This window comes from Vicia villosa, unplaced genomic scaffold (assembly GCF_029867415.1).
Source record: "Vicia villosa cultivar HV-30 ecotype Madison, WI unplaced genomic scaffold, Vvil1.0 ctg.000716F_1_1, whole genome shotgun sequence".
Classification (NCBI taxonomy): Eukaryota; Viridiplantae; Streptophyta; class Magnoliopsida; order Fabales; family Fabaceae; genus Vicia; species Vicia villosa.
In genome coordinates, this window is record NW_026705324.1 from 259,662 (window position 1) to 331,750 (window position 72,089).

Consider the following 72,089-nt stretch of genomic DNA (forward strand, 5'->3'; position numbering starts at 1 on the left):
TTCTTCAGCGTTTTGGTCTCTATTGACCATCATCACCCTCCTAGGTTGTTCTTCAAGAATTTCCTGTCAAACTACTGGGTTATCTGCTCTTGCCCCCATGGTTCCTTCTTCAGGGGGTGGTCTTGGTGGTCGAATTTGATTTATGGTTGGTTCATCTTCCTGAATAACTACTTGGTTTGATCTACGGGGATTGGAAGTTTTAGGAGCGCCTATAAAATCTGCTATGCGCCCCATTTGTACTGACAATTGTTGATATGTTTCGAAATTGTCCTGATTAGTCCTATTAATGTTTTGTATTAAAGGAGAAAAAAAGGTATTCATTTATCTAGCTACGACTCCTACCATATCATGATTACTAGCGTCCATCTATTTTCGGAATGCTGCTTGATTGTTTGTTGTCAGTGTAGGCATAAAACCCTGATTTTGAAAATTTCAACCTATATTATTCATGCCAGAACCAGAATTTTGTGTCGGAGAAAAGGTCGCCATGCCAGGTTGTGTATAAGTAGATGTATTATTATTTAAACCTGCCATAAAAGAATTCGGCATCCCAAAAGGTGGGTCTCTCCAAGGTCTTTGGGTTTCCAATCCTTGTGTCCTAGGGGGTGGTGCACCTTGGTTACCAAATGTGAGTACATGGCCTCCTTGAGTATTCGACAGAATGCCCACTGTTGTTGTAACAACAGGGGCCATTGTCGAATTATTTATTGGTGTCGTCCCTGTAGATCCAGGTGTGGCCATTGATCGAGTATATGTTGGTATGGCCTGAGAATGGGGAATAGAAGTGGATGCATCCGTCGTACTTGCGATGACAGTACCTGATCCCTGTGGACGATTCTGTGGTCCTCCTTTGCTAGCGTTGTTAACCATTCTTCTGGTATATTTCCTTTTGGGTATTGGTTGACTATTATCAAATGTCTTACCACTCCTAAGGTTCATACAACAAAGATGGAAATAGACTCACCAGTTTCAAAACCTGACTAAAATTTATTGACAAAAAACGAACAAAACACTTTCAACACCGCCCCACCAGGTGTGCCAATTTGTTTACCAGTAATTTCTGACAAACAACCGCTAGTCTTCCTAATTTATATGTGTATTTGGTAACTTACAGGATCGACTAGATTGATCCTAGGACATGTGTCTCAAGTGTTAATTTTACTATAATTCTATTCATGATTTGGTTCTTGAATAATAACCTAGACTATGATAGTGAGATTCGACAATGAAATAAAATCTAAAGAAACAATATTCGAATAAAAGGTCTCTAGTATGCAAGAAATGATAAAGTTTAAACGAAATAAAGACTAGTATGCAAGAAATGATAAAGTTTAAACGAAATAAAGACTTGACTGGAAATTAAATGGAGTAAAAGACAATGTAATGGAACTTGTGTTCATTCTAAAACAATAAATACACTTCGAATGTAAGGAAAATCTAGGGTGTTCTTAATACATGCATGATCAACAAAACTCGTTTCTCTCGCTCTGGTACTTTGAGTAATTTAGTGATTTTTTGTATATCGGTTTGAACACACAAAATCTAGTAGTAAAGACTCCTATTTATACTAATTTTACCCTAACGGTCTCTATACAGATGAGCGCCACGTTCGTATCTCCAAATGTTGCTTTCTTCAGATCTTCCCACGCGTTCATCTGGCGAAAGCCAATTAATTTTAAATTCGAATTCTCCCGCTCGAAAGTCCCAATTTGGCAAACGCTGTCGTCGAAGTGTATTCGCAAGTATTTCCAAAATATTTTACGTCTTTACTTCGATACAAACTTCCTCGAACTATTAAGCCATTTTCACATCACCTTACTTCGATCCGTTGTAATTCTCAGCTAACACAAAGATCAGAACAAAGCTGCAACCACAAAGCATACTAAGAACTCCTATCCCCGGATCGAACCAAGAGCTCTGATACCAGTTGTTGGGAAAATAACAAACAAAGCATAGGGAAAAAAGAAACACAATCACAACACAAGAATATAACGTGAAAACTTCAAAACTGAAAAAAAAAACCACGGCTCTTGTCAAATGAAAACCTGAGAATAACACTGTGTGAAAATTGTTACAACACATAATATACCGTCAACTACTTCCGGCCTCCAGTACACCCACACCCTCCAAAACAAATATTTAACTACATCTCTTAACACTCTAATACAAGAGTATAAGAGAACAAAGAAAGCCAAATACAAGCTTAAAAGTGTTATTGACTGATGCATCTTGTAAAGAAAACCTTGAACCCTTTATATAGTCTTGGGATCTCTCTTCCTTCACAAAACTAAGTAATGTGGGACTTTTTCAGCATATATATTTTCAACCAATCCCAACAATCTATACAAAAGTAAATCTCTCCAATCCAAGACACTTATAAAGCAACAAAACCTCAAGAGACACAGCGAGAACACATTTAAGGGAGGTCGGAGCCACTCAAACTACTATAAATTCAGAAACTGGATAGGATTAGTAAGGCAGACCCAGAAGACACTTGATTTTTTCACATACCTATCAAGATATCATTTCCAAGCTAAGATGATACTCGTGTTTTCCACGTCTTTAAGTATCATTGATGAAATAGAGAAATTATATTATTTTGAAATTTACAAATTAACTAAACCACAACATGTCAAATCCTGATACCCCTCTAAAATTAAAACTACCACTAGTGGTATGTTTGGTATAGAAGAAATATGAGAGAGAGAAGTTGAGAGGAGAGAAGATGAGGAGAAGTATTAAATTCTTTGTGTTTAATTTAAAAGAGAGAAGTTGAAGAGAGAAACAAATATGTGGGGTCCACAGGTTTTTTCAATCTTCTCATAATAGAAGAGAAAGTAGAAAGAGGAATAAAATGACATTAATGTCCTTAGTGAGTATGAATATTTAATTCAATGAATGTTTAATAAATTAATCTGATCAATGATATTTAGGACTTTTTGTAAAATAAGATACTTCTTTCTCTTCAATTTCTCTCTTTATTCTCTTATACCAAACAATACACCAAATCTACTCTATTTCTTATCTATTTCTCTCTTATCACACTCTTTCTCACATCTTTCTCTCTTTTCAACTTCTTCTCTCTTCCAAACACACCCTAGATGCAAGTGTAAAAGTCTCCTTTTCGTAAAAATAAAAAAACATAAAAATCTTACAAATTAGCATAAAAATACTTATAAAATCCATGTTGTGAAAAGGGTTGGAAGTCTTAATACGCTAGTTTCTTTTCATTTTCCTTTTAGAAATTCTAGGTTTCAAATGGAGGACAGCAGAGCATGTGACATATTCAAATATAGTGAAATAGATAGGGAAATTACGTGCTTATATAAAATAAAAAAAATAAAAAAAGGGAAATTACGTAATATAATAAAACTAATTCAATTATTTTTCATTCAACTCTGTTTATTATTTCTAAATTTATACAATAAAATTGACTAATTATTTAATATCTCATTCTCCGTTGAATGTGATCCTATATCAAATTTCAAACATAGCCTTTAAACTACACCATAGTTGTGTTGTGGTAATATATATAGCCAAGACAGTAGACACCCAAAAACTAGCACCTCAAATTCCAAACATGTCTTATTTATCTGTGCTTGTTTTGTTTCTTGCAGTTATCACTGTGATCAATCCTGCAATGAATCCCCAGCTTCGTATACAAGCGGATAGTGGCAACCCACCAACCATGGATTCAGAAAATCCTGTTGATCTCAATCGCCCAACCGTTTCTTTTGTTCCTCAGATTCACACCCCAAAACCACCAGGTTTTCAACCACCACCTCCATTTCCACATCCTCCTCACAGATTTAAGTAATATTACTTCTTCTTATTAAATAAGAAAAAGTTGACTTTTTGAATAATCAATGTATCTCATCCATGATATAATTCAAATATATTTATTATTTAATGAATTAAAAAATAAATTTTCTATTATAAATAAGATCGGAGATAGTACGATTCTATTTATAAGAGAAAGATGGTTATTTAATTTTATTGAATAATAAATGCATCATATGATTTCTATATAATTAATGAATTTAAAAAGTAATTTTTGTGCATTTTAGGCTGCTGTATTTGTTTGCTTGTGCTTATAGTATCATATTGTACGATGTTTTTATTAAGGGTTAATGAACTTTTTGGTCTTTTAAATATCTCAAACTTCGTTTTTACCCTCTTTAAAATTTTCCTTCAAAAGAATGGTCCTCCTAAAATTTTAGATTTTAACTTTTAGTTCCTCATGACAAAAGCGTAGTTAAAATGGTCTCTAATTCCGTCGCTAAAATTAAAAAAAAAAACCGCTAAAACCGTCGCTAAAAACCATTGCTAAATTGTAAAAACCGTCGCTAAATTACAAGAGGAACCAAAAGTTAAAATTTAAAATTTTAGGAGGACCATTCTTTGAAGGAAAATTTTAAAGGGACTAAAAACGAAGTTTGAGATATTTAGAGGGACCAAAAAGTTCATTAACCCTTTTATTAATTTGATTGTGCATATCAAATAAATAAGAAGAGCAGTATGTGTAACACCCCATTTCTACCCGACAAATATATATAAATCAGAGTTTTCAAAAATTTCTCAATAAACAAATGAGGCGTCACATAATAAAACAAAACAAATCAACTCGTCGCATAAAGCGGATACATAGCACCTTTGAAACAAAATAACTTATTTTATTAAAACACAGCGGAATCGCTTAAGAATGTATTCAATAAAATATCCTCAGTTAACTTATCATTTTGTTCAACAAAGATAACACAATTAAACAACAACATCATAAAAGACATAAATCGTTCCCCCCAGAGTGCTACGTATCAGAGCGACAACCGATTCGAGTAATGACAACTAAATCTTCATACTTGAATACCTGCACGTTACCAATATAAAGGCAACGGCGAAACAAGAGAAAAGGGTGAGATATCAAATCATATAAGTGGGCATATGATAAATTGCATGCTAGGATTCAGACATATAAAATCATCACATCACAAGTATCAATAGCTACTATACACATCATACTTCTACAGTTCATTAATCTCACATACTTTTCATCACACAACAAGTCATGATCATGTAAATAGTATCATCTAATAAATTTCACATATTCAAGTAAGCACAAAATTTAATAGTATAATACTCAAAAGATTCAATACTATTATCCCAAATATATACACAATCCATCATTATCACATATTCACACGTTTAACCAATTATATATCAAAACATCACCAATTTCAATTATCACATCTCATGTACACATGACAATCACATAAATGCATATATTCAAACATCACTTAACCTCAATGTGACTCAATGCAAGACATGTGACTCTATGCATGTGGTACCCAATGTGGACCCAAAGTTCCACCGCTTCCGATTCATATAGAATCTAGCCACGCTTCAGATCCGGACAAGATCAAAGCCACCAAATGTAAACATATAGTTTACCGCTTCCGATTCACTTTAGAATCTAAGCCTCGCTTATGTTTCAAAGCAAACCACCTTTGTTTCAAGGCATCCATGATATGAATGTATGTACAATGTTAATCAAACATATGCAATTAAGATCATCTCTACCATCTTAATATTTAGCATATCACAATAATTCAACTCGATGAATTATCCACCAATTGTACACAACATTCACAACACATACATATCATTCACATATAAAAGGTCAAATAATCAATTACGATTTACAAAATCCAATTAACACTAGTAACCATACTATCTCATGTTAATTCTCATTTTGCCAATTATATATGAACATACACATTTAAAATCAAGCAATTAATCATTAAAATTAATGCTATCCAACTACCCACAGAGAATCAATATCAAAACAACATCATTGACATAATAATATATATTTCTCAACATACATATTCAATCAAAACACAATTACGGATAAATTCTCAAAATATCGTAATTTACCGACAAACTAAATAGTTAATTTAATTCCAATTTATATTCTAATCAATTAAACACATTGAAATTAATTCAACTATTAATTTAATCAACCAATTAATAATCACACTATATTAATTTAATTCACTTCTATTTCTACTCCATTTCCAATTTTTGTAGCATTCTATTGCTCAAGACCATTTTTATTAAAAAGAATAACACGCTAGCTTTCTAACGCCTCGAACGGAGACTCAAACGGAGTTACGGTTCAAAAGATATGAATTGTTAAAGTCCCAATAAAAAAACAAACACCGACGTTATACACTGACAACTCTAAACATGTCAGAATTACTCAAAACAAATAAAAATATGACTCTTAATAATTCAAAACAACTCTGACAACTTATTGTCGACTCTAACAACTCTATTGACAACTCTAACAACTCTATTGACAATTCTATTAAATTATTATAATTCATTTATAAAGAATGTTTAAATAAAACACAATTTCGGTCGATTTGTAAATTATCACAATTTCAACAAAATAACACCACCATGTTAATCTACTAATTTAACTTAGCTACCACGTAAATTTTTATCAAGTTCCGAGCAACTAATTATACCGCTTGATTCGGCTATTTCGATCAAACGGGAATGTTTTGCATTTATTAATTCTATACTACACTCTTTCTATCTTACTCTTTCTAATTATATGTTGTTCTATTCATGTTACTGTTTCGTTATCCTACTACTCCAATCACATTCTAATACACATTATAATTTATTTATTGCATCATATATTTCTTTAAAAATAATAGTACACAAAACATGAAACATGAAATATATGACACGTTTACAAAATCTATCTTAGAGATGCAATTGCATTATTTAATTGGCATGACATGATACATCTTAAGTCCTTAGGCATGAGAACAGGAAAAGTGTGGGTAATAGCAAAGTGCTTGCTTAAGAAGACTCATTCAGCTTTGCAACGAAACTAAAGTATTCTGTTGATTTGTTGGCATGTCATAAACACAAAATGAAAATGAGAAGAATGATTATGAAAATGGGGTCCCACACATGCCCTTGCCGCCTGTTATGGGCTTGTTATTGTAGGCCATCAAAGGCCAAATGCCACCCGTCAACCCTCATGCTCGCGGCAACATCCAATTTCTTACGCACAACATAACACCATATTTATTTCCAGAAAGCAATTTCAACAACAACCGTAAACTATTCAGCACAGCAATTCAATAACCTAAAATCCCTAATTTTCTTCAAACAACCCACCACGACATAAATTAAGGAAGGCAGTACATGTTATTCATGGTAAATTCTCTCTTTTCCAGCAACAATTAACACAAGCAAAAGCAACAAATCTACACACCTAATTACCCACATACAATTGTTCATGAACCCCATTATAGGAAGAGAACCCCACCCTTACCTTATCAATGGAAGCAACTCAAAGGGTCTCTATTTGCATCTTCAATTTGGCACCATTGATGAAAATCTCCAAGCTTCTTCTTCTTCTCCATAGTCTTGCCTCTTTCTCCTCTATTCTTGTTTCTTTCATTATGACAACTCTCCTCTTTCTAAATCTCTAAAACCCTAATATAAAACCAACTGGGCTTAGTGTTTAAATCCTCTCTTTATTTAATATCCTCCAAAATCAATTTAGGCCCAATAAGAGATATAACTCAAATAATCAATTATATCACTTATAATAATAATAATTCCTTCAATATAATAATTCCGACTTATAAATAATATTATTCTTAATATTATTTTCTGACTATCCGACTTCGAATTATATAATTCCAAATACGCCCTTAAATAACACCGACAATCCAAATTCGACTAAATCAAATATTTAAATCCTTCAATAATTTAATTAACCAATTTAATTAAATTCGGGGTGTTACAACTCTCCCTCACTTAGAATATTTTCGTCCTCGAAAATTGGCTCAACACCATCCAAACACAAACCTCGTATCCAAATATCAATCTCTAAATCGCGCTTGGTAACACTTCGATCACTACCTCTTCGTCACAACAATGATTCTCATGAACATAAACACATTACAGTTCTTACCAGTTTTGCAATAATCAACGACTCACTGCAGTATTTTGGCGCATCACACTTATTCCAACAGTCCATCAATCCAAATATCAATATAACTCATCTTTACCGACTTTTGGCATATAGTTTCTTACTCCCTCAAGCCTTACAACAACAGTGTCACCTAAGGCTTCCGCTGCTCAACTCTGATAATTCTCTTTTAAGTCACCATTCTTGATAAAATTTCGTCCACTTATATGGTTCACAAACTCTCGATCCAATACAAACTTTCTTCAATACTCATCCCCACATCGTTGTTTACTTGATAATTCCAATCTTTCACTTTGTGACACTCGCTTGCATAAAACGCACCACACCGATTGTTAATCTCATCTAATTCTAACTCAACCATCCCTCTTACTAAGCTACACAAACTAATGGGCGACTATCTTCACAATAAAATATAGATATTCTTTCTACACTATTAAGACAACAAGACAAATCTATAACGTCCAACACGAGTTTCGTCTACCATTAACAATAGATTGAGGGTGATCAGTTCCCCAATTTTCCAATTAGTATCCGACAACCTTAGTGGAGTATAAATCGTTGTTACATCAAAATAACGTCCTTTCCGAATTTCCACTTAAATCCATTAACACGACGTAATCCAATGATTCACTTTATGTTTTTACAATTCCTACAACATCTTACCTTATCAATCGATCTTGTCAATGAGACACCGACGTCCAAACATAATAAAAAAGTCTAATTCACAATCACTTAGCATCACACAATTTTTTTTTCTGAACCGAAGTCATCCTCACGATAAAATGGCGATAGAAATTCCATACAGTCCTTTTATACACACCGCCACTTTTGGCATCCCAAATACGACTTCTATCATCCCTAAGTCTGAATTTTTCTTCGCTACTACTTCACCCTTCCTTAAAATTCATCAGTACTCGAACCATTTTAATACCGAACATCTCGTTCTCTCATCTTAATCATCAATAACAAGTTCTGCTTAACTTCACTTCAGAAATTTGCGGTAATAAGCATTCTTATTCAACAGGCTTAGACATTTCCATAAGGTAGAATACAACTTCACCTCTTCGTAGGCTCAAACGGTACGTCCAAATGATACTCGAAACCCAAGATACAAATCTCTGACATTATCCGAATTGTAAACATCGACATCAAGCATTGACAATTTTTATGTTATCTCCTAAACTCCTCAAATAACTTCGACGACAAACTGCACCTCATCCCAACGTCATCGCGTCAAAATCAAATTTATTAGGGCTGCGGAAATCATTCTTATAATACACTTCATCTCGTTATCTTTCTGACGCTTCAAACAAAGTTCAAATCAGATATCCAAAACTCAAGCTACGCGCATTCTCGAGTTCCAACTCGGGTTTGCGATTCACAACACTTCACACATCGACTACGTTCATTAATCACTTATGCAAGTCTAACATAAAGTCTACCGCAACTTTATCACTTTAACACTTGTCAAACACCGGCATCAGGCGCAAAGGTTAAACACACAGACAAGTTCTCAGTCCTCAACCGTGCTGAACATCGCCACTCAACATACTTGACCATCCCTTACAACAGAAACATCTTCAAGAAGTAAAACTTCTCCCCCACTTGTAATCAAACCAATCCCTACAACAAAGCAAACAAGTACTGACAGTGTTTCACACACATGTCGCGTACTAAGGAATAAAACACTGACATCATTCAACTGTCACACAACTCAACTGACTCGACAACTTGGCCGGACGGACCGACCTGCTCTGATACCACTATTGTAACACCCCATTTCTACCCGACAAATATATATAAATCAGAGTTTTCAAAAATTTCTCAATAAACAAATGAGGCGTCACATAATAAAACAAAACAAATCAACTCGTCGCATAAAGCGGATACATAGCACCTTTGAAACAAAATAACTTATTTTATTAAAACACAGCTGTCGCACGCTCGCGAAAATAGACAGAGTCGCCACCAATATATTTATCCCATAAGGGAAAGGAATATCAGAAAACCTATAATAAGGATAAGAACGAGGTCCTTCGACCAGAGATAGGGTACGGGAGTCGGTTACGCAAGGGGAAGGTACTAGCACCCCTCACGCCCATCGTACTCGATGGTATCCACCTATGTTTGTTGCTATCTAAAGGGTGTGTAAATCTAAAGCTTAATGCTAAGGGAATGCATGCAAATGAAAGAAAAGAAACATGGGGAAAATAAGGATTATAAATAGTTGTGCTCGTTCAAGCCCCGCGACTTGATGCCTACGTATCCTTTTCAGGAATCAGAGCGCCGTAGTTCGGCTCTTTAGTTTTTGTTTGTTTTTGTGTTTTTTAGTGGACGAAGTTACATTCGCACTCCGCTGCTCGACCTCTGGAGTCTTAAGCTGGGAATGGAGCGGAAATAACGTGTCCGATTAAAGAATGCCTCGGAGGCGAGATGAAGAAGAGATTTTGAACGTTTCGAGTGGAACCCTAAAGCAAGGGGGACTCGAGTTGCTCTTTGGTTTGTGTTTTTTAGAAGTTGGGAACTTACGCCTGAATGGAACCCTAAAGCAAGGGAGATCCAAGCACTCGAACGTTCCCTAAAGCAAGGGACGTTCAAGCTTCCATTCCCTTTTTAATGATTTTCACTTTTTTATTAATGTTTTTTTAGTGTTTTCTTTGTATTTTTTATGGGAAATTAAGTCAAGTATTTGTTAAGTGTTTTAAAGTTGAAAAGGAAAAGAAACTAGCCTAAGTATGAAGGGAATTTCTACCTAATGTTATCATGGTTTCTACCTAAGGTTAGGAATAAAAGAAATACATGAAAATTAAGGCAAAAATAAAAGTCAAGATGAGAATAATAGTGGCACAAAAAATGGTATACAAGCATGAGTGTTAAACCAAAAATATAGTAAAACGAATTAAAAATACTACTATTTTTTTATATTGATTTTTATGGGAGAAATTGATTCAAGTAAAAGACTAAAAGCAAATAGCCTAAAACTAATGTTTTTTATGCACATTTTTATATGTAAAAAATTATGTATTAAAGTCTAAGAATGATAGGAAAAATTAGTTTTTATTTACTAAAAAGAAATGGTAAAAATCTAATTAAAACCTAAATTAAAGAATGATGTAAACAGGGGGTGCAAACTGAAAAAGATGGTGTGAAAAGCAATGAGCGCAGGGCCCAGCCAGGGATAAGCCCACACAGGGTTTTTTTTTTTGTAATTGCTACAGAAAAGGAAAAACTGCGCCTGGGCCAAGAGGGGAGTGTAATCAGCAATGGCCCAGAAGTTATGCTTTTGTATTGACTCAGAAAAAACAGTGTATGGGCCAGGGGGAGTGCGCTTAGCGATTTGGCCCAAGGGTTATCATTGTTTGATCCAATTATTGTTCAGACTCTTTTTTTTTGCACACCCAAAAATGGTGGAAACGGGCCTTATGGGGGTGTAAGATGAAAAACAGCCCAAGAATATTGTTTGATTCAATTACTTGTTATCAGATTTTGTTCATATTTTTTATTATTTCAATTTAATCCTACATTAAAATTCAATTAATCTTAATTAAAGAAACAAATTAATCTTAATTAAAAATTGATAAAAGAAAAAAAGGGAATTAGGTTTTAGTTTAATGACGATTCGACTCCCTCCGTCTTCTCTCTCGCTCCCACCTCAAACGGCGCACGAATGGCAGCCCTCCTCCGGCGAGCGTTTTGAACACCGCCGTGAATCTCCTCTTGCAAACTCACTCTCTCCATCTCTCCATCGCTCGTCTCTCACCTCAGCTTTCAGTCTCTCAAAATCAGGCACTACACTATCCTAACAAAACCTAACTCTCTAATTGAATGCGGTTCAAGCATGCTTTTGAACAATAGCCATGGGAGAATGGTTCAAAGAACCCAAGCCAACGCCACAGTGTCAAGCATAGGAGAAAGGGATGAAGACAGATAGGGCTCGGATGCATACCTGAAGCGCGAAGCGTAAATTGTTGAAGAAAACCGGAGGGGAGGTAATAAGAGCTCCGAATGCGCAACAGATGAAGAAGTCGATGATTCAGGTAAACCTCTTCGCGAATCTTGCGTTTCCAATTGCTTCTACTTTGTCTTCTTCTTTTCGATTCTTGAGTTTTTGTTTTGATTGTTGTTTTCTGTGTGTATGCTACGATGATGATGATTGATAGATGCGATGAAGATTGAAGTGTTGATGGTGAAGATGATGCAGAAGGTTCAGAGAGAGAAGGATAAAGGTCCTGTTCAAAGTGATTACAGAGCTCCAAGTTTTATTGCAGGTTCTGAGTTTTTTTGTGCGATGAAGATAGAATCAAAGGGGATGAAGGTTGATGATTGAATGAAGAGGTGAAGGATTCTGAAGGTGAAGAACACTGGATCGGTGATGGTGATGAAGGTGAAGTGAGTGAATGGTGGAGAAGAGGGATGATGCAGTGGTGTGAAGAAATGGTAGAGATGATGAATCAAGGAGAATGGTTGAAGGGAGTGGAGATTGGTGAATGAATGGAAATGAAGGGGGCGATTGAAGAAATGGTGGAGAATGAGAGTGTTGGTGAATGATCAATGGAGAGAGTGAATAATGGTGAAGCTTTCTGAATTGGTGGTGATTCTGATTATATAGGTGAGTTTTCTTCTGGTTTCTATTGAATCTCTGATATCCTCTGTTTCTCATCCCCTCCTCTTTTCTGTTTTCAATTCTGTTTGTGATGGTTATCGTTTTCTGTTAGGGAATAACTGAATTCTGTTAGGGTTGGTTATTGATAGTTACAAAACTGTTTTGGTGGTTAGTTAGGTTGTAACTGAAAGTTAGTTTTGATGTTAGTTAGTTTAAAACAGAGTTAAGATCAGTTAGTTGCTGTGAATTCTGTTATAGCTGTTGGTAGTTAGGAGATTGCCTCAGTTGTTAGAAAGTGGTTAGAGAACTGTTAGATTCAGTTTGACAATTATAGATGGTTATGTGTTGGGGATTCGGTTAGGGAATAAGAGGGAAAAGTTAGAAGTTATGGGAAGTTATATTGGTAAGCTGTTTGCAGGATATGTGGACTTGTAACATGACTTGAATATGTATGGTTAGAAAGATATTAATATATATGGAATGGTTTGGCATTTGAATATTCCGGAATTGTGTTATTCTTGAAATTTTATGGACTGGTGTATGATTATTGGTAAATTAATGATGCAGACAGCAGGTTTTTTATATGCATAGCAGTACTCTTGAAAGCATGATTGATTTGGGTTTAGAAGACGAGGTCTAGAAGAACTGTACAATGCAGTAGCTGGTCTTAGTGTAAATGAGAGTGGATTTTGCGGGACTGCTGTGGCGGATATTGGTGGCAATGGTCTTTGGAACGCGACGGTGGAAGCATGGAGATTCGTTTTGCATAGTTTTGGTTTATTTATTTGAAACATCATAGTGTAACTTTGGAAAGGTGATGAGGTGAAGAACAAATGCCTTGAAGATACATGGGTTTTTGCATTCAGTCCCCATTTTTACTCCACTTTGTAATGGACTTCTTGTTTGTAATTTAGAACTTGACCTGAAATGTTGTATATACTATTTTTTAGTAATGAAGCATTCTCCCTCATTTAACTTTTCAAGTAACTTCTTGAATGATGGCATGAAATAAGTCCAAAGACAAGCAAACATGACTTTGATCGAAACTTAATTTTTCTTGTAGCTTTCTCAATGGAGCATTTGAATGAATTTGGATTATATAATAGGAATTTGGACTTTCCTCTTCACATTCCCAAATAAAATTTGAATAACTTCTTTTCCAAGCCATGGTCCAAGATAAATCGTTCTTTAAGCAATCACCATAAGAATCTCAATCTCAAAAGGCTCGTCGTAGGTTAACGTCTTTATCCAAATGAATTCACTCAATATTGTACCATAACCTATAATTCAAGCAGTGCACCAAATAATTACGTCCAAGTTCCATAAAAAAGATCTCCTTGATTAATAAATGAATAGTGAAACACCTAATCCAGTTGATCTCAATAGAGACTTTGATGGATGCATTCATAGGGAAATAAACCCTGATTCAGTCGATGGCTTTGATCCACTACCACTAATTTAATGAACCAACATTATTCTTAATGAATGCATGATGTGTTAATGACCTAATAGATGAGATTATGAGATACATAAGCCAACTAGAGATTAAATTAGGTGGGCAAATTTTGGGGTGCAACAGCTGCCCCTATTTAATCGTCTTAAACCTGAAAGTGAGATTGGCGCTAGCCTTTCGAACATTCAAGGTAGAAGAAGATTAAATACCAAGTGAACCTGAAAATTTGCCTCATGAGATATGATCCACTAGGGAAGAAATGGTGTCAACTCCAATGAGGAAGATTGCGTCAACTCTGGATTGAACATATTAACTCTAGGTTAGAAATGAACTCATATCAACTCTAGGTTGAAAAAGAAAAGTGGGTCGACTCTGGGTCGAAGAATAAAGGGAAGTCAACTCTGGGTTGGACAAGATGTAAACATCAACTCTGGGTTGAATGGAAAGTAAGAACATCAACTCTGGGTTGAAAACAAGAGATGGACATCAACTCTGGGTTGAGAGAAAGTAATTCAACTCTGGGTTGAAAGGGGAAGGATGAACAATTAGAAATAACCGTCAACTTTGGGTTGAGTGGGAAAGAGAAATCAATTCTGGATTGAACAAGGGACAACCGTCAACTCTGGGTTGAGTGGGAAGAGGAGAAAGGATAACCGTCAACTCTGGGTTGAGTGGGAAAAGAAACAAGATGGCCGTCAACTCTGGGTTGAGTGAGAAAGTAAGAAAGATAACCGTCAACTCTGGGTTGAGTGGGAAAAGAAAGTCAAATGGGAATAATCGTCAACTCTGGGTTGAGTGGGAAAGAGACAAAAGATAACCGTCAACTCTGGGTTGAGTGGGAAAGATAAAGGATAATCGTCAACTCTGGGTTGAGTGGAAAAGTGAAAGGATCAACTCTGGGTTGAATAAAAGATAACCGTCAACTCTGGGTTGAGTGGGAAAGGTAAAAAGATAACCGTCAACTCTGGGTTGAATGGGAAAAGGAGAAAATCAATTCTAGATTGAATAAAAGATAACCGTCAACTCTGGGTTGAGTGGGAAAAGAGAAAAGATAACCGTCAACTCTGGGTTGAATGGGAAAGATAACAGATAACCGTCAACTCTGGGTTGAGTGGGAAAAAGAAATAATCAATTTTGGATTGAACAAAGGATAATCGTCAACTCTGGGTTGAGGGGGAAATGACAAATGATAACCGTCAACTCTGGGTTAAGTGGGAAAGGAGAAAAGGCAAGACATAACCGTCAACTCTGGGTTGAGTGGGAAAGAATAAAAGAAATATTCGTCAACTCTGGGTGAGTGGGAAAGAAGAAAAGAAATATCCGTCAACTCTGGGTGAGAGGGAAAAAATAATTAACTCGGGGTTAAAAGATGAGAGGAGAACCAACTCTGGGTTGAAATCGAGAACATCAACTCTGGGTTGAAGAAAGATGAACATGATTGACTTGGGGAGATGACACCACAATGGTAACTCTGAGTGACCCAGTGGAATATCAACTTGAATGCTTTGAGGGGACCTCATCTGATGAGTAACTTGGCTTATGCTTCATATGCAATGTTTGATTTATTTATGCACTTTTGGAGATGCAATGCTATGGATTCTATATGCAGTGTACTGATTGATTAGGGTTTTTGCTTTGTATGGAATAGATTAGGTGGAGTTCTGACACTCTGCTTGATTCAAGATAGGGTGGATGCCCCTACTTTATTGATGATTGGATCATGTGGGAGAAATGTCAATGAGAATGCAATGATATGCATGATGCATGCATGACTATGAATGGAATGATTTATTTCCAAGGCACCAGGGATGGATGGAGAGTGCCTTTGTAGAAATGTCATAGCTTGAAGGATAGCCCTTGTGAAGGTGAGGTGTTTAGCTTGACTCCTCGACACTTGGCTTGATATCTGACACTTGATTGAAGATGAAGAGATGAATTGTTACTAGCTTGCCCCAGCGTGTATGATCTCTTGAGATAGAACTTTGATAATGCTTGAAGCATGGAGATTTGCGATGGTCTGCCCCAGTGTAGATCATGGAATGAATGCCTCATATTGTAGGGAACTCTTCCACCAAATGGATGCTTCAGCTATTTGCCTTGTGGATGACCAACTTTTGCCTTTGTAAGATTACTCGATGGAATTTCAATGTTGAACTTTCCTTGGTATCAAGTACTTAATTTCATATTAGAGACAATTCTGTTTTGAAAGAGATAATGAGAAATGCAATGCACATGTTACTCTCAAAGAAAAGTTTTTATTTGTCAAAATGTTGTATTGATACTAACACAAATGACACAGCAACATAAGGAGTCAGTTTGACATGATCTTACAGTTTGCATGCTTTCGGAACGAACCCTACTTCAATTAGGACTTTTGAGGGTTGTAACGTGGCCGGGTTCACGGTTTGAGAAACAAAGGATAAAGGCTCAAGTTCTACTTAACCCACCCCTTCTTCGTGATGTCCTCCAGTCCTATGTTCAGTTAGTTTGACACGAGTATTCGTCTTTCAGGAAGGTTGTGATGAATGAGGATCTAGCTTTGATGGAGGTGGCAGTCACCCTTTGGTGCTTTTGTTGATGGTCACAACAACTTGTCCCTTGGAGGATTCCTTTCTTTTGCTTTGTCTTTTTTGCTTTCCCTAATTTTTGCCTGGACAGAAAGTTTCTTTTGATTTTGGTTTTCGTTGTCCAGCGGGATATGCCCTAATTTTTGCCTAAGTCAATTGCTTCAAAGCTTTTTCTTTTTTCTTTTGACTTAGCGGGCTATTGTTTCTTTTTTTTATCATGATTTATAACTTTCTTTTCATTCTTTTTTATCTCGTTCGGGAACAAGTTGTATGACTTTTGTGATTGACTTGATGAAAAGGTTGTGACTGCCTTCTTCTTAATGAATGAGATACATCCATTGTGGATTGTGCTCTTCTTCTTTTGTTGTGAGAGATGGAATATGATTGATCCTCTGATGGATTACCTGAAAGTTGAGCGCTCGGTCGTACTAACTGAAGACTACCCTGCCCCTGGTTGAGATTGAGGGTTTTGTATTTTTTTGAAAAGAACTACCACTCCTTAGGCTCAAAGGGGTTAACGAAGGTTTCACTCCCTTATAACTCCAGTGTTTAGGAATTGAAACAATGCCTGTACATCATCAGCAGGATCTTTATTCCAAAAGCATACGGTTAGTAGTTCATGTGTTTTTTGATTTTCATCATTCTCCTTTTTTTAGTTGCTTAAGACAAATGAGTGAAGTATCAATGAACATAATGACAAAGATGAAATGATTTGAGAAAAACATGTATATTACATTATTTTTATTTATTCAAACAGAATGAGTTTCTTACAATGAGAAGTACTTGATAACAACAAAAGTAATACAATTGAAAATACTAAAGAAATCTATACAATGGCAAGCTTGGCCTTATTCTAATGCAAATGAAATGTTCTCTGACAAACATAAAGTCTTCACGGTCCACTGGTGGAAGCTCCATTGTGAGGTGGCATGGGATTATTGACCACATTAGGTGCCACAGGTGTGAATGTAATCTCCTTTGCATCAAGCAGATCCTGAACCTTGTCTTTGAGAACTCTGCACTCTTCAGTGGTGTGACCAGATCCTCCAGAGTGGAATTCACACTTGGCATTAATCTTGTAATTTGGAGGGAGAGGATCAGGAGGAGGCCTCGCTTCAGCTAATTGAATCAGCTTTTGATCAAGCAAGGCGGCGAGAAGTTGGCTATAAGTCATCGGTACACGATCATACACCCTTTTAGGCCTATTCTGCCTCTGTTGACCTTGTCTCTGTTGATAACCTTGTTGTCGGAAACCTTGTTGTTGTTGTTGGACATATTGTTGATAAGGGACCCAAGGTTGTTGACCAACAGGTGCCACATAAGCTTGAGGAGCGGTGGCGTTCACTTGATAGTAGGGAGCTTGATCCTGAGCGTAGGCGGCACTAGTCTCACCTTCTTTCTTCTTGACAAAGTTACCCTGAGGCTTCTTATACCCATATTGGTTTGCAGCAGCAGTATTGGCGGGATTCTGGATCTTACCAATTTTCAAACCATTCTCAATTCTTTCACCAATCCTGACTAGATCAGAGAAACCAGAAGAAACACTACCAACCATTCTTTCATAGTAATGTCCTTGAAGAGTGTTCATGAACATGTCAACCAATTCGGATTCCGAAAGTGGTGGATTAACTTGAGCAGCCATTTCTCTCCACCTCTGAGCATATTCTTTGAATGTCTCATTGGTTCTTTGCACTTGATTTTGAAGTTGCAACCTAGTCGGTGCCATGTCAATGTTATACTGATATTGCTTGAGGAAAGCATCAGACAAATCCTTCCAAGATCGGATTCTATTACGCTCCAGATTCATATACCAGTTCAGAGATGCCCCAGATAAGCTATCTTGGAAGCAGTGAATGAGCAATGAGTCGTTGTGGATGTGAGAAGCCATCTTACGACAATACATGATGATATGGCTCTTCGGACAGCTCAAACCCTTGTACTTCTGGAAGTCGGGAGTCTTGAACTTAGGAGGGACAACCAGATTAGGAACTAGACACATATCCTCAGCATCCATCCCATAGGCAGTAAATCCTTCAATGGCTCGAATTCTTTCCTCAAGGATTTTGTACTTCTCAGCAGATTTCTCAACAGGTTGAGCTCTTTCAGCAGTTGGTATTGGATGCATTTCTGGATTAGCAAACTGAGTACCACAGAAAGCAGGAATAGGAATCTCTGTTTGAGAAGGTGGAGTAGGAAATGGGAAAACCGACCCAGTCATAGTTGGCACTCCAGAAGTCACGGGTATAGTCCCTCCTTGGTTCGGAGCTCCAAGGGTATCAGCAGTCATGAAGCTGAATGGCATTCCAAGAGTAGCATTAGTCCTTGCTTGGAACTCAAATGGAGTAGAAGAAGGTGGAACGACCTCAAGTTGGCTAGCAGCAGCTTGGTTACCAACAACGGGAATCTCTTGTGTAGCAGGAACCCTTTCAGTTCGCAAGGCTTGGATAGCTTCCAGGATAGCATCGACCTTAGTTTTCATTTGATCCATCTCTTCTCTAATGGCAGCTTGATCTTGTTCGTAATTCTCCATGATTCTTCTTCTGTGAGCTCTTGTCAGATATCGGTGTGGAGGAATCGTCTTGACTGATCTGATGGAGTGGAAAAGTGGTAAGAGTATTGGTAACCATGGATGCACATGCATGTATGCAAAAATGTTAATGAAGATGCAAATGTAGCAGAAATCAGGATCAAGGCCTCTTGGATAACAACTTCTCATGGCAATAAGATATGGTCGAATCCTCCAGATTCAGAGGTTCGACGTTGCTTTCTGGATAAATAGCTTGTGCATAAGTCAAAGGTGGTCGAACCCTCCAGATTCAGAGGTTCGACGTTGATTCTGATATATAACTGATGTAGAACTTCTGTATAAGTCAAATGTCCCAGGATCAAAGGTTCGACGTCTTTTATTGAATAGCAGAAATCCGGGTATGATGGAGGTCAAGTTTCCTGTCCCACCCCAATCTCACGGGTATGTAGTCTAGACACGGACAAGAGGTCCCTAATGGTCACTAGGGTCTACGGTTCCCATGGGGTACAAAGTGTTTGTGGCAGCAAGGGTGCCAGACACAGTGTTCCATGAAAGAACCTCGCCCAGTTGTGGTACCCCATGTTGAACTCGATCGTAGCAAGGGCCACGGGAGTCAACATGAGCATCCACGCTAATCCTATGTGTCACTGGCCTGGGTAGTGGGCCTTTTACCTCATACAAACCCCCCACCTGCAAAACAGAACAGAAGACCCCAAGGAACATAGAATATAATCCATATGCATGATGTGCAAACAGAAATAAACATGATATGCAAGAAGAAAATAAACATGTAAACATATATACAAGATATAGACATAAAGCAAATAAACACCCAGTAAATAAACAAACAAACGCAGGCTAGGATCGACTCACTAAGGATGGACCAGCAACAGGTCTAGCAACATCCCCAGCAGAGTCGCCAGCTGTCGCACGCTCGCGAAAATAGACAGAGTCGCCACCAATATATTTATCCCATAAGGGAAAGGAATATCAGAAAACCTATAATAAGGATAAGAACGAGGTCCTTCGACCAGAGATAGGGTACGGGAGTCGGTTACGCAAGGGGAAGGTACTAGCACCCCTCACGCCCATCGTACTCGATGGTATCCACCTATGTTTGTTGCTATCTAAAGGGTGTGTAAATCTAAAGCTTAATGCTAAGGGAATGCATGCAAATGAAAGAAAAGAAACATGGGGAAAATAAGGATTATAAATAGTTGTGCTCGTTCAAGCCCCGCGACTTGATGCCTACGTATCCTTTTCAGGAATCAGAGCGCCGTAGTTCGGCTCTTTAGTTTTTGTTTGTTTTTGTGTTTTTTAGTGGACGAAGTTACATTCGCACTCCGCTGCTCGACCTCTGGAGTCTTAAGCTGGGAATGGAGCGGAAATAACGTGTCCGATTAAAGAATGCCTCGGAGGCGAGATGAAGAAGAGATTTTGAACGTTTCGAGTGGAACCCTAAAGCAAGGGGGACTCGAGTTGCTCTTTGGTTTGTGTTTTTTAGAAGTTGGGAACTTACGCCTGAATGGAACCCTAAAGCAAGGGAGATCCAAGCACTCGAACGTTCCCTAAAGCAAGGGACGTTCAAGCTTCCATTCCCTTTTTAATGATTTTCACTTTTTTATTAATGTTTTTTTAGTGTTTTCTTTGTATTTTTTATGGGAAATTAAGTCAAGTATTTGTTAAGTGTTTTAAAGTTGAAAAGGAAAAGAAACTAGCCTAAGTATGAAGGGAATTTCTACCTAATGTTATCATGGTTTCTACCTAAGGTTAGGAATAAAAGAAATACATGAAAATTAAGGCAAAAATAAAAGTCAAGATGAGAATAATAGTGGCACAAAAAATGGTATACAAGCATGAGTGTTAAACCAAAAATATAGTAAAACGAATTAAAAATACTACTATTTTTTTATATTGATTTTTATGGGAGAAATTGATTCAAGTAAAAGACTAAAAGCAAATAGCCTAAAACTAATGTTTTTTATGCACATTTTTATATGTAAAAAATTATGTATTAAAGTCTAAGAATGATAGGAAAAATTAGTTTTTATTTACTAAAAAGAAATGGTAAAAATCTAATTAAAACCTAAATTAAAGAATGATGTAAACAGGGGGTGCAAACTGAAAAAGATGGTGTGAAAAGCAATGAGCGCAGGGCCCAGCCAGGGATAAGCCCACACAGGGTTTTTTTTTTTGTAATTGCTACAGAAAAGGAAAAACTGCGCCTGGGCCAAGAGGGGAGTGTAATCAGCAATGGCCCAGAAGTTATGCTTTTGTATTGACTCAGAAAAAACAGTGTATGGGCCAGGGGGAGTGCGCTTAGCGATTTGGCCCAAGGGTTATCATTGTTTGATCCAATTATTGTTCAGACTCTTTTTTTTTGCACACCCAAAAATGGTGGAAACGGGCCTTATGGGGGTGTAAGATGAAAAACAGCCCAAGAATATTGTTTGATTCAATTACTTGTTATCAGATTTTGTTCATATTTTTTATTATTTCAATTTAATCCTACATTAAAATTCAATTAATCTTAATTAAAGAAACAAATTAATCTTAATTAAAAATTGATAAAAGAAAAAAAGGGAATTAGGTTTTAGTTTAATGACGATTCGACTCCCTCCGTCTTCTCTCTCGCTCCCACCTCAAACGGCGCACGAATGGCAGCCCTCCTCCGGCGAGCGTTTTGAACACCGCCGTGAATCTCCTCTTGCAAACTCACTCTCTCCATCTCTCCATCGCTCGTCTCTCACCTCAGCTTTCAGTCTCTCAAAATCAGGCACTACACTATCCTAACAAAACCTAACTCTCTAATTGAATGCGGTTCAAGCATGCTTTTGAACAATAGCCATGGGAGAATGGTTCAAAGAACCCAAGCCAACGCCACAGTGTCAAGCATAGGAGAAAGGGATGAAGACAGATAGGGCTCGGATGCATACCTGAAGCGCGAAGCGTAAATTGTTGAAGAAAACCGGAGGGGAGGTAATAAGAGCTCCGAATGCGCAACAGATGAAGAAGTCGATGATTCAGGTAAACCTCTTCGCGAATCTTGCGTTTCCAATTGCTTCTACTTTGTCTTCTTCTTTTCGATTCTTGAGTTTTTGTTTTGATTGTTGTTTTCTGTGTGTATGCTACGATGATGATGATTGATAGATGCGATGAAGATTGAAGTGTTGATGGTGAAGATGATGCAGAAGGTTCAGAGAGAGAAGGATAAAGGTCCTGTTCAAAGTGATTACAGAGCTCCAAGTTTTATTGCAGGTTCTGAGTTTTTTTGTGCGATGAAGATAGAATCAAAGGGGATGAAGGTTGATGATTGAATGAAGAGGTGAAGGATTCTGAAGGTGAAGAACACTGGATCGGTGATGGTGATGAAGGTGAAGTGAGTGAATGGTGGAGAAGAGGGATGATGCAGTGGTGTGAAGAAATGGTAGAGATGATGAATCAAGGAGAATGGTTGAAGGGAGTGGAGATTGGTGAATGAATGGAAATGAAGGGGGCGATTGAAGAAATGGTGGAGAATGAGAGTGTTGGTGAATGATCAATGGAGAGAGTGAATAATGGTGAAGCTTTCTGAATTGGTGGTGATTCTGATTATATAGGTGAGTTTTCTTCTGGTTTCTATTGAATCTCTGATATCCTCTGTTTCTCATCCCCTCCTCTTTTCTGTTTTCAATTCTGTTTGTGATGGTTATCGTTTTCTGTTAGGGAATAACTGAATTCTGTTAGGGTTGGTTATTGATAGTTACAAAACTGTTTTGGTGGTTAGTTAGGTTGTAACTGAAAGTTAGTTTTGATGTTAGTTAGTTTAAAACAGAGTTAAGATCAGTTAGTTGCTGTGAATTCTGTTATAGCTGTTGGTAGTTAGGAGATTGCCTCAGTTGTTAGAAAGTGGTTAGAGAACTGTTAGATTCAGTTTGACAATTATAGATGGTTATGTGTTGGGGATTCGGTTAGGGAATAAGAGGGAAAAGTTAGAAGTTATGGGAAGTTATATTGGTAAGCTGTTTGCAGGATATGTGGACTTGTAACATGACTTGAATATGTATGGTTAGAAAGATATTAATATATATGGAATGGTTTGGCATTTGAATATTCCGGAATTGTGTTATTCTTGAAATTTTATGGACTGGTGTATGATTATTGGTAAATTAATGATGCAGACAGCAGGTTTTTTATATGCATAGCAGTACTCTTGAAAGCATGATTGATTTGGGTTTAGAAGACGAGGTCTAGAAGAACTGTACAATGCAGTAGCTGGTCTTAGTGTAAATGAGAGTGGATTTTGCGGGACTGCTGTGGCGGATATTGGTGGCAATGGTCTTTGGAACGCGACGGTGGAAGCATGGAGATTCGTTTTGCATAGTTTTGGTTTATTTATTTGAAACATCATAGTGTAACTTTGGAAAGGTGATGAGGTGAAGAACAAATGCCTTGAAGATACATGGGTTTTTGCATTCAGTCCCCATTTTTACTCCACTTTGTAATGGACTTCTTGTTTGTAATTTAGAACTTGACCTGAAATGTTGTATATACTATTTTTTAGTAATGAAGCATTCTCCCTCATTTAACTTTTCAAGTAACTTCTTGAATGATGGCATGAAATAAGTCCAAAGACAAGCAAACATGACTTTGATCGAAACTTAATTTTTCTTGTAGCTTTCTCAATGGAGCATTTGAATGAATTTGGATTATATAATAGGAATTTGGACTTTCCTCTTCACATTCCCAAATAAAATTTGAATAACTTCTTTTCCAAGCCATGGTCCAAGATAAATCGTTCTTTAAGCAATCACCATAAGAATCTCAATCTCAAAAGGCTCGTCGTAGGTTAACGTCTTTATCCAAATGAATTCACTCAATATTGTACCATAACCTATAATTCAAGCAGTGCACCAAATAATTACGTCCAAGTTCCATAAAAAAGATCTCCTTGATTAATAAATGAATAGTGAAACACCTAATCCAGTTGATCTCAATAGAGACTTTGATGGATGCATTCATAGGGAAATAAACCCTGATTCAGTCGATGGCTTTGATCCACTACCACTAATTTAATGAACCAACATTATTCTTAATGAATGCATGATGTGTTAATGACCTAATAGATGAGATTATGAGATACATAAGCCAACTAGAGATTAAATTAGGTGGGCAAATTTTGGGGTGCAACAACAGCGGAATCGCTTAAGAATGTATTCAATAAAATATCCTCGGTTAACTTATCATTTTGTTCAACCAAGATAACACAATTAAACAACAACATCATAAATGACATAAATCGTTCCCCCCAGAGTGCTACGTATCAGAGCGACAACCGATTCGAGTAACGACAACTAAATCTTCATACTTGAATACCTGCACGTTACCAATATAAAGGCAACGGCGAAACAAGAGAAAAGGGTGAGATATCAAATCATATAAGTGGGCATATGATAAATTGCATGCTAGGATTCAGACATATAAAATCATCACATCACAAGTATCAATAGCTACTATACACATCATACTTCTACAGTTCATTAATCTCACATACTTTTCATCACACAACAAGTCATGATCATGTAAATAGTATCATCTAATAAATTTCACATATTCAAGTAAGCACAAAATTTAATAGTATAATACTCAAAAGATTCAATACTATTATCCCAAATATATACACAATCCATCATTATCACATATTCACACGTTTAACCAATTATATATCAAAACATCACCAATTTCAATTATCACATCTCATGTACACATGACAATCACATAAATGCATATATTCAAACATCACTTAACCTCAATGTGACTCAATGCAAGACATGTGACTCTATGCATGTGGTACCCAATGTGGACCCAAAGTTCCACCGCTTCCGATTCATATAGAATCTAGCCACGCTTCAGATCCGGACAAGATCAAAGCCACCAAATGTAAACATATAGTTTACCGCTTCCGATTCACTTTAGAATCTAAGCCTCGCTTATGTTTCAAAGCAAACCACCTTTGTTTCAAGGCATCCATGATATGAATGTATGTACAATGTTAATCAAACATATGCAATTAAGATCATCTCTACCATCTTAATATTTAGCATATCACAATAATTCAACTCGATGAATTATCCACCAATTGTACACAACATTCACAACACATACATATCATTCACATATAAAAGGTCAATTAATCAATTACGATTTACAAAATCCAATTAACACTAGTAACCATACTATCTCATGTTAATTCTCATTTTGCCAATTATATATGAACATACACATTTAAAATCAAGCAATTAATCATTAAAATTAATGCTATCCAACTACCCACAGAGAATCAATATCAAAACAACATCATTGACATAATAATATATATTTCTCAACATACATATTCAATCAAAACACAATTACGGATAAATTCTCAAAATATAGTAATTTACCGACAAACCAAATAGTTAATTTAATTCCAATTTATATTCTAATCAATTAAACACATTGAAATTAATTCAACTATTAATTTAATCAACCAATTAATAATCACACTATATTAATTTAATTCACTTCTATTTCTACTCCATTTCCAATTTTTTTAGCATTCTATTGCTCAAGACCATTTTTATTAAAAAGAATAACACGCTAGATTTCTAACGCCTCGAACGGAGACTCAAACGGAGTTACGGTTCAAAAGATATGAATTGTTAAAGTCCCAATAAAAAAACAAACACCGACGTTATACCTTGACAACTCTAAACATGTCAGAATTACTCAAAACAAATAAAAATATGACTCTTAATAATTCAAAACAACTCTGACAACTTATTGTTGACTCTAACAACTCTATTGACAACTCTAACAACTCTATTGACAATTCTATTAAATTATTATAATTCATTTATAAAGAATGTTTAAATAAAACACAATTTCGGTCGATTTGTAAATTATCACAATTTCAAGAAAATAACACCACCATGTTAATCTACTAATTTAACTTAGCTACCACGTAAATTTTTATCAAGTTCCGAGCAACTAATTATACCGCTTGATTCGGCTATTTCGATCAAACGGGAATGTTTTGCATTTATTAATTCTATACTACACTCTTTCTATCTTACTCTTTCTAATTATATGTTGTTCTATTCATGTTACTGTTTCGTTATCCTACTACTCCAATCACATTCTAATACACATTATAATTTATTTATTGCATCATATATTTCTTTAAAAATAATAGTACACAAAACATGAAACATGAAATATATGACACGTTTACAAAATCTATCTTAGAGATGCAATTGCATTATTTAATTGGCATGACATGATACATCTTAAGTCCTTAGGCATGAGAACAGGAAAAGTGTGGGTAATAGCAAAGTGCTTGCTTAAGAAGACTCATTCAGCTTTGCAACGAAACTAAAGTATTCTGTTGATTTGTTGGCATGTCATAAACACAAAATGAAAATGAGAAGAATGATTATGAAAATGGGGTCCCACACATGCCCTTGCCGCCTGTTATGGGCTTGTTATTGTAGGCCATCAAAGGCCAAATGCCACCCGTCAACCCTCATGCTCGCGGCAACATCCAATTTCTTACGCACAACATAACACCATATTTATTTCCAGAAAGCAATTTCAACAACAACCGTAAACTATTCAGCACAGCAATTCAATAACCTAAAATCCCTAATTTTCTTCAAACAACCCACCACGACATAAATTAAGGAAGGCAGTACATGTTATTCATGGTAAATTCTCTCTTTTCCAGCAACAATTAACACAAGCAAAAGCAACAAATCTACACACCTAATTACCCACATACAATTGTTCATGAACCCCATTATAGGAAGAGAACCCCACCCTTACCTTATCAATGGAAGCAACTCAAAGGGTCTCTATTTGCATCTTCAATTTGGCACCATTGATGAAAATCTCCAAGCTTCTTCTTCTTCTCCATAGTCTTGCCTCTTTCTCCTCTATTCTTGTTTCTTTCATTATGACAACTCTCCTCTTTCTAAATCTCTAAAACCCTAATATAAAACCAACTGGGCTTAGTGTTTAAATCCTCTCTTTATTTAATATCCTCCAAAATCAATTTAGGCCCAATAAGAGATATAACTCAAATAATCAATTATATCACTTATAATAATAATAATTCCTTCAATATAATAATTCCGACTTATAAATAATATTATTCTTAATATTATTTTCTGACTATCCGACTTCGAATTATATAATTCCAAATACGCCCTTAAATAACACCGACAATCCAAATTCGACTAAATCAAATATTTAAATCCTTCAATAATTTAATTAACCAATTTAATTAAATTCGGGGTGTTACAACTCTCCCCCACTTAGAATATTTTCGTCCTCGAAAATTGGCTCAACACCATCCAAACACAAACCTCGTATCCAAATATCAATCTCTAAATCGCGCTTGGTAACACTTCGATCACTACCTCTTCGTCACAACAATGATTCTCATGAACATAAACACATTACAGTTCTTACAAGTTTTGCAATAATCAACGACTCACTGCAGTATTTTGGCGCATCACACTTATTCCAACAGTCCATCAATCCAAATATCAATATAACTCATCTTTACCGACTTCTGGCATATAGTTTCTTACTCCCTCAAGCCTTACAACAACAGTGTCACCTAAGGCTTCCGCTGCTCAACTCTGATAATTCTCTTTTAAGTCACCATTCTTGATAAAATTTCGTCCACTTATATGGTTCACAAACTCTCGATCCAATACAAACTTTCTTCAATACTCATCCCCACATCGTTGTTTACTTGATAATTCCAATCTTTCACTTTGTGACACTCGCTTGCATAAAACGCACCACACCGATTGTTAATCTCATCTAATTCTAACTCAACCATCCCTCTTACTAAGCTACACAAACTAATGGGCGACTATCTTCACAATAAAATATAGATATTCTTTCTACACTATTAAGACAACAAGACAAATCTATAACGTCCAACACGAGTTTCGTCTACCATTAACAATAGATTGAGGGTGATCAGTTCCCCAATTTTCCAATTAGTATCCGACAACCTTAGTGGAGTATAAATCGTTGTTACATCAAAATAACGTCCTTTCCGAATTTCCACTTAAATCCATTAACACGACGTAATCCAATGATTCACTTTATGTTTTTACAATTCCTACAACATCTTACCTTATCAATCGATCTTGTCAATGAGACACCGACGTCCAAACATAATAAAAAAGTCTAATTCACAATCACTTAGCATCACACAATTTTTTTTTCTGAACCGAAGTCATCCTCACGATAAAATGGCGATAGAAATTCCATACAGTCCTTTTATACACACCGCCACTTTTGGCATCCCAAATACGACTTCTATCATCCCTAAGTCTGAATTTTTCTTCGCTACTACTTCACCCTTCCTTAAAATTCATCAGTACTCGAACCATTTTAATACCGAACATCTCGTTCTCTCATCTTAATCATCAATAACAAGTTCTGCTTAACTTCACTTCAGAAATTTGCGGTAATAAGCATTCTTATTCAACAGGCTTAGACATTTCCATAAGGTAGAATACAACTTCACCTCTTTGTAGGCTCAAACGGTACGTCCAAATGATACTCGAAACCCAAGATACAAATCTCTGACATTATCCGAATTGTAAACATCGACATCAAGCATTGACAATTTTTATGTTATCTCCTAAACTCCTCAAATAACTTCGACGACAAACTGCACCCCATCCCAACGTCATCGCGTCAAAATCAAATTTATTAGGGCTGCGGAAATCATTCTTATAATACACTTCATCTCGTTATCTTTCTGACGCTTCAAACAAAGTTCAAATCAGATATCCAAAACTCAAGCTACGCGCATTCTCGAGTTCCAACTCGGGTTTGCGATTCACAACACTTCACACATCGACTACGTTCATTAATCACTTATGCAAGTCTAACATAAAGTCTACCGCAACTTTATCACTTTAACACTTGTCAAACACCGGCATCAGGCGCAAAGGTTAAACACACAGACAAGTTCTCAGTCCTCAACCGTGCTGAACATCGCCACTCAACATACTTGACCATCCCTTACAACAGAAACATCTTCAAGAAGTAAAACTTCTCCCCCACTTGTAATCAAACCAATCCCTACAACAAAGCAAACAAGTACTGACAGTGTTTCACACACATGTCGCGTACTAAGGAATAAAACACTGACATCATTCAACTGTCACACAACTCAACTGACTCGACAACTTGGCCGGACGGACCGACCTGCTCTGATACCACTATTGTAACACCCCATTTCTACCCGACAAATATATATAAATCAGAGTTTTCAAAAATTTCTCAATAAACAAATGAGGCGTCACATAATAAAACAAAACAAATCAACTCGTCGCATAAAGCGGATACATAGCACCTTTGAAACAGAATAACTTATTTTATTAAAACACAGCGGAATCGCTTAAGAATGTATTCAATAAAATATCCTCAGTTAACTTATCATTTTGTTCAACCAAGATAACACAATTAAACAACAACATCATAAATGACATAAATCGTTCCCCCCAGAGTGCTACGTATCAGAGCGACAACCGATTCGAGTAACGACAACTAAATCTTCATACTTGAATACCTGCACGTTACCAATATAAAGGCAACGGCGAAACAAGAGAAAAGGGTGAGATATCAAATCATATAAGTGGGAATATGATAAATTGCATGCTAGGATTCAGACATATAAAATCATCACATCACAAGTATCAATAGCTACTATACACATCATACTTCTACAGTTCATTAATCTCACATACTTTTCATCACACAACAAGTCATGATCATGTAAATAGTATCATCTAATAAATTTCACATATTCAAGTAAGCACAAAATTTAATAGTATAATACTCAAAAGATTCAATACTATTATCCCAAATATATACACAATCCATCATTATCACATATTCACACGTTTAACCAATTATATATCAAAACATCACCAATTTCAATTATCACATCTCATGTACACATGACAATCACATAAATGCATATATTCAAACATCACTTAACCTCAATGTGACTCAATGCAAGACATGTGACTCTATGCATGTGGTACCCAATGTGGACCCAAAGTTCCACCGCTTCCGATTCATATAGAATCTAGCCACGCTTCAGATCCGGACAAGATCAAAGCCACCAAATGTAAACATATAGTTTACCGCTTCCGATTCACTTTAGAATCTAAGCCTCGCTTATGTTTCAAAGCAAACCACCTTTGTTTCAAGGCATCCATGATATGAATGTATGTACAATGTTAATCAAACATATGCAATTAAGATCATCTCTACCATCTTAATATTTAGCATATCACAATAATTCAACTCGATGAATTATCCACCAATTGTACACAACATTCACAACACATACATATCATTCACATATAAAAGGTCAATTAATCAATTACGATTTACAAAATCCAATTAACACTAGTAACCATACTATCTCATGTTAATTCTCATTTTGCCAATTATATATGAACATACACATTTAAAATCAAGCAATTAATCATTAAAATTAATGCTATCCAACTACCCACAGAGAATCAATATCAAAACAACATCATTGACATAATAATATATATTTCTCAACATACATATTCAATCAAAACACAATTACGGATAAATTCTCAAAATATAGTAATTTACCGACAAACCAAATAGTTAATTTAATTCCAATTTATATTCTAATCAATTAAACACATTGAAATTAATTCAACTATTAATTTAATCAACCAATTAATAATCACACTATATTAATTTAATTCACTTCTATTTCTACTCCATTTCCAATTTTTTTAGCATTCTATTGCTCAAGACCATTTTTATTAAAAAGAATAACACGCTAGATTTCTAACGCCTCGAACGGAGACTCAAACGGAGTTACGGTTCAAAAGATATGAATTGTTAAAGTCCCAATAAAAAAACAAACACCGACGTTATACCTTGACAACTCTAAACATGTCAGAATTACTCAAAACAAATAAAAATATGACTCTTAATAATTCAAAACAACTCTGACAACTTATTGTTGACTCTAACAACTCTATTGACAACTCTAACAACTCTATTGACAATTCTATTAAATTATTATAATTCATTTATAAAGAATGTTTAAATAAAACACAATTTCGGTCGATTTGTAAATTATCACAATTTCAACAAAATAACACCACCATGTTAATCTACTAATTTAACTTAGCTACCACGTAAATTTTTATCAAGTTCCGAGCAACTAATTATACCGCTTGATTCGGCTATTTCGATCAAACGGGAATGTTTTGCATTTATTAATTCTATACTACACTCTTGCTATCTTACTCTTTCTAATTATATGTTGTTCTATTCATGTTACTGTTTCGTTATCCTACTACTCCAATCACATTCTAATACACATTATAATTTATTTATTGCATCATATATTTCTTTAAAAATAATAGTACACAAAACATGAAACATGAAATATATGACACATTTACAAAATCTATCTTAGAGATGCAATTGCATTATTTAATTGGCATGACATGATACATCTTAAGTCCTTAGGCATGAGAACAGGAAAAGTGTGGGTAATAGCAAAGTGCTTGCTTAAGAAGACTCATTCAGCTTTGCAACGGAACTAAAGTATTCTGTTGATTTGTTGGCATGTCATAAACACAAAATGAAAATGAGAAGAATGATTATGAAAATGGGGTCCCACACATGCCCTTGCCGCCTGTTATGGGCTTGTTATTGTAGGCCATCAAAGGCCAAATGCCACCCGTCAACCCTCATGCTCGCGGCAACATCCAATTTCTTACGCACAACATAACACCATATTTATTTCCAGAAAGCAATTTCAACAACAACCGTAAACTATTCAGCACAGCAATTCAATAACCTAAAATCCCTAATTTTCTTCAAACAACCCACCACGACATAAATTAAGAAAGGCAGTACATGTTATTCATGGTAAATTCTCTCTTTTCCAGCAACAATTAACACAAGCAAAAGCAACAAATCTACACACCTAATTACCCACATACAATTGTTCATGAACCCCATTATAGGAAGAGAACCCCACCCTTACCTTATCAATGGAAGCAACTCAAAGGGTCTCTATTTGCATCTTCAATTTGGCACCATTGATGAAAATCTCCAAGCTTCTTCTTCTTCTCCATAGTCTTGCCTCTTTCTCCTCTATTCTTGTTTCTTTCATTATGACAACTCTCCTCTTTCTAAATCTCTAAAACCCTAATATAAAACCAATTGGGCTTAGTGTTTAAATCCTCTCTTTATTTAATATCCTCCAAAATCAATTTAGGCCCAATAAGAGATATAACTCAAATAATCAATTATATCACTTATAATAATAATTCCTTCAATATAATAATTCCGACTTATAAATAATATTATTCTTAATATTATTTTCTGACTATCCGACTTCAAATTATATAATTCCAAATACGCCCTTCAATAACACCGACAATCCAAATTCGACTAAATCAAATATTTAAATCCTTCAATAATTTAATTAACCAATTTAATTAAATTTGGGGTGTTACAGTATGGACCCTGAAAATATTTTACACTCGTCTTCTATCATTAATTTATGTTTAACAATAGAAAAGCATAAATAAATACTTACAACAATTAGGAAAGATCTCTTAATGGTAGCATTTGTTTTCTCCTTCTCTTGGTACAAAACTATGCCTTAAACTCTAATTAGAACGTTAATGACTAAACATGATTATTTTTTCTATTTATAAATAAAATTTTGATATCGTAGAATTGTGTCGCTCCCTAACTTAATCATGGGTGATTAGATGTTTTATTTGATTCCAAATTCATGCATAAAGTTGAGATCGTGCTACAAGTGTTGGAAGCGCACTGATTTTGCATAGAATTCTAGCCCCAGGTCTTTAGCCACGGGCTGGATCTAACTGTTAAAATTGGTGAGTTTGTGCTTTTTCAGCACCATGTGAATCTCTGGGTACTCATCTGGGCTCAGAGTGAAAGATCTCTCCTCAATGATCTTGCGATCTAGCAGAGTTTGAAATCACTCTTGATTCTCAATGGAGAAAAATCTCTTAGAATCATAAGAAGATGATGCCATATCTTGTGACAAGTTGTTGGATTTGCAACTAAAATCAGAAAGTCTAAGAAAAAGACGAAAAATACAGAGAAATGTGTATATACGAATTCAGGGCGTATGAGAGAATGTGAGAAATGACACGAAAATGGCAGGAAAACAATAAATAGGTGGCGCACATGGCTATACGGGTATGATACGCTACCTGGTAGGGCCATACGCGTATCATAGACCCCATATGCGTATAGACAGAGGAAAAATTTAGGAAAAGAAATAGATCACGTACGGATACGCGTATGATCACATATGGTCTACTTCTAAAAAATTTACGTGACTTTTCAGATTCACATACGTGTATGTGCCCACCTCATACGCGTGTAGGCCGAGACTTGCTTTTTTTGAATTCTCATACGCGTATAGGAATTGCCCATACGCGAATGGCTAGAGACGTGGTAAAATTGAACTCCCATACTGTTTACCCAGAAAAATGGTAAACAAGCACTAGTTTCCTTTTTAAAGGTTACTTTTGCGGAATCAACTAGAATATTCCAGGACTAATTGCTTTAATTTGTTTATTACGTGTATCTGGTTTGAATTAAATGCGACAGTGACTTTAAAGTAAAAGTAAACACTGAAATTAAAGGCTTTAAAGTAAATAAAAGCAATAAAAGAGCAGTAAATATGCACTGAAAATGAAATAGAACGTAAACTGATTGCATAAATTAAACTGGTACGCATACGTACATTCCAAAGTTGCACTCGTAACTCATTATTGCGCAGAGATTTGAGTTTACTTGTGTTTTGTAGAAAATGCGGACCCTAAACTGTTCCTATGGAACTTGCTTAAATAGTAAAAATAAAATAACTAATCCTAACGGTCGAATGATTATCAGTCAACACGTGTCTTCGACATGCAAGATCTTCAACTGTGAGACCTCCACGCGTCCTGTGAAAACTGCTAAAAAACTGCTTGAAACTGCCTCTTAACTTCTGATGCCTTCCGACTTCAGGGCTGTACTTAAACAAAACATCTAAGTTTTTTCTGTTTGTTCAAGTCGAACGTGCATATTGACTGATTTTTAGTCGAACCTTGGCAATGATGATTTGTAGGTAGTCGAACGTAAGCTTTGACTAAACAAGACCTTTTAGTCAAACTTTTCTCTTTAGATTCTTTAATAATCTCACCTGTTTTAGGGATTATTTACCATTATTTAATAAGTCGAAATCCTAGGGTAACAAATTACCCCCCAAGCGACTTCTTTCGACTGACTTCAGGAAAGAGAAAAATGGCGTTTCAGTTCTTTCTTAGGTTTCGACTTTTGTTCTCTTCTGACGCCATGATTACTTTGCACATCCCTAGGCACTAATTATTACCTAAATCTTAGGTAGTGGGCTATAACTGCTCCCCACTTTCTAAAAACCAGTTTCCAAAGCGTTTCTTTGACATGACCTTTGATTTCAACAACTTCTTTTTGCACAATTTCTGCTGACGTCACTATCAGCTTATATATATGTGCAGCTCTCTTCTCCTTTTTCTTTCTTTCTTCTCATTTACTTTTCTTCTCAAACGTTTCAGAAAGAACCAACTCTTCTTCTCTAACCTTTAACCATTTTCTTCTTCTCCTTTCATACACAACAATGGCAGCTACAACCACCAACACTACCGTTTACGCTACGGGTGCGAACCCTTTAGGGTTTATTATGTCTCGTGAAGAAGAAGAACAAGGATTAGATTTTATTCCTCAACCCAACCTCACTGAAGCCAAAGCCATTATTTGGCAAAACCAAATGTTAATCCCTTTTCAGATTACTGATAAATTAATGGCTTTCTCAGGGCCATTACCAGACCATCGTTATCACCCAGAACAAACCACTGGTTTCTTTCCTTGCTTCCAAACCACCATGCCTGTAGCTTTCGACAAACCCCGTCCCCTCGACTTGAAATTATTAACCAAGAAGTCTTGAAAGGACTTGGTCATGGTGAAAATGCCCTCAAGTTGGAAAGTAACATTCGACAGCTTAGACAAAACCTGTCTCTACTTGACTCTAAGATTGATTTTGAGTCAGCCAAGTTAGCCTATTTTAGGAACAACTTCCCTGCTTTGTAATTTCATTTTCGACTGACTGGCTATAATTTTGTAATGACCGCCAACGTGCTCTATAAGAACCTTTTGTAATGATTGGCCAAATTTTTAGCCATTTTAATATAATCTCTTAGTTTTTATTCTCATATGCGAATTTCTTGAAGTATAGGTTTATATTTTTTCAAATATTTACCATTTATCCTCAAGATTCGACCATCTGAATTTAGTTCTTCGATTTCATATGCATTGTTTGAAAACACTTGCAAAATTTTAAACGGTCCTTCCCAACTTGGGGACCATTTACCCAATAACTTATTCCTTTGATCCATGGGTAAAATAACTTTCCATACATAATTACCTACCATGAATGTTTTCTCTATGACTTTCTTGTTGTAAGCCTTCGCCACTTTTTCCTTTTGTCTTATTAACCTATCCAACGCTATTAGTCGTTCTTCGTCTAATTCTAATAATTCATCTAACATCATATTCCAGTATTCGTCAGACGAAAGACTGTTTTGTCGTTGAATTCTTGTTGACTGTAGATGAATTTCTGCAGGCAATACAGCATCATGCCCAAAAGTCAAACGAAATGGGGTAGTATTTATTGCTTCCTTTGGTGACGTCCGACAAGCCCAAAGGATTTGGTCGAGCGTTTGATGCCAATTTCTTGGATTTTTTCCCACATGCTTTTTTATCAAATTTATAATAACTTTATTAGCAGCTTCGACCTGACCATTAGCCTGAGCGTAATATGGAGTGGATGTTAGCAATTTAAATCTTGTTTCTGCTGCAAAAGCTTGCATCTTTCGACCAACAAAAACTGATCCCTGATCAGTAGTGATAGTTTCTGGAATTCCATATCTGTAAATGATGTGTTTTTGTATAAAACTAATCACTGCTTCTTGATCAGCATTAACCAAGGGAATTGCTTCAATCCACTTGGTAAAATAATCTATTCCTACTAAAATGAATCTTCGTTGCTTAGAAGATGCAGGTTTGATTTCTCCTATTAAATCCAAAGCCCATCCTCTAAAAGGCCAAGGTTTGACAATGGCATGCAATTCACTGGTTGGAACATGTTGAATGCCTGAAAATTTCTGGCACTCTTGGCACCCTCTTCCATATTCAATACAATCTTTTAGCATTGTCGCCCAATATAAACCTTGTCTAAACAACAACCACTTCATCTTATGGCCTGACTGATGAGCTCCACAAACACCACTATGAACCTCTGACACAGCTAAATATGCTTCAGCTTCACTCAAGCATTTCAACAATACACCTTCAGCTGTTTTCTTGTATAAATCATTTCCTAATATCACATAGTTTAGAGCTCTGTACTTAATCTTTCGATCAGTTCCTCCGACTGGATTATTTAGGTACTGGACCAATGGGTTTCTCCAATCAGAATCAGTCATATTGTCGATGGAAAAAATTTCCAAGGCATACAAATCTTCACTTTCAACTTTATCCTCTACCCCCTCAAATTTTGACGTCGACAATTGACCTAACTTGTCTAATATTTCATGGGTTTCTTTATTTTTTATCTCGACCATATCTTCTAACTTGTTTTTAGAAACTCTATACCCAGAAGCAATCTGTGCCAATTCATTGGCAATGTAATTATTAGATCTCGGTACATGCAAAATATCAACATGTTCGAATTTTTCTAACAAGTGTACCACAATTGCATAGTACATTATTAGATTTTCTTTGATGCATTTATACTCTTTCTTGATTTGTCGAATTACCAGCTCAGAGTCACCTCGAATTTCAACTCGTGTTGCCCCCAAGTCTATTAGGGCCTTCAAACCAGTTATCAAGGCTTCGTATTCGACCTCATTATTAGAGCATACTTCTTTCATTTTATAATGGAACTTTGTTGGAAGTTCTTTAGGAGAAATAATCAAGACTCCAATGCCTGATCCATTTTTGTGACTAGAACCGTCAAAAAACAACTTCCAATTAGTTTGGTCGACGAGATTTGCAGAGAACTCGACTAATCCATGTTCGACTATAAAATCAGCCACAACTTGTCCTTTCATAGCTTTTAAAGGAACATATGTTAAGGAAAATTCAGTTAGCGCTAAGGCCCATTTACCAATTCGACTATGCAAAATTGGTTTAGACAACATATGTTTAATAACATCAAAATGAGAGGACACATACACATCAACAGGCTTTATATATTGCTTAAGTTTGTTACATGAGAAGTACAAGCATAAACATAACTTTTCAATATCATTATACCTAGTTTCAACATCTACTAATGTTCGACTTAGATAATATATGGCTCTTTCGACGCCATTATCATCTTCTTGGGCTAACATACTCCCAATTGTCGAACCCGATGCTGCTATGTACAATTTCATACTTTTTGTCCTATTGGGGGTAACAAAATAGGAGGCTTAGTTAAATAAGCTTTTATTTGGTCAAATGCCTGTTGATGTTCTTGCTCCCATTTGAATTGATCTTGATTCTTGAGCTTCACAAGTGGTGAAAATATCTTTGTTTTGCCACTTAGATTTGAGATAAATCTCCTCAAGAAATTAATCATCCCCAACAATGACTGGAGTTGTTTCTTTGTTTCTGGCGCCTTTAGCTCCAAGATCGCTTTCGTCTTGTTTTGGTTAATCTCAATACCTTTCTTGTGAACCACGAAACCCAGGAAATCCCCTGCATGTACACCAAAAGCACATTTTAAAGGATTCATTTTGAGTCCATATTTTCTCATTCGTTCGAAAGACTGTCGAAGATGGTCTAAGTGACCATTTTCAGAGTTAGATTTTATTACAATATCATCTATATAAACCTGCATAAACTTGTCAATAAAATCATGAAACATGGAATTCATAGCTCGTTGGTATGTAGCTCCAGCATTTTTTAAACCAAAGGGCATTACTACCCATTCATAAGTTCCTAAAGCACCTGGGCATCGAAACGCCGTCTTAGGTACATCATCGTCAGCTATGAAAATTTGGTTATAACCTGAATATCCATCTAATAAACTGAGATATTCAAATCCGGCTGCGGAATCGACTAACATTTCAGCAACCGGCATGGGATATTCATCTTTAGGGGTAGCCTTATTTAAATCTCTGAAATCTATGCATATACGAAGGCTACCATTTTTCTTTATTACAGGCACTATATTAGCTAACCATTCGACATACCTCGCAGTTCGAATAAACTTGCTTCTCAGCAATCTTTCAATTTCTACTTTGATTTTTTCCATAACCTCTGGCGCAAATCTTCTAGGAAGCTGCTTGATAGGTTTCTTACCTGGGTTTAATGGTAGTCGATGCTCCACCACATGTCGACTTAAACCAGGCATTTCATTGTAATCCCATGCGAAACAATCTTTGTATTCTTTCAAAAGTCGAATCAACTTGGTCTTTAGATCACTTGTAAGTCTTGTACTTACATAAGTAGGCCTTTTAATGACTCCATCACCTAAGTCAATTTCCTCAAGAGGATCTTGAGCCTGCATTCTTTTTACTGATCCTAGTGGATCCATTTCGAAACCTAAAGGTTCGTCATCGTATATCCCATCAAGTCGTTCGACTTGGTGATCGACTTCAGGATTGTTTTCATTTTTTACCATCATGGCCTCAGTAGCCATATTTTTCTCTAGTTCGGCTTCTAAAGCCGTTCTTTCTTTGTTTTCGTTCAAATAAGCCGTTATTCGAGCCAGGTATTCTGACTCAGTGGTCATCATCTTTGACTATTGTCCTCTGCTCTGGAGGACTTTCATGATTCAATGGTTCATTGGGATCTTCTTTATTCCAAATGAAACCATAATTTGGGTCCAAGTTCAAATAATTAGACACACTTTCATCAGAAGAATACACCTCTTCTGCTTTGTAGCAAGGAGCTACATTTGGCAAATGTTGGTCGAAGTGCCTGCGACCACTTTCAGTTTTGTAATAACTTTGGTCAGCTTCAATATTTTCCACTATACCATCTGGTCTCCAAATGGCTACCCGCTGATGTAAGGTCGAAGGAACTGCCCCTATACCATGGATCCATTCTCGACCCAACAACAGTTTAAAATTTGCCTGAGATGCAATCACCATAAAGATTCTTGATCTGACAGTCGAACCAACAGCCAATTTTACCTGAATCACTCCAAGTATTCCACTCGTCTTGCCCTCATAGTTAGACAACACCATATTGTGGGGCATTAAATCTTTGTCAGATTTACCCACTTTCTGAAGTGAGGAATAGCGCATTAAGTTTACAGCAGCCCCACCATCGACAAACACTTTGTTTATTGGAACACCATCCACTTTCGCCCTTATGAATAAAGGCTTCAAATGATACATCATTCCTCGACCTGGCCTCTCAAACACAGCCTTTTGTTCCTCTACTACTCCTTTTCCCATTACATAATAACAAACAGGCGTTTCTTCCACATTTTCGTCTGGAAGAAAATCATCTTCATTCTCAGATACCTCAGATACTCTGTCGAACTCTGCTGGAAGTATAGATACAATTCCACAGTCAATCAACAACTCATCTGACTCTATGTCAAAGTTGTCGTCGACCTCTTCGTCCGATAGTGGAGAATATTCAGGCTCTTTTCCTGTATTGAGAGCCGGAGCATCATCGTTAACTAATTCTTTGATGAGTTTCTTTCCCAGGATCATTCCTGCAGCTAGTCTCTCATTTGCTATTTTAGCCTGCTCTTCAGTCAACTTCCTGTGAAAAGGTTTTGGCTAATAGTGAGAAAATCCTGCCTGCACCATTTTCGAGCTTTCCTGGCCATTCTTATGACTCCTTTGGTAACGCCTCCACTGCGTTCGAGTCATAGGATTCTTTCCTTTGTAGTTTGGAGATATGTAATCTTTCCTCTTAGATCCACTATCAGTCCAAGAGCCTTCAGCATTTGCTCCAGTACCTTGAATCTGCCATTCTGGATGTTTACCTCTGAAGTTAATGGGTTTCACCCATTTGTCTTCAGGGACATCCGTCTTAGGACAGAAGGTCCTTGGCTTTTCAAACATCTTCCTGTATTCTCCAGCCCTTCGACCACTGTTTTCTCCTGTATACATGAATTGACGATTCTTGCCTCGACGAGGGTCGAACCTCACTTTGTTTGCAGCATCAACATTGAAAACAACATCACACCTTGGACATAATCCAACTTGAGAGATACTAAAAGGAAGAGTCCCCCCTTACCTTAGGTTTGATCTTCGGTCTTCCCCTTTCCAAAGCTCTTCAGTTATTTTCACGTTCTTTCTCTTCTCCTAATTGCTGTAACCCTCCTCTTCCACAATTTCCTTCTATTTTATGAGAAATAGAATAACTTTGGTTAATGGGCCTAAAAAGTTAACACCTCCCTTTCTCACTAACCACAACACAGCCCAATAACTATTTTCCAATATTTCTCAATATTTCTCATAAAATCAATTATTCCAATTAAATAATTTTCCTACTTAAAGTAAATAATTAGAAATAATTTTCGGGGTGTTACATTCAACCTGTAGCAATCCATCCTGTAGCAATCCATCCTACAAAGAGGTTGAATTAGTTTTAAGACAATCAATGAGCCAATTCTTCACCATGAACGATAACTCAACCCTTATACGAGTTGGACAATCTCAAATTTTCTGTTCAAAACTGGCCATAAGTGTTTTCACTTTGACTTTCATTGTTGGGTTGAGTTCTTCGTTTCACAGTGCTTTGTCTTCTCGCATGTCGAGATCAACCATACTGACAGCTTGATATATCTTCTTCTTTCTTATCATAAATGAGATAGGTGTCGTGAAGGGGTTCTTAAATACGTCTTCATGTATGAGGAATGCTCCATGTAGATCGGCCAAAATAATAAATTGTTTGCCTTAATCTTTTCGATATTTCACATTCAAATTGACATGAGAAGCCAATGCATCTAGTGTGACGAGGATTTAACTCCGAAGGATGTTATTATAGACATTTTCACAAGGAATCACGAGAAAGTGCACATTCATCGCTCTTTCGTCCTTCCCTTCTCTGAAAAAGATCGGTAGCTCGATAGCTCCACATGGAAGAGTGGAGAAATCATTGAATTCTAACAAATTTTAACCTTCACATGGCATCAAATCTTGATTGGGTAACCCTATTCTCATTAAGATTCCAATGTAAATCAGATTGCAAGAGCTCCCATCATCAATGAGGACTCCTGGTACTTAATAGTTTGTTATAGTGGTGGTTACGACTAGTGGAAGTGTCACATTATGAGTCCTATCCATTTTCTCGCAGATATGAAATCCTAAAATAGGCACGTCGTCTTCATGCCTCTCGTTCGCCATCAGTGAATTGGGGGAGCTTCATGGTGGAGGTCCTTACTTAATAAACGACCCCCCGTCAATTGAATCAATGAAGAGGAAAAAGAAAGATCTTGAGGCCAAGAAACCTATGGCGTCTTTGGCAACTAGATTGGTTGTCATCGTCATCTTCACGTAAGCTCGTTGTAGAAATTTGTGATATTTTATTCAGAGAGATCTAATATTAGAATTCATAGGAATCAGAAGTCGATTCCCACATACTGTGCCACTATTTGGTCAACCTCATGTGTGCCACTGTGCCTATGAGGTATTGTTTGTTTTGGGTGTGAGAACTCTCAATAAATGATCCTCCGTTGATTGAATCAATGGGAAGGAAAGAGAAAGATATTGAGGCTAAGAAACCTATGACATCTAGATTGTTGTCATTGTCTTCTTCACGTAAGCTTGATGTAGCAATTGGTGATTTTTGAATCAGAGAGATCTAATTGTGGAATTCGTAGGAATTATAAGTCATTTCTCACGAACGACGACACTATTTTGGTCGATCTCATGTGTGCCACTATGAGTGCGAGGTATTGTCTATTTTGGGTGTGACAACTCACAACTTTATAAAAGGCGCCTCGTTGGGTTGAAGTGTATGTGTGTTTTATATAAACCAACCCTAATTTTGATTTCAAGCAATATGGGACTATTTTTGGCAAGAATACTCACGACAACGATATTTCTTCTAGGAGAATGAGAATAACTAACACCATATTTATAGTGTCTCTAATTAGTTCGCACGAACAATTGCTTCAAAATGTTAGGTGTTAGCTAACAGTTAGAATGAAAGATTCTAGGTGGACCATCCTAAATTCTATGGCAATAGGACCGTCTTTGATGGCGTGCAAGGCGCCTTTCAACACAAGGTCTAACAATTTTTCATGATTAAGTTATGGCAAAAAGGATTTTCTTATACATATTCCATGATTAATTCACGGTTCAACAGAGCTTCTTAAAAATCATGACTCAACTAAAACTAACCTCAACTTCTTACATAGAACTTCGCAAAAGTTTAAGACGACTCTATTTTACCATTTTTTAAGAGTATGTGGTTGACTTGTTTGACCCGATCTGGATTCGAGGTTGGTCCTTTTATCTTTTTAAGCGTTTTCTTCTAATTTTGTTGTGTGCATGCCAATAGCCCCGATGGTCTTTTCCTTGTTAATTTTTTTGTTTATGCGAGTCTTTCTATTTGGGCATTGGATTGCGGTCTTTTAATTTTGACTACTCCATTTTCTTTTCTTTAATAGAGAGCTTATTTATTCATGGTTGATTAAATATTTTAATTAGTATTTAAATATATTAATTTATATCATTATGTTTCAAAAAAATTTAGGTCTTTATAATTATGTCATTGAATGATCAAGTTGTTAAAATAGTATTTAATGTCCTATTATTTTTCGATCAACATTAATAAAATCAAATGACAATTGACAAGTAAGTTTATCGGAAAAATCAAAATTTGATCTTAATTAATGCCTAAGTTGCGGTCTTCTAATAACAGCTGTGTTCTTGATGTCATCCAATATTATCTTAGACGAAGAAAGTCATTGTATGATGGCATGATGCATAGTCTTCTACGGAATCAGTCCTTAAAAATGTTTACAGAATATTAAAGTCTCAACAACCTAACACAGAAAAAAGTGACCGATGAATGAGAGAAAAAAGTAACCGTTGAATGAGAAACTTCACGTAGAACTTTAGTCCTTAAAATTAATTTTGTAATTTTGGTGCCCTAATGTGAATGTCAAATAAAAGAAAAGACAAAACCAAAAAAAAAAAATTCCTAAGTTTATCTTAACTTTATCATGAGGAGAGGACTTTTAGGTGTTGAGACTCATTGGTTCCATCAAGTCTCAAGAAAGAAAATGCAAAAGTTTTACCTACCATTCTACGTATTAAAAAAAATATATTGTTTTTCAAATATCCATTTTTCCAACACTTAATATTAATAATCTTTTTCAAATAACCATTTTTCCAACACTTAATATTAATATACCCATCTTTCCATCATAATTTTCTATATACTCATGTATCAAAAAAAAAATAAAAAGACACTTATAACAATCAATCTCTTAAAAAAATGTCTTTTGGTAGATTTCCTGCCTATTCAACGTTTTTGGTAGTGTTTTTTTTTTTTTTTTTTTTTTTCAAATTTGCTTGCGTAGTATTTTACTTTGGAAAATAAGAAAATATATAGGAAATTCGCAGGAAGCATCAAATATGATTCCACAAGAAAGAAAGACGCGTCAATTGAATCAGTACCTCTGTATTCTTTTAATTTATTTATGTTTCTCAAAGATTTTCCTACATACCTAGGAAAATAAAACATTATTTTTTGTAGTAAAATCTAAAAAAATAAATAAATCAAATCTACAAGTAAATCAACAGGAAATGTAAATACAATTAAAAAAAAGTAGGCGCTTACTATTTGAATAGAGAATATCTCATTACATTCATTGATTCTCTTGGGTATTTAGCGAAATTTCAATTTTGTCATTTGCTTCCGTAGATGCACATCCGGAAGCACATTTTCTTCTGTCAAAAATTGAATTTTTTCGGTGCATCTACGGAAGTATTTTAAACTAGTGTATGTTGAGAGAAATTGCAGATTAATTCAGTTCAAGGATTTTTCCATAGGTACATCTACGGAACAACTTAGCGCCAGAATTCTCCATAGATGTATCTACGGAAGTATCATATATAGTTTGAACCAGCATGATCACTCCCCCATTGTTACATTTCTTCTTCAACACACACTCTCACCATCCTAAAAAACCTACACAATCAATATCATTTTTCACTCTAAAACTTCAACTTTTTGGTGCAACAAATCAAAGGGAGCAAGAGAAGATAGAAGTCCAGGTAAACATTCATCTTTATCTGTTGCATTGCTCACATTATCAATCAAATTTCTGTAAAAAAATATAACGTTCCCTCCGTAGGTACATCTACAGAACTTGTTGAAGATGAACATGTTCCGGATGTGCATCTACGGAACGTGTCTTTGCTGTTTTTTCCAGCATTCTTGTGATTTTGTGTTATTTGTGCTATTTTATATAAATAGGTATGTTGCACCCCGACAATATCTCAAGAGAATTAGTTCCTTCCGCAATTTTTTCTCTGAATGTTGAAGGGGTAGTCGTAAAGGCGGTAGATGTCGGAGGTGACTTTAATAACAAGCAAGAGTTTGATGATCGTGAAAGCATGCTCACTTGGATTCGTAGGAATGCAACAAACCTTAGTTTGGTATGGTAATAGGAAGATCGGATAATGGTACGGCAAGAAGAAACGCTTTCGTAACAATGTTGTTCGAAAGAAGCGGGAAATACCATACTCCTCTAAGGAAGTTTAAAAGAGACGACACGGGTACTAGAAAATGCGAGTGTCCATTTAAAATCCATGGTTATATGTTGGCTAGCAAGAAGTGGAAATTTAGTGTTATTTGTGGTTTGCATAACCATGATTTGTCCTCAAAGTTACAAGGTCATCCTAGTGAATGTTAGCTCAAACCGCAAGAGAAGACATGTATTAATGACATGTCCTTGAATCTTGTCTAACCGAAAAATATAGTTGCCACTTGGAAACAGAAGGAACCCGACAATGTATCAAATATAAGGCAAGTGTATAACATCCGGTACCGCAATATTAACGAGAATAGGAGAGATATATAAGTGAGATGCAACAATTGTTGAAATTGTTGATGATAACAAATCCTGTGAATACAAGATTACACTCAAAGATGTTTTTGATTTATGGCAAACTCAAATGAGCATCCAAACAACAAGGAGGAATCGGAAAAGCAAAGCATTTAATCACTCATGAAAGCACAGGATGATCTACTATGCATAAAGGTCGACTCAACACAAGCTGAACAAGAAAAATGCAGAAAATCAGCAGTTAGGTCGACCTACTGTCAACCCAGGTCGACCTAAAATGAAGAAAAAGCCATATACTGCTGCTAGGTCGACTCACAGACCATTTAGGTCGACGTAAAATGAAGAAATCTTCACATCAGTCTGCTAGGTCGACCTACATAACAACTAGGTCGACCTAATCTGAGAAAATGTTCCCAGAACGCATCAGAAGAGGATTCTGGTCGACCTACTCCTTCAACAGGTCGACCTAACTGGGAGCAAACTTCAGCAAGCACTGCTAGGTCGACCTAACCCCTACAAGAGGTCGACCTAACTGATTAAGAAAGTCCAAAATTCAGTTATTCTTGGCTCCAACTGTTATGCAATCATATATATTGTGTAAGGGTTAATTATTCAACATAACACCAACGACAGAAAGATACACAAACGCTTCTCATCTTCGTTCTTCATCATCTCCAACACAATTACACATAATCATTCTTGCGTTGCGGGTTAGTGATGAGTTCGATAACGTCCATGGAACGGAATTGAAGATTCCTAGTGGGTGAAGGTCTGTGGGGTTTGTTGGTGAATAAAATCTGCGGGTTTTGTCCTCCACGACGGGTGGTTCTTGGGGGTTTTTATCAAGAGGCGTTCATTGAGGATTCGGCTGAGTGTAACGATTGAGGAACGGGGAGTTCAAGGAATCAAGACACTGCAGAAGGGAATCAAAGTGAAGCTCTTGGATAACCTTGATCTGACTCAAGATTAAGGGGGAAGAAGATTCAAAGGATCGACATAATTGGTTTATCGTTTATCGCTTTGTTATCTTCTTTGTATATACTACTTTCAACATTAATGAAAGATTACCCAATTTCAATTTGGAATTGGGGGCAGCCGTAGTCGTAGCGAGGACGATCGACGAACTGCCTAAACAAATATCGTGTTCTTGTCGCTTTTACCTTTTCATTTACATTCTGTTCATATTTGGTTATAATAGCAAATTGATCAACGATTCGAGTGTTAAGATTGTGAATTAAGTACTTACATAAACATCACAATCCACCACACATTGAATTACCTTCAATTTGATCATTATCACCAAGTGTTTGTATATTTGTTTCTATCACTCTTACTGCATTGCAAACATTGTCCATCATACAAAAAGTTAATCTGATTTTCAATAAGAGAAACGTTTTGATTCTGCAACATATACTCTTATCATACAACTCAAGTATTTGACTGGTTGTTAAACACATATATAATCATTTCAATAGTGGTTCGGAAAAGACGCGAGTCGATTCAGAATCACTTCCGCTGAAAAGTCGTTTAAATCCGTAAAACTGTGAACGATCTATTCACCCCCCTCTAGATCCTAAGGCCAGCGTCTAACAAGTGGCATCAAGTGCTTTGGTTTATTCCGTGCTACGTGAAACACTTATTGGAAAGATGGCTTCCGGACCTAAAGGGGCTCACAATAGAGCTCCAGTTTTCAACGGTGAAAACTATGGCTATTGGAAGGATTGTATGTGTGTCCACATCAATGCAATTGATAGGAACATCTGGACAGCTATTGTTAATGGTCCCTTTCAAATCACTATAACAAATGCAGCTGGTGCAGTTGTTCCAAAACCAAAAAATACTTGGGATGCCGAAGATGAAAAGAGATATGGATACGATTGGAAAGCGAGAAATATTCTAATCTCAGCTCTAGGAGTTGATGAATACTATCGCGTTTCTCATTGTAGAATAGCTAAAGCTATGTGGGACACATTGCAAGTTGCCCACGAGGGAACGGATGATGTCAAACTAGCTAGGATCAATACGTTAACTCAAGAGTTCGAACTCTTCCACATGGAAGATGGTGAATCCATCGAAAACATGCAGAAGAGATTCGTTCATCTGAAAAATCGGTTAAATTCTCTTGATAGACCTGTTTCCAATGCAGTTGCTACTAACAAAATCTTAAGATGTTTGAACAGGGAATGGCAACCCAAAGTTACAGCAATAAAGGAAGCAAATGATCTAAACACTTTAGACATCACAACTCTATTTGGTAAACTAGAGGAACATGAACAACACCTTAAATGCCTTGACATGCATGAGAAAAGGACAAAGAAAGAAAAGAACATGGAAAAAGAGGTAGAGAAGAAGTCAATAGCTCTAAAAGCTTCGAGCTCCAAGACCTCAAAACGAGAGCCAAAGGATAGTGACACAAGTAATGACGAAGACTCCGATGATGAGGAAATGGGACTGTTTGTGCGAAGATACAACAAATACCTAAAGAAAAATGGAGCAAAACATTCCGACAAAGGCTTGATCAACTATAGAAAGCATTCAAACATGTTCAAACAAGATGACGACAACAAGGGAAAAATCAAAGGCCTTTGCTTCAACTGTGGGAAAGCCGGTCACTACAAACCGGATTGTCCATACATTAAGAAAGAAAAGGAGAAGAACCAAAGCAAAGGTCATAACAAATCTAAAAGAGCCTACATAGCATGGGAAAGTGATTCATCTAGTGAAAGCTCATCAAGCGATGAAGAAGAATCAGCAAACCTATGTTTCATGGCTCATCAACACAAGAAAAAGCCATATACTACTGCTAGGTCGACTCACAGACCATTTAGGTCGACGTAAAATGAAGAAATCTTCACATCAGTCTGCTAGGTCGACCTACATAACAACTAGGTCGACCTAATCTGAGAAAATGTTCCCAGAACGCATCAGAAGAGGATTCTGGTCGACCTACTCCTTCAACAGGTCGACCTAACTGGGAGCAAACTTCAGCAAGCACTGCTAGGTAGATGCTGAGTGTACGGGGGAGTTGCGTTAAGAGATTGACTTGTTGAGAGATAGATGCTGAGTGTACGGGGGAGCTTTGTTGAGTCTTTATCACCTACCACCAAAGCTTCGACTAATGGTTTGCCATCATCAAAAAGGGGGAGCATGTGAATACAAGATTACACTCAAAGATGTTTTTGATTTATGGCAAACTCAAATGAGCATCCAAACAACAAGGAGGAATCGGAAAAGCAAAGCATTTAATCACTCATGAAAGCACAGGATGATCTACTATGCATAAAGGTCGACTCAACACAAGCTGAACAAGAAAAATGCAGAAAATCAGCAGTTAGGTCGACCTACTGTCAACCCAGGTCGACCTAAAATGAAGAAAAAGCCATATACTGCTGCTAGGTCGACTCACAGACCATTTAGGTCGACGTAAAATGAAGAAATCTTCACATCAGTCTGCTAGGTCGACCTACATAACAACTAGGTCGACCTAATCTGAGAAAATGTTCCCAGAACGCATCAGAAGAGGATTCTGGTCGACCTACTCCTTCAACAGGTCGACCTAACTGGGAGCAAACTTCAGCAAGCACTGCTAGGTCGACCTAACCCCTACAAGAGGTCGACCTAACTGATTAAGAAAGTCCAAAATTCAGTTATTCTTGGCTCCAACTGTTATGCAATCATATATATTGTGTAAGGGTTAATTATTCAACATAACACCAACGACAGAAAGATACACAAACGCTTCTCATCTTCGTTCTTCATCATCTCCAACACAATTACACATAATCATTCTTGCGTTGCGGGTTAGTGATGAGTTCGATAACGTCCATGGAACGGAATTGAAGATTCCTAGTGGGTGAAGGTCTGTGGGGTTTGTTGGTGAATAAAATCTGCGGGTTTTGTCCTCCACGACGGGTGGTTCTTGGGGGTTTTTATCAAGAGGCGTTCATTGAGGATTCGGCTGAGTGTAACGATTGAGGAACGGGGAGTTCAAGGAATCAAGACACTGCAGAAGGGAATCAAAGTGAAGCTCTTGGATAACCTTGATCTGACTCAAGATTAAGGGGGAAGAAGATTCAAAGGATCGACATAATTGGTTTATCGTTTATCGCTTTGTTATCTTCTTTGTATATACTACTTTCAACATTAATGAAAGATTACCCAATTTCAATTTGGAATTGGGGGCAGCCGTAGTCGTAGCGAGGACGATCGACGAACTGCCTAAACAAATATCGTGTTCTTGTCGCTTTTACCTTTTCATTTACATTCTGTTCATATTTGGTTATAATAGCAAATTGATCAACGATTCGAGTGTTAAGATTGTGAATTAAGTACTTACATAAACATCACAATCCACCACACATTGAATTACCTTCAATTTGATCATTATCACCAAGTGTTTGTATATTTGTTTCTATCACTCTTACTGCATTGCAAACATTGTCCATCATACAAAAAGTTAATCTGATTTTCAATAAGAGAAACGTTTTGATTCTGCAACATATACTCTTATCATACAACTCAAGTATTTGACTGGTTGTTAAACACATATATAATCATTTCAATAGTGGTTCGGAAAAGACGCGAGTCGATTCAGAATCACTTCCGCTGAAAAGTCGTTTAAATCCGTAAAACTGTGAACGATCTATTCACCCCCCCTCTAGATCCTAAGGCCAGCGTCTAACAAGTGGCATCAAGTGCTTTGGTTTATTCCGTGCTACGTGAAACACTTATTGGAAAGATGGCTTCCGGACCTAAAGGGGCTCACAATAGAGCTCCAGTTTTCAACGGTGAAAACTATGGCTATTGGAAGGATTGTATGTGTGTCCACATCAATGCAATTGATAGGAACATCTGGACAGCTATTGTTAATGGTCCCTTTCAAATCACTATAACAAATGCAGCTGGTGCAGTTGTTCCAAAACCAAAAAATACTTGGGATGCCGAAGATGAAAAGAGATATGGATACGATTGGAAAGCGAGAAATATTCTAATCTCAGCTCTAGGAGTTGATGAATACTATCGCGTTTCTCATTGTAGAATAGCTAAAGCTATGTGGGACACATTGCAAGTTGCCCACGAGGGAACGGATGATGTCAAACTAGCTAGGATCAATACGTTAACTCAAGAGTTCGAACTCTTCCACATGGAAGATGGTGAATCCATCGAAAACATGCAGAAGAGATTCGTTCATCTGAAAAATCGGTTAAATTCTCTTGATAGACCTGTTTCCAATGCAGTTGCTACTAACAAAATCTTAAGATGTTTGAACAGGGAATGGCAACCCAAAGTTACAGCAATAAAGGAAGCAAATGATCTAAACACTTTAGACATCACAACTCTATTTGGTAAACTAGAGGAACATGAACAACACCTTAAATGCCTTGACATGCATGAGAAAAGGACAAAGAAAGAAAAGAACATGGAAAAAGAGGTAGAGAAGAAGTCAATAGCTCTAAAAGCTTCGAGCTCCAAGACCTCAAAACGAGAGCCAAAGGATAGTGACACAAGTAATGACGAAGACTCCGATGATGAGGAAATGGGACTGTTTGTGCGAAGATACAACAAATACCTAAAGAAAAATGGAGCAAAACATTCCGACAAAGGCTTGATCAACTATAGAAAGCATTCAAACATGTTCAAACAAGATGACGACAACAAGGGAAAAATCAAAGGCCTTTGCTTCAACTGTGGGAAAGCCGGTCACTACAAACCGGATTGTCCATACATTAAGAAAGAAAAGGAGAAGAACCAAAGCAAAGGTCATAACAAATCTAAAAGAGCCTACATAGCATGGGAAAGTGATTCATCTAGTGAAAGCTCATCAAGCGATGAAGAAGAATCAGCAAACCTATGTTTCATGGCTCATCAACACAAGAAAAAGCCATATACTACTGCTAGGTCGACTCACAGACCATTTAGGTCGACGTAAAATGAAGAAATCTTCACATCAGTCTGCTAGGTCGACCTACATAACAACTAGGTCGACCTAATCTGAGAAAATGTTCCCAGAACGCATCAGAAGAGGATTCTGGTCGACCTACTCCTTCAACAGGTCGACCTAACTGGGAGCAAACTTCAGCAAGCACTGCTAGGTAGATGCTGAGTGTACGGGGGAGTTGCGTTAAGAGATTGACTTGTTGAGAGATAGATGCTGAGTGTACGGGGGAGCTTTGTTGAGTCTTTATCACCTACCACCAAAGCTTCGACTAATGGTTTGCCATCATCAAAAAGGGGGAGCATGTGAATACAAGATTACACTCAAAGATGTTTTTGATTTATGGCAAACTCAAATGAGCATCCAAACAACAAGGAGGAATCGGAAAAGCAAAGCATTTAATCACTCATGAAAGCACAGGATGATCTACTATGCATAAAGGTCGACTCAACACAAGCTGAACAAGAAAAATGCAGAAAATCAGCAGTTAGGTCGACCTACTGTCAACCCAGGTCGACCTAAAATGAAGAAAAAGCCATATACTGCTGCTAGGTCGACTCACAGACCATTTAGGTCGACGTAAAATGAAGAAATCTTCACATCAGTCTGCTAGGTCGACCTACATAACAACTAGGTCGACCTAATCTGAGAAAATGTTCCCAGAACGCATCAGAAGAGGATTCTGGTCGACCTACTCCTTCAACAGGTCGACCTAACTGGGAGCAAACTTCAGCAAGCACTGCTAGGTCGACCTAACCCCTACAAGAGGTCGACCTAACTGATTAAGAAAGTCCAAAATTCAGTTATTCTTGGCTCCAACTGTTATGCAATCATATATATTGTGTAAGGGTTAATTATTCAACATAACACCAACGACAGAAAGATACACAAACGCTTCTCATCTTCGTTCTTCATCATCTCCAACACAATTACACATAATCATTCTTGCGTTGCGGGTTAGTGATGAGTTCGATAACGTCCATGGAACGGAATTGAAGATTCCTAGTGGGTGAAGGTCTGTGGGGTTTGTTGGTGAATAAAATCTGCGGGTTTTGTCCTCCACGACGGGTGGTTCTTGGGGGTTTTTATCAAGAGGCGTTCATTGAGGATTCGGCTGAGTGTAACGATTGAGGAACGGGGAGTTCAAGGAATCAAGACACTGCAGAAGGGAATCAAAGTGAAGCTCTTGGATAACCTTGATCTGACTCAAGATTAAGGGGGAAGAAGATTCAAAGGATCGACATAATTGGTATATCGTTTATCGCTTTGTTATCTTCTTTGTATATACTACTTTCAACATTAATGAAAGATTACCCAATTTCAATTTGGAATTGGGGGCAGCCGTAGTCGTAGCGAGGACGATCGACGAACTGCCTAAACAAATATCGTGTTCTTGTCGCTTTTACCTTTTCATTTACATTCTGTTCATATTTGGTTATAATAGCAAATTGATCAACGATTCGAGTGTTAAGATTGTGAATTAAGTACTTACATAAACATCACAATCCACCACACATTGAATTACCTTCAATTTGATCATTATCACCAAGTGTTTGTATATTTGTTTCTATCACTCTTACTGCATTGCAAACATTGTCCATCATACAAAAAGTTAATCTGATTTTCAATAAGAGAAACGTTTTGATTCTGCAACATATACTCTTATCATACAACTCAAGTATTTGACTGGTTGTTAAACACATATATAATCATTTCAATAGTGGTTCGGAAAAGACGCGAGTCGATTCAGAATCACTTCCGCTGAAAAGTCGTTTAAATCCGTAAAACTGTGAACGATCTATTCACCCCCCCTCTAGATCCTAAGGCCAGCGTCTAACAAGTGGCATCAAGTGCTTTGGTTTATTCCGTGCTACGTGAAACACTTATTGGAAAGATGGCTTCCGGACCTAAAGGGGCTCACAATAGAGCTCCAGTTTTCAACGGTGAAAACTATGGCTATTGGAAGGATTGTATGTGTGTCCACATCAATGCAATTGATAGGAACATCTGGACAGCTATTGTTAATGGTCCCTTTCAAATCACTATAACAAATGCAGCTGGTGCAGTTGTTCCAAAACCAAAAAATACTTGGGATGCCGAAGATGAAAAGAGATATGGATACGATTGGAAAGCGAGAAATATTCTAATCTCAGCTCTAGGAGTTGATGAATACTATCGCGTTTCTCATTGTAGAATAGCTAAAGCTATGTGGGACACATTGCAAGTTGCCCACGAGGGAACGGATGATGTCAAACTAGCTAGGATCAATACGTTAACTCAAGAGTTCGAACTCTTCCACATGGAAGATGGTGAATCCATCGAAAACATGCAGAAGAGATTCGTTCATCTGAAAAATCGGTTAAATTCTCTTGATAGACCTGTTTCCAATGCAGTTGCTACTAACAAAATCTTAAGATGTTTGAACAGGGAATGGCAACCCAAAGTTACAGCAATAAAGGAAGCAAATGATCTAAACACTTTAGACATCACAACTCTATTTGGTAAACTAGAGGAACATGAACAACACCTTAAATGCCTTGACATGCATGAGAAAAGGACAAAGAAAGAAAAGAACATGGAAAAAGAGGTAGAGAAGAAGTCAATAGCTCTAAAAGCTTCGAGCTCCAAGACCTCAAAACGAGAGCCAAAGGATAGTGACACAAGTAATGACGAAGACTCCGATGATGAGGAAATGGGACTGTTTGTGCGAAGATACAACAAATACCTAAAGAAAAATGGAGCAAAACATTCCGACAAAGGCTTGATCAACTATAGAAAGCATTCAAACATGTTCAAACAAGATGACGACAACAAGGGAAAAATCAAAGGCCTTTGCTTCAACTGTGGGAAAGCCGGTCACTACAAACCGGATTGTCCATACATTAAGAAAGAAAAGGAGAAGAACCAAAGCAAAGGTCATAACAAATCTAAAAGAGCCTACATAGCATGGGAAAGTGATTCATCTAGTGAAAGCTCATCAAGCGATGAAGAAGAATCAGCAAACCTATGTTTCATGGCTCATCAACACAAGAAAAAGCCATATACTACTGCTAGGTCGACTCACAGACCATTTAGGTCGACGTAAAATGAAGAAATCTTCACATCAGTCTGCTAGGTCGACCTACATAACAACTAGGTCGACCTAATCTGAGAAAATGTTCCCAGAACGCATCAGAAGAGGATTCTGGTCGACCTACTCCTTCAACAGGTCGACCTAACTGGGAGCAAACTTCAGCAAGCACTGCTAGGTAGATGCTGAGTGTACGGGGGAGTTGCGTTAAGAGATTGACTTGTTGAGAGATAGATGCTGAGTGTACGGGGGAGCTTTGTTGAGTCTTTATCACCTACCACCAAAGCTTCGACTAATGGTTTGCCATCATCAAAAAGGGGGAGCATGTGAATACAAGATTACACTCAAAGATGTTTTTGATTTATGGCAAACTCAAATGAGCATCCAAACAACAAGGAGGAATCGGAAAAGCAAAGCATTTAATCACTCATGAAAGCACAGGATGATCTACTATGCATAAAGGTCGACTCAACACAAGCTGAACAAGAAAAATGCAGAAAATCAGCAGTTAGGTCGACCTACTGTCAACCCAGGTCGACCTAAAATGAAGAAAAAGCCATATACTGCTGCTAGGTCGACTCACAGACCATTTAGGTCGACGTAAAATGAAGAAATCTTCACATCAGTCTGCTAGGTCGACCTACATAACAACTAGGTCGACCTAATCTGAGAAAATGTTCCCAGAACGCATCAGAAGAGGATTCTGGTCGACCTACTCCTTCAACAGGTCGACCTAACTGGGAGCAAACTTCAGCAAGCACTGCTAGGTCGACCTAACCCCTACAAGAGGTCGACCTAACTGATTAAGAAAGTCCAAAATTCAGTTATTCTTGGCTCCAACTGTTATGCAATCATATATATTGTGTAAGGGTTAATTATTCAACATAACACCAACGACAGAAAGATACACAAACGCTTCTCATCTTCGTTCTTCATCATCTCCAACACAATTACACATAATCATTCTTGCGTTGCGGGTTAGTGATGAGTTCGATAACGTCCATGGAACGGAATTGAAGATTCCTAGTGGGTGAAGGTCTGTGGGGTTTGTTGGTGAATAAAATCTGCGGGTTTTGTCCTCCACGACGGGTGGTTCTTGGGGGTTTTTATCAAGAGGCGTTCATTGAGGATTCGGCTGAGTGTAACGATTGAGGAACGGGGAGTTCAAGGAATCAAGACACTGCAGAAGGGAATCAAAGTGAAGCTCTTGGATAACCTTGATCTGACTCAAGATTAAGGGGGAAGAAGATTCAAAGGATCGACATAATTGGTTTATCGTTTATCGCTTTGTTATCTTCTTTGTATATACTACTTTCAACATTAATGAAAGATTACCCAATTTCAATTTGGAATTGGGGGCAGCCGTAGTCGTAGCGAGGACGATCGACGAACTGCCTAAACAAATATCGTGTTCTTGTCGCTTTTACCTTTTCATTTACATTCTGTTCATATTTGGTTATAATAGCAAATTGATCAACGATTCGAGTGTTAAGATTGTGAATTAAGTACTTACATAAACATCACAATCCACCACACATTGAATTACCTTCAATTTGATCATTATCACCAAGTGTTTGTATATTTGTTTCTATCACTCTTACTGCATTGCAAACATTGTCCATCATACAAAAAGTTAATCTGATTTTCAATAAGAGAAACGTTTTGATTCTGCAACATATACTCTTATCATACAACTCAAGTATTTGACTGGTTGTTAAACACATATATAATCATTTCAATAGTGGTTCGGAAAAGACGCGAGTCGATTCAGAATCACTTCCGCTGAAAAGTCGTTTAAATCCGTAAAACTGTGAACGATCTATTCACCCCCCCTCTAGATCCTAAGGCCAGCGTCTAACAAGTGGCATCAAGTGCTTTGGTTTATTCCGTGCTACGTGAAACACTTATTGGAAAGATGGCTTCCGGACCTAAAGGGGCTCACAATAGAGCTCCAGTTTTCAACGGTGAAAACTATGGCTATTGGAAGGATTGTATGTGTGTCCACATCAATGCAATTGATAGGAACATCTGGACAGCTATTGTTAATGGTCCCTTTCAAATCACTATAACAAATGCAGCTGGTGCAGTTGTTCCAAAACAAAAAAATACTTGGGATGCCGAAGATGAAAAGAGATATGGATACGATTGGAAAGCGAGAAATATTCTAATCTCAGCTCTAGGAGTTGATGAATACTATCGCGTTTCTCATTGTAGAATAGCTAAAGCTATGTGGGACACATTGCAAGTTGCCCACGAGGGAACGGATGATGTCAAACTAGCTAGGATCAATACGTTAACTCAAGAGTTCGAACTCTTCCACATGGAAGATGGTGAATCCATCGAAAACATGGAGAAGAGATTCGTTCATCTGAAAAATCGGTTAAATTCTCTTGATAGACCTGTTTCCAATGCAGTTGCTACTAACAAAATCTTAAGATGTTTGAACAGGGAATGGCAACCCAAAGTTACAGCAATAAAGGAAGCAAATGATCTAAACACTTTAGACATCACAACTCTATTTGGTGAACTAGAGGAACATGAACAACACCTTAAATGCCTTGACATGCATGAGAAAAGGACAAAGAAAGAAAAGAACATGGAAAAAGAGGTAGAGAAGAAGTCAATAGCTCTAAAAGCTTCGAGCTCCAAGACCTCAAAACGAGAGCCAAAGGATAGTGACACAAGTAATGACGAAGACTCCGATGATGAGGAAATGGGACTGTTTGTGCGAAGATACAACAAATACCTAAAGAAAAATGGAGCAAAACATTCCGACAAAGGCTTGATCAACTATAGAAAGCATTCAAACATGTTCAAACAAGATGACGACAACAAGGGAAAAATCAAAGGCCTTTGCTTCAACTGTGGGAAAGCCGGTCACTACAAACCGGATTGTCCATACATTAAGAAAGAAAAGGAGAAGAACCAAAGCAAAGGTCATAACAAATCTAAAAGAGCCTACATAGCATGGGAAAGTGATTCATCTAGTGAAAGCTCATCAAGCGATGAAGAAGAATCAGCAAACCTATGTTTCATGGCTCATCAACACAAGAAAAAGCCATATACTACTGCTAGGTCGACTCACAGACCATTTAGGTCGACGTAAAATGAAGAAATCTTCACATCAGTCTGCTAGGTCGACCTACATAACAACTAGGTCGACCTAATCTGAGAAAATGTTCCCAGAACGCATCAGAAGAGGATTCTGGTCGACCTACTCCTTCAACAGGTCGACCTAACTGGGAGCAAACTTCAGCAAGCACTGCTAGGTAGATGCTGAGTGTACGGGGGAGTTGCGTTAAGAGATTGACTTGTTGAGAGATAGATGCTGAGTGTACGGGGGAGCTTTGTTGAGTCTTTATCACCTACCACCAAAGCTTCGACTAATGGTTTGCCATCATCAAAAAGGGGGAGCATGTGAATACAAGATTACACTCAAAGATGTTTTTGATTTATGGCAAACTCAAATGAGCATCCAAACAACAAGGAGGAATCGGAAAAGCAAAGCATTTAATCACTCATGAAAGCACAGGATGATCTACTATGCATAAAGGTCGACTCAACACAAGCTGAACAAGAAAAATGCAGAAAATCAGCAGTTAGGTCGACCTACTGTCAACCCAGGTCGACCTAAAATGAAGAAAAAGCCATATACTGCTGCTAGGTCGACTCACAGACCATTTAGGTCGACGTAAAATGAAGAAATCTTCACATCAGTCTGCTAGGTCGACCTACATAACAACTAGGTCGACCTAATCTGAGAAAATGTTCCCAGAACGCATCAGAAGAGGATTCTGGTCGACCTACTCCTTCAACAGGTCGACCTAACTGGGAGCAAACTTCAGCAAGCACTGCTAGGTCGACCTTACCCCTACAAGAGGTCGACCTAACTGATCAAGAAAGTCCAAAATTCAGTTATTCTTGGCTCCAACTGTTATGCAATCATATATATTGTGTAAGGGTTAATTATTCAACATAACACCAACGACTGAAAGATACACAAACGCTTCTCATCTTCGTTCTTCATCATCTCCAACACAATTACACATAATCATTCTTGCGTTGCGGGTTAGTGATGAGTTCGATAACGTCCATGGAACGGAATTGAAGATTCCTAGTGGGTGAAGGTCTGTGGGGTTTGTTGGTGAATAAAATCTGCGGGTTTTGTCCTCCACGACGGGTGGTTCTTGGGGGTTTTTATCAAGAGGCGTTCATTGAGGATTCGGCTGAGTGTAACGATTGAGGAACGGGGAGTTCAAGGAATCAAGACACTGCAGAAGGGAATCAAAGTGAAGCTCTTGGATAACCTTGATCTGACTCAAGATTAAGGGGGAAGAAGATTCAAAGGATCGACATAATTGGTTTATCGTTTATCGCTTTGTTATCTTCTTTGTATATACTACTTTCAACATTAATGAAAGAATACCCAATTTCAATTTGGAATTGGGGGCAGACGTAGTCGTAGCGAGGACGATCGACGAACTGCCTAAACAAATATCGTGTTCTTGTCGCTTTTACCTTTTCATTTACATTCTGTTCATATTTGGTTATAATAGCAAATTGATCAACGATTCGAGTGTTAAGATTGTGAATTTAGTACTTACATAAACATCACAATCCACCACACATTGAATTACCTTCAATTTGATCATTATCACCAAGTGTTTGTATATTTGTTTCTATCACTCTTACTGCATTGCAAACATTGTCCATCATACAAAAAGTTAATCTGATTTTCAATAAGAGAAATGTTTTGATTCTGCAACATATACTCTTATCATACAACTCAAGTATTTGACTGGTTGTTAAACACATATATAATCGTTTCAATAGTGGTTCGGAATAGACGCGAGTCGATTCAGAACCACTTCCGTTGAAAAGTCGTTTAAATCCGTAAAACTGTGAACGATCTATTCACCCCCCCTCTAGATCCTAAGGCCAGCGTCTAACAAATCCTTGTCATGGTACCAAACTTGTGACGATGGAGTTACGGTCTGATATATTTTTTGGACTCATCCGGATTCGATAAAATTGTTCAACACGTTTTTGACAGTGCTTATTCTCGATTCTACCTACAAGTCCAACAAGTATAGACTTTCGTTATTTGAGATGGTTGGTGTAACATATTGTTAGCTGAAGATTTTGACTAGCAGATCGTGATACCTTGAAGTGTTGGATTATGATGAAGAAATAGTTCTCATAGAGCTAGTTAAGGATTTTTCTCCTTGGAAGAAGTATTATTCGACCAAGAGTAGTTTTCGTCATATTTACAAGTGTCCTTCGTGATCGCGACTTTACGTGTCTATTAATCTGATGACTGCAAGTGCACGGTCGTGTCGTGTAGTTTTAAAAGATATCGAATCCACAGAGACTATGAATCGATCTACCGTTATCTAAGGTTACTATGTAAAGCTAAGGCTACTAATATTTTGATTGTTTCTAAGGGGAAGTGATTGTGAATTCTAAGAAATATAATAATAGGCGGATATCAGTATGTATTTCATTTAACTTAGGTGATCCGAAGGTCTATTGGCTAATGTATTAATTCGATTAAAAATCTTTATTAATTCTATTGATTAAAAGTCCTCCTCTCAAACTCTCGCTCTGTTGATTCAGACTACTGTCCTAACTCGTAATGTACGCTCTCGCCATCCCATTAGATTTAGAAAAGCTTTTTGGAAGCAACGTAATTAATAAAATGCCTGTTTTATGAAGTCGTTATCTGCTTAAATCTCCTAATCTCAAACTCTCGCTCTGTTGACTCGGAGCATGCTAATATCCCTAACGTACGCTTTCGCCATCCCGCGCGGGTGTAAAAACATTTTTTGAAAATAAATAAGTTCTAATTAGTTTTAATACGCTTTCGCCATCCTTAAAACTAATGTCCTATGTCTACTATCCAGTTAAAGATCTCAAAATTTCGCTCTATTGATTTTAACCTTTGACCGTCTTAACCCCTCAAACTTTCGCTCTATTGGTTTTAAGACTTACAATTAAATTAGACATACAAACCAAAAACAAGTGATATTTAATAAAACATAATTAAGCCAATTTATTTCGGACCCCACGGTTAACTCACTTTACATACCGATATCTTAATTAATTAGCCAGACATATTAATACAGTTGAACATGCATAAATAAATTCGGTTCATGATATTAGGCATATTAATTGGCATATAATATATCATGCAATAATAATAATAATTAAAGCGGTAAATGATAAACCTGAATAAAATAAATTGCAATGAATTGAATCTTGAAGTACTCGAACTTCCACCACAGGTTGGCTGGATCGTTCTTCAGAAATTAATGGGCAGGAATTAAAACAAGGAATATAAAAATAAATCTAACGTAAGGCTAGATCTATAAAAGGTTCACAACAATTTCCGGTGTAGAAATTGTTGTGAGAAAAATAAATCAGTTAAATTGAAGGCAGGAAAATAAAGGCTTGAAGAAATAATTCGGCAGCACTTCGTTAGCATAAAATCGGACTCTTTGAACTGAAGTAGCAGCCTCTATTTATAGCTGAGGGTCTGCAGTTGGGATGCGTGAAAGGAGGAGCTCTTTTTGACTTGGACATGGAGACGTGCGTCTCCACTTTTTGGGGAGAGCCTTTGAACGACTTGAGACGTGCGTCTCAAGTGGAGAAAAGTGAGGGAGAGCTGGAGACGGGCGTCTCCTCTTGGTGAGGTGGCACAGAGTCGTTGGAGACGTGCGTCTCCATGTGCTAGATTTAGTTGGGCCACGCGCAATTGGTTTCTTCGTGGGCTGGACTTGTATTTTGCACAATTGGGCCTTCTTTGCACCCCTTTCTTGCTTCAACACCCCTTTTTCATCTTTTAGGCACAAATAGTAGTGATTTTAGCTCCATTTCTTTCTTTTTCACAAATAGTCTCAATATGAGCGTAAAACCTGAAATATCGCAAATACCCGCATAATATCACAATAAAACAATATAATTAAAGGAAAATGCTAATAATATTTATGGATTTCAAGCTAAATATATGATATAAAATCGTGTTATCAAATTCCCCCAGACTTGAACCTTTGCTTGTCCTCAAGCAAATAATAAGATAGAAAATCAGAGGACAGTGAAATGAAATACATTTCCACCACGTCGTTCGGGTCGTACTCAGCTACAGAGTGTTTCTGTTCGAAACTTATGCGGTAGACCCTAGCAATAAACTTACAGTAGCGACACTAGACAACTCCCAGCATGCATACCAATCTGAATCATGCCATCATAGCTTGACCTTGACTCTTCATCTCGTTTTACCCTTTTCATTCGCGCGCAATCACATTAAGCCCATTATCTTGACACGCACATAACAGAGTAGCCGGTTAGTGACTATGATCCTTCTTATGGAGTTATGGCATATTTATGTGGTATACTCCTTAACGCTCATTTGTAGATTGTGGGGAATCGAACCATAGTCCTTCCTACCAAGTTCAGTACTAGGTAACTTCTGAACCAATCAACAATGAGTTTTTATATTTGAGATTTGTGACCGTTAGGTTAAATGATCGTGTGAGGATCACCTTACTTAGTAGGTACATTTCTATTGGAAGTTAAGCACATATGGATCATACACTTATATTCATCGACTCTCAGCGTAGTTGGTGTCCAAGACGGTGCCGACTGCTAGAATAAACTAATAAGGGTTACTACAAAATTGAAGTCGATGGTTTCGGTATAAAGGGTATTCAAATCGGTTACGCATACTTGGGGGTTTTAGAGTGTCGGGACGATAAGGGTATTGTCTTGAATCTTTATCCCGGTTTCTATGTGTTAAGTATTTGAGTAGCTTCGTACTTCTCGAACGTGTGGGGTTATGTGTTTATCGTTTTGGAGTAAACATTTTGTTATAGCTCAAGAAAATGGAAAAATTGTAATAGCCACGGAAATATACATATAAGACTTAAAATTCCATAAATATGCTTTATTGAATTTGAAAAGAAACATTACAAGGAAAGGAAATAAAATGAAAGGAAATGATACTAAAGCGAGTAATACGACTCCCCCAGACTTAAATGATGCAGTGTCCTCAATGCATAGCTACTACTCCTTGTTGTTGCGGTTGCGAGAACTGGTTGCGCCTCTTGTACGAACAAGTCGACGTCTATCAGTAGGAGAGTCATTAGCACGAACGTTGAGATCATGTAATTGCGTAGCAATTTCTGTGTAACGGTCTTCGGTCCTGACAGCGTAGTCACGGTGCTCTTGTTGCATTTCTCGAATGAGCCTTAGTGTTTCGTTTTGATTTGTCTGCATGGCTTGAAAAAGTTGGTCTTGGCGTTGAATTGCAACATACATGGCATCGAGAGTAATTGGCGGAGGATTGTTTTGAGGAGGTTTGTTGAAATCAGCTTCTGCTTGGTTGAACTCTTGTTCCATTGCATCCACTGGCTCATTATGATGTTCAGGTTGGTTTTCTTGATGATTTTCATTAACAAGCCTCCAACGCTGATTATAACGGATGTTGATTTGCTCGGGGCATGGCAGGATGACATTTGGAATTAGAACTTTGTTGGTGATCAGAGTGTAACGGCCATCATGACGGGGTGAAACCAAGTGAGAGTCACGACAGTAAGTGAGATCGAGGGACTGAGCAAGCATCATAAGATGAGAAATGGAAATGAGGTCGTCAGCGAGACCTAAGGAACATGCCAAGGTGGTAATAATGCCGCCAAACAGGAAGGGGTTTGTAGCGGGAGCGTTAATGCAGCCTTGGATGTGTTGGAGCATAAATGGTGCGGCATTGAAACGGATATTATTTAGCGCACAGTATCAGAAAAATAACTCATTTTGTTTACCTTGTGGTTGTTCGATCTTGCAAAAATAGTGTGACCCAAAACACGTTGAAAATAACGTATAGCGGGATTTTGAATATGAGAAGCATGAAGATTTCTCCAACCGGTAGCATTTTCGCTAGTCAGATTAAACCAAAATTCAAAAGCGAGTTGCTCCCAAGGTTGGCCATTGAGTTCTTGAAAGATTGTGCGATGAGCATTTGGTGCATTGTTAAAATGCAAATACGTAGCAACTTCTTGTTGATCCAAATTAAAGTCACGGTTAAACATCCGAAATTGGATGTTACCGGTTAAAAATGGTTGATCAGAAGGAGTGTCGTAGTGGAAAGAGCTTAAGAACTCTAAGACGAGCGGCTCATAAGTGGGTACGGGTTCGGTACAGAGATGGTGTAGGCTAGATTTTGTAAGTAAACGGGTGACACCATCTATTAGACCCAGAGTTTCTAGACATTCGATGTTCACGAATTTCGTGGGGACAACCGAACGTTCATAGAAAGCGAGATATTTGGTTCTTTGAGCGTTGTCGTTTTCCTCTCGAAAGATAATGTGTTCAAGGTTTGGAGGAGGTCTCTCAGGGCGCACACTTCGGATGATTGAACGTGGAGGCATAATGTGTTTGGGAGAAAAGAATGTAGAGAGTAGAAGAGTAGAAAATGGTTTGGAGGTTGTGAAGAAAAAGGAATGATGGTAGTATGGTTTTATAGTGAGGTTTGAAAATGTTGGAGTAAATATAGAATTGAAATGAATTTATGGTGGTGTTTGAATTTTTGAATGGAATGGAGAACTGGGAAATTGTGTAGAGTTAAAGAGGTGGTGATGGAGGATGAATGTGGTTTATGGTATTTAAATGGAAGAAATAATGGGGAGAAAGAAGAATATTGAATGATGACTTTTGAAATTCAAAATTCAAAATTCAAAGAGGGAGAATAGATGGTCTGCGTGGTCAAACGAAGCATGCAGCCTGCTACCTTTGGGAGACGCGCGTCTCAGGCAGGCGGTCTGCTGGGGGACATGGTATGGAGACGGGTGTCTCCTGTCCTTAACATGCAGAAGGGTGGTCCCACAGAGGTGGAGACGTGCGTCTCCTAGCCTAGGGACATGCCTGTCTCGCATGTGATGTTGTAGTCAGTGTTGACAGATACAAAAATTATGAGAATAGCACAGATGTGACATGTGATGTTACTATAAACAGCAAAGTACCAGACTGAGTGTGTTATATGCATTCATAAATATATAGCAATTAGACAGCAGAATAATATAACAAAGCAGCAGTAATGAATAAAATAATGCATTTCAAATTAAAACTGGTACTGAGTGTTGATAGAAACAGAATGTAAAAATGCAGAAAATTAAATTCTAAACTAGGAATTGGAAATTGCTAAAACTAAAAATAAAACTCTAATATCCTAAAAGTTAACATCTAGCCACGTCTGTTGTTGTGCACATTAGAATAAATGTGTTTGAAGACTTCGTCGAATTGGGCATTGACAGTGTCGATGAAATTGAAGAAGTGCTTTTGCAGAGTGTGTAACTCGTTGCGCATATGTTGGACTTCGTGTTGTAGTGCATTTATCGCTTGGCCATGTGTATTCGGATTATGAGCATGTTCGATCCTCGGAGGAGCATTTCTTGGGGCCACTGATTCAGCGGATGCAGCAGGTTGTTGTTGTTCAGGCTTGACGTCAGTCATGTCTTCAGATTGAACTTCTTGTGAACCAGTATGAGTCTCAGGTTCATACTCAGGAATGGGTTCATCTTCAGGTAGGGGCTCATATTCAGGCACATGATCATCCTCAGGCATAGGTTCATATTCAGGCTTAGGATCATCTTCGGGTATATGTCCATATTCATAGTATCCAGGAGGAGTGTCAGGTTCAGAGTCTTGTTCTGCTACATACATGTCATCATCTAAATGTTCATAAGCTTGTGGTGTTTTTGGAGATGACTCTCTTTCAGGATCTGATCATAGTAAAGCCAATTAGCAGGGTTGTGCACAGGCCATGTCTGCGCCAACGCACTCACTGGCCGTAACTGGTTCAATACCTGGGTCTATAGGAACGATCCCAGGAAATAATTCGACATCTGCTGCTGCTACAAACCCTCCGTCGAATGCACAGGTGAATCAAATACCCCAATTTGGTACTCAAGGGACACCCCCTCCGAACCAAGGATTCAGAGACCAGAGACAATGGAGAGATCCAGCTTACGGGATGCCATATTCGTATATGACAGGATTAAGTAGTAGTATACCTGTTTATCCGGCACCCAACTGTCGCTACCGCGAAAATCAATAGAGTCGCCACTAACATATTTATCCTGAAAAGGAAGGAAATGCCAGCAAACCACAAAACAAAACAACGGTCTCACAACTAGAGAGAAAGGGTAAGGGAGTCGGTTACGCGAGGGGAAGGTGTTAGCACCCCTCGCGCCCATCGTACTCGATGGTATCCACGCCTGCGTCTAAATCTCTGGGTGCGTAACAAATCTACGCTAATCTGGACTAGTATGCATGCAAAATGTAGGGAAAAGAAAGAGTTATACTCGCACGGGCCCTACCCCGCTGCCTACGTATCCTTTTTGAGGAATCAGAGGTACCGTAGTGTAGCGGGGAAAATCTGACATCGAAGCCATGGGATTGACTCGAATCAATATTCCGTTTTGAAATCGCCACCGCGCTTTATTTTTTCAAAGGAAAAGGGAAAAGAACGTAAAACCCAAAGTTTTGTTTTTAAAAAACAAGAAAGAGAACTCAGGTTCGGGTGTTGATTATATGAGGGGAAGGTTTAAAGCACCCCTCATATCCGTGGTACTCCACGGGAACCTTTTTGAAAATCTGTGTGTGTGTGCTAAAAAAGGGTTTGTTTTATTTTTAAAATAAGCTCGGCAAAGCGTTAAGCTTTGTGCCTACATACCTCCTCGGTGCAATGGAGAAGTCAGAGCTAATGTAGTTCCGCTTTTTTGGGAAAATACGTTTTTAAAACGAATAAACACTTTGTTGTCGTTAGAGAGAAATACTCAGCCATTGATCTTGAGCATGAGAACAAACAAGTTTTTTGCATCGCAAATGAAAGAAGGGCTCCAACTCGGATAAAATCAACGAGTATGCCACTAGCTCTCTCACGCGGAAAAGATCTCGTTATTATCAATCAATTTCAAAATCGTGGGGTATAACCACTTGTTTCGACAATTAACGGTGTCTAAACTTTTGAAGAAAAGCCACTAAGGGCGAAAGATATTTTTAAGAAAAAGTTTTGAAAAGGTTTGCAAACATAAGAATGTTTTGGAAAAAGAGAGAAGATTTTGAAAATTTAAGAATGGGAGGAGATGAAGAGGCTATCCTATTGCGTAAAATAAAAGTTAAGGAAAGAAACGGTCTAACCAAGTAAGAAGCCAACACTTGACATTAAGAGTCAAGGTAGATTTCCCATCCTTTGGAATTATCAATACCAACACATTAACACTTGGGGGATCCAGATGAACTTATTGTCTTAGCACCACTTTGCATTAAGCACATTAAAATTCTGACAAAAATCGGGCAGAGTAACGGCTGTTTTCGGGTAAAATCCTTATCTCAATGCCTTGGAATTAACCATCAAGGACTTTCAAGGAAATACCTGCACATACAAACAGACAACAATCCAATGCCAGACAGACAGAATAACAGCAGAGTAATAACAGAATAAGAGTCCAGAGGCACTAGGTCCATAAGTCCGAATCTCCAAAATGCTAGGGATAGTAACCAATAGTCCAAAAGAGAGCCTTATGTGTTTTTTAGATTTTGGTTGTTTATTAGTGTTTTAGCATAAAAGTAAAGTATGGTCCAAGTGGACAAAAGGAAAATAGCGGAAGCATAAACATATGTCCAAGTGGACAAAGAGAAAATAACGGAATTATAAACGTCCAAATGGACAGAGAGAAAATGACGGAATGTAAATATGATGAAATGATAAAATAAAGCGATAAAGCGAGAAATATAAAGAGCGGTATAATAAATTGCGGAAATTAAAGTTAGTTGTTAGATGTTAAAGATAACCATCTTGAAACTTGTCAAGTATGTTATCAAAGTTAGTAATGAAGATCGATGGTGAGTGAATGATGTACTCGGATTTAAGGTCAACGGAAACTTATCAGAAGCTTGATAAAATCATAGCGACTACACGATAAATTTCCATAAGTCATAAATCAACCGCATACAATTCTCTTCCATATTTGATCTTTTATCGAGTCGGGACAAATGTAGGAGAACTCTCCATGTATCAAGATCATCAATCAAAAGAAATAAGAAGGAGAAGAAGAAATGATCTAGTCTTTATCAAGAATCCATAGAATTCTCAAGATATTAAGACTTTCATCGATCAAAAGAAAACAAGAAGAAAGAGATAAGAATGGAAACATAAATTGATCTAGTCTTTATCAAGAATCCATAGAATTCTCAAGATATTAAGACTTTCATCGATCAAGAGAAAATAAGATGAAAAAGATAAGAATGAAAACAAATTGATCTAGTCTTTATCAAGAATCCATAGAATTCTCGAGATATTAAGACTTTCATCGATCAAAAGAAAATAAGATGAAAATAAGAATGAAAACAAATTGATCTAGTCTTCATCAAGAATCCATAGAATTCTCAAGATGTCAAGACTTTCATCGATCAAAAGAAAAATAAGATGAAAATAAGAATGAAAACATAAAAGATAATCAACTCACACTATCATTAATATCATTCATCCATTTTGGTGGATTAGGTCATTTCAAATCTATCAACACCCTAGATCCAATGATATTAATGAAGTGGAGGAAGTAGGAAGCCAAAACAAGCATAAAAAAGGCAAAAAAAACACATTCTGCCAGCAGGAAATCGATTTACCTCTGTAGGAAATCGATTTCCGAGTGCGGAGTTCAAATTTTGAAAAAAAATAAGGTGGAAATCGATTTCCTACAGAGGGAAATCGATTTCCTGCACACAGCATTCAAAAAATCAGCATTAGGAGGCATAAAACTTGACTTAAGCAAATATACAAACACCTTGTGATCACACATCAATTGGAGCACGAATTTTCCATCAATTCACCATCAAATATGACCAATATAGCATCAAAGATGCATCACACATAAGCACAAAAGAATCACATTATGATGGATGAATAAAGATGAAGAAAATTACCAAATCTTGAACAAAACTTAGATCTACTTCAAGAATCACCAACACAAATCTTGATCTCTCAACAATTGAAGAAAAAAGAGTGAAATAGATGGTGGTTTAGCTCAAAGTTTATGAGGTTCAAGGTGTGACTCACAAACTTTATGAAAGAACAAAGAGCTTTGGTGAATTTGGTAGGGATGAGGAGAGAAATTGCAAGGGGTTTTTTGGCTCTCAAAGCTTGAGAAATGAGAGAGTAGTGGGCTCTATTTATAGGATGAGAGCAAGAGTAGTGGTAATTTGGTCTTTTTGCATTTGGTAATTAGCTTGTGTTTAATTGGTGATTAAAGTGGCAATTAAATGGTAAAAAGTGGTAAAATGGGGTTTAAGTGGGTTTAATGAAGAGAATTATTTTGATTAGGTGGAAAGTTGGTAAAATGACAAAATACAAAGGTGCCAAAATGATGTCAAGCTTCCTTCCTTATATTTTTTTGAATTTCGCCTTAAGGAAATCGATTTCCCCAGGAGTGAAATCGATTTCACTTTGTTCCAGAAGAGAAATTGGCGCAAAATACACTAGGGAAATCGATTTACCCAGGAGGGAAATCGATTTCATGCTGTCCAGAATGTGATTTTGTTGAAGATTGCTGCAGGGAAATCGATTTACCCAGTAGGGAAATCGATTTCATCAGTCAAAAATTTGAAAAATGCCTTGTTTATTGCATGTCTTGGCTTGGTACCTACAAAACAAAAGCCTACAAAGAAACAAAGCAATGTTTTTGGTATTTGGGTTAGTATAATATGCATACAAGATAAACAATCATTGGTGCTTGATGGTCCCTCTTATTGATGAGGTGAGTGCAACACCATAAACAAAACTTCCAAGTGAAGCTCTTGATTAGTGATTGAGATATGAATGATATAGGATCTTAGGGTCAAAAATTGGGGTATGACAGATGCCCCTATTTAAGTTTCTTCGATTTGGAAATACGATGATTGGAAATCTTCGTTTTGATAATATCGAAGAAACTTAAATATATAAAACACAATTTTTGATCCTAAGATGCAATGCAATGTTAATGAATGCATGTGATAATAATAAAGCATGACAACACTGGGGAGTAAAAGGTACTCCACTGGGGAAAATAAATGTCTTGCTGGCAAATCTCCGCTGGGGAAGGCAAGACTTTGTTGGAGAGATGAAACTTTGGTAGGAAAAGAAATTTCTCTGGGGAAAACACTTCGCGTCAGAGAGGTTATAGCATCCTCTTTCAGTGGGGATGAGAAAAGGGGATCATCCTCTTTCACTGGGGATGAGAAAATATGCATCATGAATCAGAATGCCAATCTTCTGTTAACAGGAAACACACCATCGTACCATTGATGATATGAAGAGATGTACCGCCGTACCACTGACGATAAGATTTTGATTCATGGACCATCCTCTTACTCAATAGTTGAAGGTAGAAGAAAATCGAATCACCGCCTCAATAGTTGACGATAAGCTACCAACTCAATAGTTGAAGGTAGAAGAAAATCGAATCACCGCCTCAATAGTTGACGATAAGCTACCAACTCAATAGTTGAAGGTAGAAGAAAATTGAATCACCGCCTCAATAATTAACGATAAACTACCAACTCAATAGTTGAAGGAAGAAGAAAATCGAATCACCGCCTCAATAGTTGACGATAAACTACCAACTCAATAGTTGAAGGTAGAAGAAAATCGAATCACCGCCTCAATAATTGACGATAAGCTACCAACTCAATAGTTGAAGGTAGAAGGAAATTGAAGTACCGCCTCGATAGTTGACGATAAGCTACCAACTCAATAGTTGAAGGTAGAGGAAAATTGAATTACCGCCTCAATAGTTGACGATAAACTACCAACTCAATAGTCGAAGGTAGAAGGAAATTGAATTACCGCCTCAATAGTTGACGATAAGCTACCAACTCAATAGTTGAAGGTAGAAGGAAATTGAATTACCGCCTTTATAGTTGACGATAAGCTACCAACTCAATATTTGAAGGTAGAAGGAAATTGAATTACCGCCTCAATAGTTGACGATAAACTACCAACTCAATGGTTGAAGGTAGAAGGAAATTGAAGTACCGCCTCGATAGTTGACGATAAACTACCAACTCAATAGTTGAAGGTAGAAGAAAATTGAATTACCGCCTCAATGGTTGACGATAAACTACCAACTCAATAGTTGAAGGTAGAAGGAAATTGAAGTACCGCCTCGATAGTTGACGATAAGCTACCAACTCAATAGTTGAAGGTAGAGGAAAATTGAATTACCGCCTCAATAGTTGACGATAAACTACCAACTCAATAGTTGAAGGTAGAAGGAAATTGAATTACCGCCTCAATAGTTGACGATAAGCTACCAACTCAATAGTTGAAGGTAGAAGTAAATTGAATTATCGCCTCAATAGTTGACGATAAGCTACCAACTCAATAGTTGAAGGTAGAAGGAAATTGAATTACCGCCTCAATGGTTGACGATAAACTACCAACTCAATAGTTGAAGGTAGAAGCAAATTGAATTACCGCCTCAATGGTTGACGATAAACTACTGAGAATAATAAGCTGCCGCTAAGAATAGGGATCAACTTCTTCTTTAATCAAGGACATGGCTTGAGAAAAGGAACTGGATGCAAGCTGTCACTTCTGATGAAGGGTCTTACCATTTGCTGACTTTACTGAGGAATCTTTAAGCAAAACGAACTGTCTTCGTGAAGAAGGCTGCCATTCGTTATCTCAAAGGGAACAAACTGTCTTCTGCTGAAAGAGACTGCCATTTGCCGACCCTGTCGAGAAATCCTTAAGCGGAATGAACTGTCTTCTGCTGAAAGAGACTGCCATTCGTTGACCCATCTTAGGAAAAAGTGAGCAAATTGTCTTCTAATGGAGGAGACTGCCATTTGCTGACTTTAAAATTAGAATTCTTAAACGAACTGTCTTCATGAAGAAGACTGCCATCCGTTATCTCAAAGGGAACAAACTGTCTTCTGCTGAAAGAGACTGCCATTTGCCGACCCTGTCGAGAAATCCTTAAGCGGAACGAACTGTCTTCTGCTGAAAGAGACTGCCATTCGTTGAGCTTCTTCCATTTGGAATCAAGAAGTTCATAAAGTATGAGAGATTATCACTTGATTTGAAGATAAGATTAATATGTGGAGACATACAAACTTGCTCAAATAAAGAGGCTTGCATTTGTTGTCAACAAAACATGCTAAGGACAGAACCTGCCCCTTGCTTTCAAGTACAAATTCCAACGGAGTGCAATGACAACACTGCCGGGAAATAAGCCTTTCAATATCTGATAAGAACATCAATCACAAATGAATTTTCCATTGTTGAGGAAAGCATAATCCTTAAGAGGTGCAAAATAAATGCCTCCTCAATCTAGGTTTCCCAGCCTAGAGAGGTTCAAAATAGTATTGCAAGAGACCAAAGTTCAACTCCAAGAACAAACTGGATAGAAGCGGTCAAACAAAGCTTTGCCCCTTGAGGAATAAACTCAACTGGGGATTAATTCCATCCTGACAAATGAGCTGAGGAGGAACACTGAAGAAAAATTCTTCCATGAAGAACAAACTCAGTGGGGATTATCAATTTCTGCGAGGAATTTACAGATAATCTTCTTCTTATCAAAAAGGTTGGACAACACATCAAGCTCTATTAGGGGGAATCAGATAAAATTTCTTTGGAGAAAATCTCCATTCTGAACTTGCAGAGGAAATAAGAAGTTAACATCAAAGCAAACAAGTTAACATGCGGGGGATTTTAG

The 72,089-nt window shown here is 37.3% G+C and overlaps 1 long non-coding RNA gene across 1 annotated transcript; it reads right to left on the reverse strand.

Annotated features, from left to right (window-relative positions):
• Nucleotides 1-29,576: 29,576 nt before the first annotated feature.
• On the reverse strand, nucleotides 29,577-32,405 carry LOC131630702 (uncharacterized). Its single transcript, XR_009292430.1, has 2 exons — nucleotides 32,279-32,405; nucleotides 29,577-29,791 (listed from the first exon to the last, which is right to left on the reverse strand). It is a non-coding gene; the product is annotated as an uncharacterized LOC131630702 (long non-coding RNA).
• Between the last annotated feature and the right edge of the window lie 39,684 nt (nucleotides 32,406-72,089).